Genomic DNA, 72,089 nt, shown 5'->3' with positions numbered 1-72,089 from the left:
CAATAGTATATGATATATTATTTTTTATTTGCTATTTTATCCCCACTAAAGTGGAGATACCATTTAACTTTAGAGGTTAACTTTACATATACAGCAATTCCAGAGCATCTCACTCAGCCCACTTCCCCCATTTTCACTTGTACAGGATTATTTTGGAGCCGCAGTCTCTACCTCAGACTGGAACTAAAGGGGGGGAAGTGAAACTCAATTTTACTTTCTATATTTGTCCTTTGCATGAACTATAGTTTAGTGCAGTATGAAGAAGAGCCAGTCATAATAAACAATTCAAAAATGAAAAGCATAACAAAGCTACAATAAAGCCTTCAACTATTAAATGGGGTTTTCTCTTATCTATAATTTTATCCATATTTTTTTTTTAATCCTGCAGATTGCAGATCATTGTTCAATCTGTTCCTATACATAAGACTTCTCTGTTTTTTTTCCTGTATTTTGGCAGTTTTTTTGTCATCAGCCCTTAGATTTTAGAAGTGGTAACACCACACTGTAGTTATCTCTCACACAGTAGCAGTATATCAGTGTGGCAATGATTGATTTTTTATAACACTAGCGTGTAGTCATGTACATCACAAAAAAAATTTGTTTCTTTTTCGATTTGTTAATCTACTTATTTTGTTTTGTTAAATTTGGTTGATTTGTTCAATTCATATTCGGAATTCGTTTTGTGTCTTTTCGACTTTTCTTCATTCTTCGTTTTTTTTTCAATTCGAAACGTTTGCAGTTAGGTTTGCAGTTGTGCCTTCCCCTTACATTTTTGGATGATGTATTGAACAGTGTTCTGTGAGATGTTCAAAGCTTGGGATTTTTTTTTTTATAACCTAACCCTGCTTTAAACTTCTCCACAACTTTATCCCTGACCTGTCTGGTGTGTTCCTTGGCCTTCATGATGCTGTTTGTTCACTAAGGTTCTCTAACACACCTCTGAGGGCTTCACAGAGCAGCTGTATTTATACTGAGATTAAATTACACACAGGTGGACCCTATTTACTAATTAGATGACTTCTGAAGGTATTTGGTTTCACTAGATTTTAGTTAGAGGTATCAGACTAAAGGGTGCTGAATACAAATGTACGTCACACTTCTCACATATTTATCTGTAAAGCATTTTATAAAACCATTTACAGACATCTCAAGTCTCCTGCATTTCTGCGGCGGCTCCCGCACACCCGCAAGCGCCTCCCGATATCCCGGGAATTATGTGGCGGGGAACAGCTGTGATCACCGATCTGCTTTGTATAGATTTTTAGCTGACAGTCGCTTCTCCTTCTCTCCCTCCCGTGGCTGTCATCTAAAAAGCTATACAGAGAGATTGGTGATCACAGCTGCCCCTCCTGCTGCACCGATCATCCCCAGCTTCTCCGTGTACTCCTCCCCCGTCCCCCTCCGTGTCCTTCTCCTCCGGCCCCACTTGTCCCCAGCAGCCAGCTTCCCTCCTCTCCTCCTCCTCTCCTCTCCTCTCCCGCCGGCTGTGGGGGGAACTAGTAATAGGACACAATGAGTGAGATCGCTCCTGTGTCCTGTGATTACTGAGCAGAGTAAACTGTGCTCAGTTTATGAATGGACAGAAGCCTCTGTCTCCTGTTCATTCATCTTTAGTGCTGAGAAAGGGACTGGGGAATGTGTCCTCAGTCCCTTTGTCTGTCTCAAAGGGGAGATGCCAGGTGTCTGTTTAGACCCCTGACATCTCACCAAAGCCCCCCAAAAAATATTAAAAAAAAATGTAAAAAAAAAAAAATTCTAAAAAATGAAGAAGTGTAAAAAAATTTTAAAAAACAACTACTGACACTACTCTCCCCTGCCCTACCAACACTGTCCACTGCCCCAACCCCCTCCCCCCAAAAAGCATTGTGAAAAAAAATTAAATTAAAAAAAAATTAAATTGTAAAAAAATCAATTATTAAAAATAAAAAAACTACTGACACCGTCTGCATTTTACAGAAAATTTCAGTGGCTGCAGATTGAAAAGTAAAGGTCATTGTTTATAACATTCAGTTACAAAATTACAATATGGCTTTTGTAGCAGTTGTATATTTTATATTTTTTTGTTTGCTATTTTTTTCCCACGCAAGTGCAGTTACCATTAAACAGAGGCGGCTCTCTAATTAGGCAAAGTAGGCGGTCGCCTAAGGCCTCGCCCCCCCAGGGGCCTCGCCACCGCCTATTTTGCCTAAAGAACTGCCTCTGGCTATCCTCATACTACATCAGTCCCAGGTACAGTCAGCGGAGCTTCGTGCCACCTCATTCAGAGTACAGTCAGTCCGCCTCCTCTCTGCTTTGTAACACCCCGTCCCACCAGGGCACTGCCCAGTCTCCACCCCTTTCAAGAAAACTCCCCTGGATCAGCAGGTCGTCCTTTTCATCAGAACACCAGCAGACACACACCCAGAGACCATCAACTGCCCCGCCCGCCAGCAAATCCTGTCCGTCCTGCCCACCAGCAAATCCTGTCCGTCCTTTCAGCCGATATCTTGTGCAAGGGCACAGCTAGCACCTCAGCACAGGATCGCGGAGTCCACCCTCCTTCCAGGGCGGGGCTTCCGTGGTGGAGGTGGAGCCAATTCCAGTACGCTGTAGCCTGTCTGTGTGCAGCCAACTGACTAAGCTGTGAGGGGACAGAGCCTTGCTATGTGTGAGGTACATGGGCTTGGGGGTGGGGGTGTACATGTGACGGGGGGGTACATGTGACTGGGGGGGTTGTACATGTGACTGGGGGGTTGTACAGGTGACTGGGGGGGTTGTACATGTGACTGGGGGGGTTGTACATGTGACTGGGGGGGTTGTACAGGTGACTGGGGGGTTGTACAGGTGACTGGGTGGGTTGTACATGTGACTGGGGGGGTTGTACATGTGACTGGGGGGGTTGTACAGGTGACTGGGGGGGTTGTACATGTGACTGGGGGGTTGTACATGTGACTCGGGGGGTTGTACATGTGACTGGGGGGGTTGTACATGTGACTGGGGGGGGTTGTGCAGGTGACTGGGGGGGGAGTTGTGCAGGTGACTGGGGGGGGAGTTGTGCAGGTGACTGGGGGGGAGTTGTGCAGGTGACTGGGGGGGGTTGTGCAGGTGACTGGGGGGTGGTTGTGCAGGTGACTGGGCGGGGGGTTGTGCAGGTGACTGGGGGGGGGGTTGTGCAGGTGACTGGGGGGGGTTGTGCAGGTGACTGGGAGGTGTGCAGGTGACTGGGGAGTTGAGAGCACTGACACCAGCGCACAGTACTAAGTATTAATTAAAATGAATTGCATATATTAAGAGCCCTGGTGTCAGTGTGCTCTATCTCAGCCCTGGTGTCAGTGTGCTCTATCTCAGCCCTGGTGTGATGGAGCACACTGACACCAGTGCTGAGATAGAGAGTACTGACACCAGTACTCTTAATATATGCAATTAATTTTTATTGCTTGAATTATTTTTTTTTCCAATTATAGACGTTAATGGGGCCTCAGGTCTAGGTTATGCCTAAGGCCTCACAAAGCCTAGAGCCGCCTCTGCCATTAAACTTTAGAGGTTCATTTTGCATATACAGCAATTCCAAAGTATCTCACTCAGCCCACCTCCACTATTTCCACTTGTACAGTATTATTTTGGAGCCGCAGTCTCTACCTCAGGCTGGAACTACGGGGGAAAGTGAAACTCCATTCTACTTCCTAGATTTGTCCTTTGCACTAACTGTAGGATTTAACAGCAATAGAGAGAAAAGAAGAGACGGTAATTCTCAGGGTTTACATACACTATAATAAAAATATTTTATAACCATGTAAAGCAGAATCTTATGGTCAAATATGTTTTTATCAAGAATAAGGGGCAAATTTCCATGCTTGGTGTAAAAATCAAAACTGTGAAAAAGATAGTCAATGTAAACGAATCAAAGTGTATCCAAATAAGGGCAGCTGCAATCACAAATATTGCACACAACAACAAATAAAAAAATATATACACAAATTGATGCGCTATCCCTACACACTAATCCAATATTTCACATTAAAGTGCAAAGAGTGCAATTCGAATGTGATTAGTAATCACAGTGTAAACCATAAACGTAAGGTGCAAAATAGAAATTAAATCAATATAATCAATACATATATAATACATATGCAATAGCCATAAACATAAAATGCAAATTTAATTAAATGTGATCAATACAATTATCAGGGTTAAAAAAATTTAAATGCCCCGCCCCTAAGTCCGCCCCTAAACACGCCCTTGTAAATTAACTCATGAAATTACACTATTAAATGTTTTATGCAGAATTAAGTTCCAAAAATAAACAACAACTTTAAAAATATTAACACAAAGCATATCAGTGCCCATCAGTGCAGCCTATTAGTGCCCATCAGTACAGTCCCATCAGTGCAGCTTATCAGTGCTGCCCCATCAGTGCAGCTTATCAGTTCTGCCTCATCAGTGGCCATCAATGCAGCATTTCAGTACCCTTCAGTTTAGCCTATCTGTGCCCATCAGTGCAGCCTTATTCATGCCCATCAGTGCAGCCTATCATTGCCCATCAGTGCAGCATAACATTGCCCATTAGTGCAGCGTGTCAGTGCAGCATATCATTGCTTATCAGTAGTGGCGTAGCGTGGGTTGTCAGCACCCGGGGCAAGGCAAGTAATTTGCGCCCCCCTCCCCCCAACCTGCGGACTTTTAGCTATCCCTGAGTCCCTTCAAATACAATAGTACTGACCTACCTGATTCCCAAACTGACCACTACACTGAGAATTACACTGTCCACTACACTACATTGTCCACTACACTGACCACTATACTATACTGACCACTATACTATACTGACCACTACACTATACTGTCCACTATATTACACTTACCACTACACTGACCACTACACTGACCACCATACTACACTGTCCACTATACTACACTACACTTGACCACCATACTACACTGACCACCATACTACACTGTCCACTATACTACATTATACTGACCACCATACTACACTGTCCACCATACTACACTGTCCACCATACTACACTGACCACCATACTAAACTGTCCACTATACTACACTATACTGACCACCATACTACACTGTCCACCATACTACACTGTCCACCATACTACACTATACTACACTGTCCGCTATACTACACTGTCCGCTATACTACACTGTCCGCTATACTACACTATACTGACCGCCATACTACACTGTCCACTACACTACACTGTCCACCATACTACACTGTCCACCATACTACACTGTCCACCATACTACACTGTCCGCTATACTACACTGTCCGCTATACTACACTGTCCGCTATACTACACTATACTGACCGCCATACTACACTGTCCGCTACACTACACTGTCCGCTACACTACACTGTCCGCTACACTACACTGTCCGCTACACTACACTGTCTGCTACACTACACTGTCTGCTACACTACACTGTCCGCTATACTACACTGTCCGCTATACTACACTACACTGACCACCATACTACACTGACCACCATACTACACTGACCACCATACTACACTGTCCACTATACTACACTATACTGACCACCATACTACACTGTCCACTATACTACACTATACTGACCGCCATACTACACTGCCCGCTATACTACACTGTCCGCTATACTACACTGTCCGCTATACTACACTACGCTGTCCGCCATACTACACTATACTGACCACCATACTACACTGACCACCATACTACACTGTCCACCATACTACACTATACTGACCACCATACTACACTGTCTACCATACTACACTGTCCACTATACTACACTATACTGACCGCCATATTACACTGTCCGCTATACTACACTGTCCGCTATACTACACTGTCCACTATACTACACTACACTGTCTGCCATACTACACTATACTGACCACCATACTACACTGTCCACCATACTACACAGTCCACTATACTACACTGTCCACTATACTACACTATACTGACCACCATACTACACTGTCCGCTATACTACACTGTCCGCTATACTACACTGTCCACTACACTACACTGTCCACCATACTACACTGTCCACCATACTACACTGTCCGCTATACTACACTGTCCGCTATACTACACTGTCCGCTATACTACACTATACTGACCGCCATACTACACTGTCCACTACACTACACTGTCCACCATACTACACTGTCCACCATACTACACTGTCCACCATACTACACTGTCCGCTATACTACACTGTCCGCTATACTACACTGTCCGCTATACTACACTATACTGACCGCCATACTACACTGTCCGCTACACTACACTGTCCGCTACACTACACTGTCCGCTACACTACACTGTCTGCTACACTACACTGTCTGCTACACTACACTGTCCGCTATACTACACTGTCCGCTATACTACACTACACTGACCACCATACTACACTGACCACCATACTACACTGACCACCATACTACACTGTCCACTATACTACACTATACTGACCACCATACTACACTGTCCACTATACTACACTATACTGACCGCCATACTACACTGCCCGCTATACTACACTGTCCGCTATACTACACTGTCCGCTATACTACACTACGCTGTCCGCCATACTACACTATACTGACCACCATACTACACGGACCACCATACCACACTGACCACCATACTACACTGTCCACCATACTACACTATACTGACCACCATACTACACTGTCTACCATACTACACTGTCCACTATACTACACTATACTGACCGCCATATTACACTGTCCGCTATACTACACTGTCCGCTATACTACACTGTCCACTATACTACACTACACTGTCTGCCATACTACACTATACTGACCACCATACTACACTGTCCACCATACTACACTGTCCACTATACTACACTGTCCACTATACTACACTATACTGACCACCATACTACACTGTCCGCTATACTACACTGTCCGCTATACTACATTGTCCGCTATACTACTCTATACTGACCGCCATACTACACTGTCCACTACACTACACTGTCCGCTATACTACACTGTCCGCTATACTACTCTATACTGACCGCCATACTACACTGTCCACTACACTACACTGTACGCTATACTACACTGTCCGCTATACTACACTGTCCGCTATACTACACTACACTGTCCACCATACTACACTACACTGACCGCTATACTACACTACACTGACCGCTATACTACACTGTCCGCTATACTACACTATACTGACCACCATACTACACTGTCCACTATACTACACTATACTGACCACCATACTACACTGTCCACCATACTACACTATACTGACCACCATACTACACTGTCCGCTATACTACACTGTCCGCTATACTACACTATACTGACCGCCATACTACACTGTCCACTACACTACACTGTCCGCTATACTACACTACACTGTCCACCATACTACACTACACTGACCACCATACTACACTGACCACCATACTACACTGTCCACCATACTACACTGTCCACCATACTACACTATACTGACCGCTACACTACACTGTCCGCTACACTATACTGACCACCATACTACACTGTCCGCTATACTACACTGTCCGCTATACTACACTATCCGCTATACTACACTACACTGTCCACCATACTACACTGACCACCATACTACACTGACCACCATACTACACTGACCACCATACTATACTGTCCACTACACTAACCACTACACTGACCACTATACTACACTACACTGACCACTACACTACACTGTCCACTATACTACACTGTCCACCATACTACACTGACCTCCATACTAAACTACACTATACTGACCACTATACTGTCCACTACACTGCCCCCCATAGTGACCACTACACTGACCTCCATACTATACTACACTACATTGTCCTGCCTAGATATGTTGCCTGCCACTAGATGCCATCGGGTGACCCAGCAGAGTCCGTCCTTACATCAGGTGCCCACAGCGGAGTCCCTCCTTACATGCAGCCTCTGTCCCCCCAAATGCAGCCTCTGTCCCCTTTAATGCAGCCTGCATCCCACCAAATGTAGCCTGCGTCCCACCAAATGCAACCTCTGTCCCACCAAATGCAGCCTCTGTCCCCCCTAATGCAGCATCTGTCCCCCCCAAATGCAGCCTCTGTCCCCCCAAATGCAGACTCTGTCCCCCCTAATGCAGCATCTGTCCCCCCTAATGCAGCATCTGTCCCCCCTAATGCAGCATCTGTCCCCCCTAGTGCAGCATCTTTCCCCCCAAATACAGATTCTGTCCCCCCTAATGCAGCATCTGTCCCCCAAATGCAGCATCTGTCCCCCCTAATGCAGCATCTGTCCCCCCTAACGCAGCATCTGTCCCCCCTAGTGCAGCATCTGTCCCCCCAAATGCAGACTCTGTCCCCCCAAATGCAGCATCTGCCCCCCCTAGTGCAGCATCTGTCCCACCAAATGCAGACTCTGTCCCCCCTAATGCAGCATCTGTCCCCCCTAATGCAGCATCTGTCCCCCCCAATGCAGCATCTGTCCCCCCCTAATGCAGCATCTGTCCCCCCTAGTGCAGCATCTGTCCCCCCTAGTGCAGCATCTGTCCCCCCAAATGCAGCCTGCCTGTGTCCCATTAAATGCAGCCTCTGTTACTTCAAACCCCTGTCCCGTTCTCTAAACAGCGGCACTTATCTTGCTGTTGTCCTCTCCTGCGGTGTTTCCTTCCACTGGCAGCGGTGATGGAGCAGCATACTTCCTGTTTCCTCTCTCAGGCACAATGGGAGAGAGAATCAGGAAGTGACAGCAAACTCAGATGTCAATCAAATCCGAAGCGCCGAGTAGCTTCTGCCCGGCGCTTGTAATATATATTACTATAGGCGCCGGGCGGAAGCTACTTGGCGCCTCAGAAAGCGCCGCAAGGCGGGCTAAGCGCCCGCAAATGAAACGCCATGTCTGCAATCTCGTGATTGCATAGACGTGACGCTTCCCGTAAGCGCTCTGTGTCCGGCGTTGCACTGTATCCGGAGTCCAAATGCACTTAAGGAACTTTTTTGGGATTTTTTTTTTAAAGGGCCAGTTTTTAAAAAAAAAAATTTCTTTTTTTTCTCTTTTTTTTTTTTTGTGGCTGCCTGGAGGGGGGGCGGTGCCCATGCGCCCCCTATGGACGGGCCGCCACTGTGCTAGAGGTGAGATTTTTGGTGAGTGCAGGCAAACTTAAGCAGGCCTAGCTGGAAGCTAGGCCTGTTTGTTTTGATCTGTGTGGGCTGGGAGTGGCTCAGAGTAGGCTGGTGACTCACAGACAGCATCACTTCACTGTCACCTTTAGAGGATTCTAGAAGAGAGGCGGGAAATAGAGGTGGAGCTGTTTGGGGTGTCCCAGAGAGCCCTGACCAATTCCAAAGTAGGATTGACAGGCCTCCTTGATATACCCAGGGTCAGCCTAGCTGGAGGGGGGGGGTTGACCCTGGGCCTGGGACTCAGGTGCAGGACAAATCCCTTCAAGAACGCATGAAGGATCTGAACAGGAGACACAGAAAGGAGTCAGCAGGAGCTAGTACTGCCGGGCAATTCTTCAGGAGGAAACCACCAATGTGTGCAGCCAGGAGGGCTGGTGAGTGATGTGCTATCGGGAGGACTGGAAAGGCATGCCAGAGAGGACTGGGAGGAAACAGTCAGAGCTGGGTGTGGAGCCAGTGAGGATTGCAATGTTACGGGCAGTGGAGTCGGGCAGCTGCAGCCAGGAGGGCTGGCAGGGCCTGAAGAGGGATTACTGGGAGCAGTAGTCCACCATAGGTCAGCTACCACATGAAGACTTCTTATTCATTTGCTGGAGGAGCGCAGGGAGTGAAGAGATGGACAGCTGCCACCAGAGTCTGTCAAATGTTGAAGATAAAGAAATCCTAAAAATGTTGGTCTCTGACGAACTGAGAACAGCCTGGAAGTGGATTCTGCTTTTGATGTGAAGAGGCAGTGAGTGCCAGAGGAAAAGACATTCATTAAGGAATAGAATAAAAGGACCACATCTTTCTTCATCATCATCATTTGTACATTTACGCCTAACTCTCAAATACTGGCTGTATGGAATATTGTTCACTAGAGATGTCAGAGAGAAGCCAGTAGTGTGCTTGAAGTATTTGTAGAGTGCTCCACATTTATCCACTGAAACAATCTATGTGCATCCACTCATGGGCTTGATCATTAATGAGGCGACCTGAAGAGTAACTAGCAAGCAAGCAAGCACGTTCGGTGCGCTCTGGAGTTACAGCTGTGCCTAGATTATATGTCTTTCCTGATCCTCTGTAGCGGGGGATCATGGCCATCTGGTAAGAAGTGATTCTTTCTATAGTGGTGGTGGATTGCACATATTTTTTGTCAATCAGCAGTTGAAGATTCATCTCATCTGTGGATGGACTTTACTCCTGACTTGTGCACGGGTGGATGTGACACTCTCCAGTCATTTATACACAGACTGTTTGGCTTATTTTGATATGGACTGATTTTTTACTTATAACTTGCATGGTTTACAAATTTTTCATATATGTTATTCACAAGGTTCATGATTTATTAATTATTCACATATATTTACTATCACATTGAATTGTGAATGGTTTGCACTAGGCATGTGCAATTTGTTTCGTTCCGAATTCTTTTTTTAACGAATTTTGACAAATTCGTTAATTCGGGAATATCCCAATTAACGAAAACCCATTTAACGAATTTTTTCCGAATATTCGTAAATTTGATAAAATTGGACATTCGTAAATTCGGGCATTCGTACATTCGCAATTTACATTCGTACATTCGTACATTCGAGCATTCGTACATTTGTAAATTAGTGCATTCGTACATTTGTAAATTCGAAAATTCGGAAATCTGAAATAATAGTTAACTAATAATAACTTAACTATTAGTAATTACTAGTAACTTTTATTTTATAGGTATTGTAATTTCCTTTTAAATTTGGCTGTTAGTGAACGTAACACATACAAATTTATCCGAAGTTATGAATGATCCGAAAAAATGGAATGGAACGTAATGAATTAATAATAATAAATAACAATAATAATAATAACAACGTTTTATTAATATTATTGATTATTAATTTGTTCCGTTCCATCTGTTTAGATGCAGCATTCATTTTGGATAATTCGTAACTTCGGTTAAATTTGTATTTGTTACGTTCACTGACAGTCAAGTTTGAAAGGAAATTACAATACCTATAATTTAATAGTTAGTTACTATTTCAGATTTTTGAATTCTCGGGTTTTTGGATTTTCAAACTTTGAATTTACAAATTTCCGAATTTTTCTAATTTACAAATGTACGATTTTACGAATGTACGAATTTACGAATGTACAAATGTAAAAATGTACGAATGTACGAATGAACGTATGTTCGAATTACGAATGTACGAATGAACGCATTTACGAATTTACGAATGAACGAATTTACGAATCGCGATCATAACGAATGACCCGAAAAACGAAAAAAATAATAAACGAATGAAACGAAAACGAAAAGAACGAATTTTTTTGGCTGTGCACATGTCTAGTTTGCACATTTTGTGTATTTCATTTATGGTTTATACCTGTTAATATTCACAGGTTTAGCGCGATTCTAATTTTTCTTTATATATTTTTCACTGTATTGGTGTTACACAGGAGAATTGCTGCTTCCATCACACAACAAATTCATCTCTCATAGGTGTCTTTTATATATCTTAGCGCAGTTTCTTTTTTTTTCTGTTAAATGTCTACAAGGTGATTGGGAAGTGAATGCCGGGCTGTACAGGGTGACAGGTGGGCCACAACTTTCAGCAGCCCCTACGAGGGTACCGCTACAAATATATTTAGGAAAGATATAAAACATATCTTACCTGCAGCTGTAATGCTCAATAATAGGAGAAAGGATACAACAAAGGATGGTATGAAAACCTTCATCTCTCTTCTTCAAAACTCCCGTGAGAAAAAAGAAAGCAACTAGAAAACTATCATAGAAGGAAACTGACTTGTGTGTTCGTGTTCAGCAGTAGACAGAGAATTCCTCTTCTGGTTATACTGTGGATGAAGATGCACAGTTTTGGAAGTGTACAGCTCTTGTGGTCAAACTGTGTCCAACCAATTAGCGTGTCTATTGTGGGTGTCTATTGCTATACACGTACATCAAGGTCACGTGAAAAACCCACAAGCTTGTAGCTCATGCTACACTGCAGTGGCAGGTACCCAGCAAACATTATTTTGCCCAGAAGAATACCATCATCTGCCATTTTTTTTTCCACTGAAGACCATCCCTGCCTTCCACCAGGGGAAAGCAATAAGGTAGTAGGAGTCCGAGGAGGAACACGAGGAGGAAGGTTGTGGTGCTGGCAGTGAGGAGGAGTGTTGAGGTTCTGGCAGTAGGGAGGAGGAATCGAGTACTGGCAGTGAGGAGGCTTGCTAAGGATGAGCAAACTGGGCAAACTTTCGTTAGGGAGGTTCGACAATCCCAGAGCGATGTCTATGAATCCCATGTCTAAAGTCCATTTTCAAGACTGAAAGGCAACCTATTGTCGAAAAAAGGGCATAGGGAGCTTGGCACTGCCATGAGAGTCATGGGTACAAACGCTAAAAATTGATTTAAAAAAAAAAGTTGTGCAGGGAAAGAACTTTTTTATTCAGTTTAACCACTTCAGCCCCGGAAGATTTGGCTGCTGAAGGACCGGGCCATTTTTTGTGATTCGGCACTGTGTCGCCTTAACTGACAATTGCGCGGCCGTGCGACGTTGCACCCAAACAAAATTGACGTCCTTTTTTTCCCACAAATAGAGCTTTCATCTCTGCGGTTTTTATTTTTTGCGCTATAAACAAAAAAAGAGTGTCGATTTTGAAAAAAACACAATATTTTGTACTTTTTGGTATAATAAATATCCCCATTTTTTTTTAACCACTTCCCGACCGGCGCACGCTGATGTATGTCGGCAGAATGGCACTGCTGGGCAAATGGGCGTACCTGTAAGTCCCATTTGAATTTCCGCTGTGCCATTGCGTGCGCACTCCGTTAGTCAGGTCGTGGGTCCTGCGGACTCGATCGCCATGGGGACACCCACGATCGCCTCACGGAGAGGACGAATGGGGAGATGCTGATGTAAACAAGCATCTCCCCATGCTGCCTAGTGACAGTGTCACTGATCTCTGCTCCCTGTCTTCGGGAGCAGAGATCAGTGACTGTCACAGCTAGCCCATCCCCCTACAGTTAGTAATCACTCCCTAGTACTGACTTAACCCCTCCCGCCCCCTAGTGGTTAACCCCTTCACTGCCAGTGTCATTTACACAGGAATCAGTGCATTTTTATAGCACTGATCGCTGTATAAATGACAATGGTCCCAAAAATGTGTCAAAATTGTCCGATGTGTCCGCCATAATGTCGCAGTCACAATAAAAATCGCTGATCGCTGCCATTACTAGTAAAAAAAAAATTATTGTAAAAATGCCATAAAACTATCCCCTATTTTGTAAACGCTATAACTTTTGCGCAAACCAATCAATAATCGCTTACTGTGATTTTTTTTACCAAAAATATGTATAAGAATACTTATCCGCCTAAACTGAGGAAAAAAAATGTTTTTTTAATAATTTTTTGGGGGTATTTATTATAGCAAAAAGTAAAAAATAATGCGTTTTTTTCAAAATTGTCGCTATTTTTTTGTTTATAGCGCAAAAAAGAAAAAACTTAGAGGTGATCAAATACTACCAAAAGAAAGCTTTATTTGTGGGAAAAAAAAGGACGTCAATTTTGTTTGGGAGCCACATCGCACGACCGCGCAATTGTCAGTTATAGCGATGCAGTGCCAAATCGCAAAAAGTGCTCTGGTCAGGAAGGGGGTAAATTCTTCCGGGACTGAAGCGGTTAAAAAAGTTTTTTCTCAGTTTAGGCCGATATGTATTCTTCTACATATTTTTGGTAAAAATAATCACAATAAGCATATATTGATTGGTTTGCGCAAAAGTTATAGCGTCTACAAAATATGTGACAGATTTAAAGCATTTTTATTATTATTATTTTTATTGGGACTGTGACATTATGGCGGACACATCGGACACTTTTGACACATTTTTGGGACCAGTGGCATTTATACAACGATCAGTGCTATAAAAATGCACTGATTACTGTAAAAATGTCACTGACAGGAAAGGGGTTAACACTAGGGGGCGATCAAGGGGTTAACTGTGTTCCCTCGTGTGTGATCTAACTGTGGGGGAGGGGAATGACCTAGAGGAAATGGCAGATCGTGGTTCCTAGCTATTAGGAACTCACGATCTGTCTCTCCTCACAGAACAGAACAGGGATGTGTGTGTGTGTGTGTTTACACACACACATCCCTGTTCTGCCTCTCGTGCCTGCCATCGCTCGTGGCCAGCGGTCATCGCGACCGTCGGCCACGAGCATCAGCACCCCCACAGTGCAGCGTGCCTGCTATCCCGCTTAAAGGAGCCGATGTATAGCTACGACTGCTCGCAGGTTCGTGCCGACCTCCCGCAGTATGACGGCGGCTGGTTGGCAAGCAGTTAAAATAGAATTAAAGGCAAAACTTTACTTTTGGATAGAGTAAAGGAGTGTTATAACCCCTGACAATTTTGTATTGCCGTCTGTGTCCCATTGGGGAGATTCACTCCCTGTCCTGTAGCCAAAACAGGAAGTGACAGGAAATTGTGTAAAGAGAAGGAATCCCTGATAGTCATCAGCGCTAGTGTCCCCATTGGGAGATTTCCCCTATATTTCTGTTATGGTGTCAACCTAAAATTTGGTATCTTCATCCACTTTCATTCTCGCTGATGGTGGTGGTCACCAGGACAAATAGAGAGGCTGAATCTCCCTAATGAGGACAGAGACAGCAATAAAATCCTGACAGCGCTCTAATCTCTCTCTCCACTCTATCCAAAGCTGAAAAAAAGTTTTGCCTTTAAAGTAGAAGTGACGTCATCGCAGCATGGCACGGAAGCCGTAAGGAAGATCGGGCAGTGCTGGGGGGCACCATTTGAGAGGTAATTCTGACATAATATACTAATATGGTGGGCATACTAGCACATTATGGCATAATGCACCTGGGGGCCCCTAAAAAGAAAATTATATTGCGGAGTTAACTATCGCTGTAATTATACTTTAACTAGTTCAGGACCAGCATGTGACATTGTGCCCAAATGAATTTTATTCAGTTTTATAAAGAAAAAAGACAAACATTGTGACCAGTGAAAAGGCCAGGGTGGTAAAGTGACCATGATGTATCAGTTCACTTTGGTGGAGAAAAATAAAGTTACCATCACACCTATAGGATCCCAGTGAAAATGATGGGTTTCATCTTGCTGATCGTTCACATGTACTGCTGAAGAAGATCTATTGAAATGCTTTGAGTGTATATGTGGATTGTTTTGGATCTTAACAAATATTTTAACCCTATATATTCCCTATTTTATTGTTTGATTTGTGTTCTGGCTTTTATTGGATGTTATAATAAAATATATGGTTTTTATACATACAGTGTGCTCCTTGTATCTATATGTTACTCTAAAAGTCCTTAGATTGTTTGTATATTCTAGACGTAAGGATGAGGACATATAGCACATGGTATATTGGATAATACATTTTCATTTACTTTTGCTCTCCTGTGACCCAAAATCAGCTAATAGATGGCTATTGCCCGCTATCAGCTGATGTCACAGAGCTGCTTTAGAATCTGAAAGTACCCTGACAATATTGTCAGGATCCACCCGAATGCCTGATTGGCAGATGGCCCAACCTCTAAGTGTCTATATACAGTACGTGATTCTGTACTTCCTCCTGCAGGGGACGCACATGCGCGCGCTGCTGGCGGACCACTTCTGCTGTTAATAATTCACAGCAGAAGCCGATCTGAGGGTGCCAGGCACTGGATGTCCTCTGGCACCCGCCGATCTTTGGTAATACACACAGAACTATGATCTGCCTATGTAAACAAGGCAGATCTCAGTTCTGACAGGGGGAAAGGAATAGATTTTGTGGGAGCAAAATCCATCTCTTCCCCTAGTAAAAGCACCTCATACAATACACAAAAACACTGGTTAGGCACACAGTTAACCCTTTTATCATCCTAGATGTTTAACCCCTTCCCAGCCAGTGTCATTAGTACAGTGACAATGCATATTTTTTGAACTGATCACTGTATTAGTGTCACTGGTTCCCACAAAGTGTCAACAGTCCCACTATAAGCCATTAAAAAAATTTTTAAAAATCCATAAATATGTCCTATAGTTTGTAGAAGCTATAACACTTGCGTAAACCGATCAATATACGATTGGGATTTTTTTTAACCAAAATCATGTAGCAGAATACACGTTGGCTTAAATTTATGAAGAAATTCGATTTTTTTTTTAGATTTTATTGGCTATGTTTTAGAGCAGAAAGTGAAAAAATATTGTTTTTGTTTTTCAAAAATGTTCTTTTTTTGTTTATAGCACAAAAAATAAAACACACAGTGGTGATCAAATACTACCTAAAGTAAGCTCTATTTGTGGGAAAAAATTACATAAATTGTATTTGTGTACAGAATTGCATGACCGCACGATTGCCAGTTAAAGTAACGCAGTGTCATATTGCAAAAAATGGCCATTGTCATGAGGGAGGGGGGTAAATCTTCCGGAGGTCAAGTGGTTATACAAACTTTATTTCACAAATTAATATTAATTTACAGGTTTCAGTTGCTGTGAAATGATATATGGTTCTTGTTTGTTGTCTATCAACAGTTCAGCAACCTCTTCTCCAGGAGAGTCGGTCCATGGTCAATCCGATGATGGATGTATATCTTCTGTTTAATGTGAAAAACAACCTGGGTTAGTACCTATTGTTTAGCAGTTAAAAGAAACTTCATAGAATAAACCAAAATATATTGCAGTCATGCATGAGCAACTCTTAAAAAAGCAAAAATGATATCTTCTTTTTAGTAATACCATGGGACGAGATTTTACACTAGTACAGTGATGGAGAACCTTGGCACCCCAGATGTTTTGGAACTACCTGTCCCATGATGCACAACTACACTGCAGAGTGCATGAGCATCATGGGAAAGGTAGTTCCAAAACATCTGGAGTGCCAAGATTCGCCATCACTGCACTAGCATGTGTAATGATGACTAGATATCTTCAGATTTGCTCTTCTGTCTGTCTGCTGGAACAGAAGCTGAGATTTGTTGTGCTGGGCTTCAATCTACCTGGTTTGCTCGGTGAATTTGTTAAAGGGTTGTCTGTAACCCCCCTCCCGCCTGGCCTACTTAATATGACGCCTGAGCGAAGCCCTGTTTTTCTGCACCTCATGTGCACTCCATGGGCCGGGCTCCGGTTGATCTGTCACCTGCTGTGTCCACAGGACACAGCAGATGACAGATCACTGTATTGGTCCACTGCTGGTACCATGTGATCGCTGTAGCCAATCACAGCAGATCACATGACAATTGTACACAATGAAAGGCTTTGATTCTTGCCTTTCATTGTGTACTATTATGATGAGCTCTGTGATTGGTCATGGTGATCACATGGAAAAAACAGGGCCAATCACAGCTCATCTGCATCATGTGATTAGCTCTGGCCAATCACAATAGTTAACACTGAATTAATAATTTTCCTTCAGGAAAAATGGTTGCTTATAACTCTATTAAGTACAGTTTTAATCACATCCCCAGAGTAGTATCACATCCCCAGAGTAGTACAGTGTTACTACTCTGGGGATGTGATTAAAACTGTACAAAAAGAAAAAGAATGTAATAAAGAAGAAAAAAAAATATATATTTTTTTTAATACTGTCACCAGTCAGTTTTCCTGATCACCACCACACCAGTTATATGATGATGCTGTCCTGAACTGGTGACAGTATGCAAGAATTTTTTTTAAATTTTTGAAAAAAAACATTATTTTTAATTTCTTCATTTTCCAAAAAATTGTGACAAAAAATGACAACTTCAAAAAGCTTGCCATGCCTCTTACTAAATAAATTGAACTGCCTACTTTCCAAAAAAGGGGTAATTTGTGTACTATCCTGGCATTTTTGGGCCTCAAGAAATGAGCTAGGCCATCAGTACATCAGGATTAATTGATTTCCAGATATACATACCATAGTTTGTGGATTCTATAACTTTCCTACAGACTAAAAAATATACACTGGGGGAGTGTGGCTTGCTACGGAGCCGGATGGCAGCTTGATCCATGAGCTCTCACTAACACAGGGATACAGCGGTACATAGCGACCCTCCGGGACACATTTACACCAGCCTTTCCAGGCAATCCAACCCCAGGACACCCTGTGACAATGACCAGAAAAAGGAAAGAACAGAGGAAGCTGCAGCGCTTGATGGACTTCTTCATACAGAAGCAGCATGGAGGTAGGCAAGATGGCGGCGGCCCAGCATCTACACCAACTGCCTGAGCTCAATCTAAAGCACACTCAGGGGCATCGACACAAAATAGTGGCTCCCCAGATACCTCTCAGTCCTACCTTCCCCAGCTAATGGCAGTCCGGCAAAAGCCAAATTCTGGCTGGATGGACTGGATGCAGTCCAGCACCTAGCCCTATCATGGACTCAGGGGATGACACTAGGGAGCTGCCTGATTCCATTGAATCCTTCCCTACCAAACACCAGCCTGTGATGGACACTGTTCTCAAAGACATTCTCCTCTCACTCAGAAGTTCTTTACAGGCACATATGATGAAATGCATGCACAAATTTAACATTGATCTCCAGGCTGTAGAATCTAGAGTGGAGCACATAGAACACAAAATGGGAGAATATGCAACCACCATCAATGATTTGGTGGATTACACGGAAGAGAGAGAGGGGGATACTGAGTGTATGAAGGCTAAATTAGCAGATATCGAGGACAGGTCCACAAGAAATAACATGAAAATAAGGGGGATCCCCGAATCTGTCCAGCAATCTGACCTCCGCTCCTTCGCGTCCTCACTATTTCAATCTCTCATACCTGACCTTACCGACATGGATGTCACCATAGACAGAATCCACCGTTTACCCAAACCTGCATACTTACCTAAACAAGTGCCCAGGGACGTAATACGCCGTCTCCACTTTCACCATGCTAAAGAGCAACTTTTGATGGTAATGTGCAAAAGGGATCAAATCCCTACGCAATACCAAAATTTGCAATTTTATGCCAACTTGTCCCAATACACATTGCAAAAGAGGAAAAATTTAAATACTATCACTAAGACACTCAGAAACCACAAAATTGTCTATAGATTATTTAGTTATCCCACTAAACTCACTATCGTGAAAGAGGGAAGCACACACATAGTGGAATCTCTGGAGAAGGGTCTCTCTCTACTGGAAAAATGGAAGATTCTCCCTGAACAAGCAGAGGATCGTACCTCAGCAAGACCTGCAAAGCAGGTGGATCCAGAATGGAAAAAAGTCACAAACAAAAATGCTAAATCGCATTCATAAACCTGGAGGGAACAAAATGTCTACCTTAATCCCTGGGAGGTTACCCAGGAGAGCCTACAGGCTCGAACTTACCCCTCACTCAAATTTGAGCAGCGCAGTGCTGCATATGGGTATTTTTCTTACCTAATACTGTTAAGTGGAAAACCCTTACCAATGCTGTTATTTCACCAGTTATATGGTTACTCTAACCCTTTATTTCTGTGTTTCTATGTTTTGTTTCTCCTTTTCCCCTCCACTATCACAGTCAACAACCACAGAAAGTCTGCAAAGCTAGACAAACTTCGTATAGCAGATCCCTCTGAAAGGATCTCCATCTGGCTGCACATACAATTCTGCAGGTCCCTGCAACTCTTCAAAGACAGTAATGCCGCGTACACACAGTCGGACTTTTCATCTACAAAAGTCCGATGGATGCCGGACCAAAGCCGGCGGACAATCCGATCGTGTGTGGGCTTCCCCAGACTTTCGACTGACTTTTCCAGCCACTAATCTGACGGACTTTACATTTGGAACATGCTTCAAATCTTTACGTCGTAACTCCGCCGGACCCAGAAATCCTGTATGCTAGTCTGACGGACAAAAACCCACGCTAGGGCAGCTATTGGCTACTGGCTATCAGCTTCCTTATTTTAGTCCGGTGTACGTCATCACGTACGAATCCGTCGGACTTTTGTGTGATCGTATGTAGGCAAGTCCATTCTTTAGAAAATCTGCCGCAAGTCCGCCGCAAGTCCGCCAAAAGTCCGTCGAAAGTCTGTCGGACGGGCTGTCGGACGGGCTGTCGGACTTTTGTAGCCGAAAAGTCCGACCGTGTGTACGCGGCATAAATACGCTATGAACTTTTATACTTTGCAAATTACATGTAACTTGCCTTCTCCACTTTGGCCACAAGAGGGACCCCACATCCTAAAAATGAAATTACTTCATGCACACAATACAAGCACAAGACTTCCTCCAATATGGGAATGACATTCCTCTCTATAAACTCTAAAGGCCTTAATCACCCAGTGAAAAAGAAGTCCCTGTGGAAGGAAGCACTCTCTCATAACAGCGATATCCTGTGTGCGCAGGAAACACATTTTTGCAGCCTTTCTCCACCCACCTGCTCTCTGATATAAGACAACAAATAAAAACATGTTTATTTTCCAAAGCATTCGGTATTTCTTCCTTTATTTAGCAAAAAAAAAAAAAAACCCAGTTGTGAATAAATACCACCGAAAGAAATCTCTATTTGTGTGAAAACAGTTATAAAAATGTCATATGGGTACAGTGTTGAATGGCCACCCAATTGCCTTTCAAAGTGCCCGATCGCTGAAAAATTGGCTTGTGCAGGAAGGGGGTGCAAGTGTCTGACATTGAAGTGATTAAACAAGTACCAATTTCAGTTACTGAATGCACAAAAAAAAAATTCCTTTGCATTCCCTGACTGAGCCAAATTCTCCTTCTCCACACACTTCCCCTCACACACATTGCAGCTCACAGTAGGGTGGGGGTGGGGGGGTCAGCAACAGAGACAGTTAGGGTCAATGCTAGGTGGCAAAAAGACCAGGGGCTTCAGCCCGAAGCCTGAGTCGGGCACCTTTGGGGTGTTACCTACCTTTTATTTATGTTACTTTTGTCTCTGGATTAAAAATATGTTTGCTGTCCCCGTTACTTCTTTAATAAAATAAGATTGAACTAAACTACTTGTGGATCATGCCAAGTCAGCAGGTGACCATACTGCCCAGACAGGCTGGACCTGTTTAGGTATATCAATCTATAAAGTGAGTGACATTTGGAGCAGAACAATCTTCATTGACCAGTATAATAATAACAGCTTAGAAAAAGGCAAATATTCTTAATAAAAAGAAAGAAAATATATTTATGTTGTACCACAGAAAAGTACAAGATTCAAAAAATAAATTTGCACAGAAAAATATATTTCTTTATCGTACATCACGGGACACAGAGCACCATAATACTGACTATGTGGGTTATACGCTTACCTTTAGGTGATTGGACACTGGCAACCAATAGTAAGACGGTTCCTCCCATATAACCCCTCCTATACCGGAAGTACCTCAGTTTTTTCACCAGTGTCTTGAAGGTGATGGTCATGGCTGTTGAAGCTCTTCAAATTCTTCAAAAAATGTCCCACTGAGGACGTTATAATTGGATCCATTCGGATGGCATAACATAGCTAAAGTGGATGGTACCCGAATCTCGGTTCAAGAACGAGGTGTTGCTTGTAATGTGTCCTATATAGGCGCTGGACCCTTGTTAAGTTGGTATTCCTGGTCAATCTTGCCCAAGGTAAACCAGAAAGGGTGCTTTACAGGTCCAGGGGTGTGGACCCCAAAGATATGGGGGACCCGGTCCCTTAGGGTCCTTAGAGGCGCTACCCGCCGTGATGGGGGAAGATTGGGCCTGGTAAAACAAGCCCTGCTGCTTGGGATGGTGAGTACTCCCTTTGGGATTTTTTTATATATATATTTCCCTTTGAAACTGCTGGTAAACCTTAAGCCTGTGTCTGGGATTACAGATGGCCCGGTATGGTGCGCATTTGAGACTGGCGTGCGCAAGTGTGCACATGCGCCGTGCGTGCCGTTGGCATGTGCGTGCGCCCCTGGTGTACGCACTGTCTGTGTGCGCGTGTGCCGCTGCTGTGCGCGTCGCAGATTCACCGCGTGCGTCAGGACGGCGCATGCGCCGTGCGGTGGGCATGCCGCTGAGCACGCTGATGCGCGCGCTTACTCTCAGGCTAAGGCTTTATAAGGATGGAGCTCCTGGCGTGCGCGTGGACAGCACAGAGCGATAGTGGGCACGTGAGTCTGGAGGTCTTGGACACAGTTGTGACAGGTTGAAGGCTGGTTGTAGTTTATGGGGAGTACTCCTTTTGTTCCTTGTGTGTAAGCAATGTCTTCCAGAAAACGAGGTATAGGGAACAAGGCAAGCACAGGATGTAAGAGTTCCTCCTTTAAAAACAGGAGACCAACCCCATTCTGATGCAGCCTCAGTTTCTCCCGAAAGACCTGCGGCATCTGGCCTGGTTGAGCCATTACATTTGTCAGGCATAGTGGCCACTACCAATATACCTGCCTCGGCTTATGTTACAAAGGGTGATTTGGCATCTGCCTTAGCCGGCCTTGAGGGCAAAATAGCTGGCATGATTGCCTCTGTAACACAGGGGTGGAGGAAGCGTAATAGATCTCCCTCCCCTGAGCCTGGGCCAAGTGGAGAGTCACTAGAGCACCAGGACTCTTATAGCCAGATGGGTCCAGGTGATCTGGAACCAGAGTGGGCGGAGGATTTGGAAGAGGTGGTCATAAAAGACCGGGAGGAAGGAGAGGCTGAAGAATCCTCGGCTGAGGACTCTGGCTCTGAAGAGCCAATTTCAGCCTCCCATTCCCAAAAGTTGTTTATCCAATCTCTAATTGAGATGGTACGAATTGGGTTTAAGTTACCCCCGGTTCAGGAGTCTGGACTCTCCTGTTCTACTTTGGGATCTTTGCGACCTCAGCAAATTTCCCAAGCGTTCCCTTTGCATCCGTTACTGGAGCAGGTGGTTTACGTGGACTGGGAGCACCCTGACAGGATATACTTACCTCCAAAAAGGTTTTCTGTCTTATATCCTATGGAGGAGAAGTTCAGGAAGAAATGGGGGACACCTTCGGTGGACGCTGCCATATCTTCAGTAAATAAAAGTTTAACCTGTCCAGTGGATAATGCCCAGGTATTTAAGGATCCAGCTGATAAAAAGCTAGAGTCCTTATTAAAAGCCTCCTTTTCGGTGGCTGGTGGAGCAGTTCAGCCAGCAGTTGCAGCTATTGGGATCCCTAAAGGATCGCTTTAAAAGGTTGGTAAAGAACCTACCTTGCCAGGAGGAATCTGCAGAGGAATTGTCGGAGATTCCTCATGCCTTATGTTTTGCAGTAGACGCATTGAAGGACTTAATCCAACAGATGTCTCGTTTTGCGTTACTGTCAATCCATATGCGCAGAGTCTTGTGGCTAAAGAACTGGTCTGCTGAGACGCCATGTAAAAGGCTACTCGCAGCTTTTCCATTCCATGGAGAGCGCTTGTTTGGTGAGGATCTGGATAAATATATCCAAAAGATCTCTGGAGGAGAGAGTGCCCTACTCCCTATTAAAAAGAAAGGGAAGCAACCCTTTTATAAAATTCACAATGCTCCAGGACCTAGTGCTTCTTCCCCTAAGCGGTATCGACCGCTTCAGCTGTCTGGGTTTAAAAGACCCCAGGGTCAGAAGAAACCCTGGACCCAAAAGACACCCAAGCCCCACTCCAAGTCTACCTTGTGAAGGGGCGCCCCCGCTCTCACGGGTAGGGGGCAGGCTTCAGCTGTTTGGGGATGCCCGGGAAGAACTAATTCAAGACAGATGGGTCATTTCCACTGTAAAATACGGGTACAGAATAGAGTTTTGGGAATTTCCCCCAATTCGGTTTCTGTACTCAAGGGTTCCGTCGGATCCAGAGAAAAGAAGATGCCTATTCCTAGCTTTACAGCATCTGCTGATGCAGGGGGTAATTGTAAAGGTTCCGCACAAGGAAAGGTTCAAAGGGTTTTACTCAAACCTATTCACCGTGCCGAAGCCAAATGGGGAAGTAAGGCCCACTTTGGACCTCAAGGCTCTCAACCTCTTGACGTCCGATCCTTCCGCATGGAGTCGGTTCGTTCAATAATAAAATCCCTGAGAAAGGGAGACTATTTAGCGTCCATAGATATCAAGGACGCGAACCTTCATGTGCCGATCTTCGGTCTACATCAAAGATTGCTACGCTTCGCTGTAGAGGGCAGTCATTTCCAATTCGTGGCACTACCATTCGGTCTGGCCACGGCCCCCAGGGTTTTCACAAAGATTCTGGCCACAGTGTTGGCTTCCCTAAGGTCTCAGAAGGTCTCCGTAGTAGGATATTTGGACGATCTCCTCCTAAGGGATTGTTCTTGTCCCATACTAGTTCAAAACGTGTCAAGAACAGTACGGGTTTTACAAGGCCTAGGTTGGATTCTAAATGTGGACAAGTCAGCTCTTTGTCCAACCCAAGCCTTGGTGTATCTGGGTCTGGTCTTGGACACCGCCCAAAAAGGGTGTTTCTGCCCCCCGTAAAGGTCGCCTCCATAGTGGAACTTGTCCAGAAGGTGAAAAGAGAACTAACACCTTCTATTCGGCTGTGCATGAGGTTACTGGGCAAGATGGTGTTGTCCTTCAACGCAGTGCCATATGCACAGTTCCACTCCAGAGTGTTCCAGAACAGTATTCTAAAGGCCTGGGACAAGTCGGCTCGAACCTATGATCAACCTATGGTCCTATCTCCACAGGTACTATGGAACCTCTCTTGGTGGTTAAGAACCAGCAATTTGAAAAGGGGGAAATCTTTTCCACCAGTAGCCTGGAAGGTTGTGACTACAGACGCCAGTCTTCTCGGCTGGGGAGCAGTCCTAGAGGAGGCGTCTGTTCAGGGAATATGGTCCCAGACAGAAAGGACCCTGCCCATCAATCTATTGGAGATTCGGGCAGCTCGTCTGGCTCTGCGATTCTGGACTTCCAGATTGTGGGGTCTTCCTGCCAGAGTCCAGTCCGACAACTCCACGGTAGTGGCATATATCAACCACGAGGGAGGTACCAGGAGTCGGGCAGCCCAAAGAGAGGTAACTCATTTATTGACTTGGGCAGAAAAACATGTGCCGTTTCTGTCAGCAGTGTTTATCCCGGGGGTGGACAATTGGCAGGTAGATTTCCTAAGTCGCCAGAAATTGTTGCCAGGGGAATGGTCCCTGCATCCCGAGATTTTTCTACATATCTGCTAATACTGGGGGACCCCAGATGTGGATCTGCTGGCATCCAGATTCAATGCCAAGCTGGACAGGTTTGTATCCAGGACCAAGGATCCCCTTGCTGTCGGGATAGACGCATCAGTAGTTCCTTGGGATCAGTATTCTCTGATATATGCCTTCGCTCCGATCCAAATCCTGCCGCACTTATTACGCAGAATACAGGAGGAGCAAAAACCAGTGATCCTAGTGGCCCCAGCGTGGCCCCAGAGATCCTGGTACTCAGAGATTGTGAAGTTGGCAGTAGTGGACCCATTGGTTCTTCCATGCCTTCCAGACCTGTTGTCTCAAGGACCCATATTCCATCCTTCTTTACGGTTGCTGAATTTTTTTTATTGAGACCAGACTATTGAAACACCGTGGTATTATGGGTTCAGTCTTGTCTACCTTGATAAACGCTAGAAAGTCAATTTGTAGAGCTACAGTATCTAATATAGAGTCTGGAAGTCGTACATTTCTTGGTGTGAGGAGAGGAAATGGAACCCTCGTAGGTATAGGGATATATATATATATATATATATATATATATATATATATATATATATATATATATATTGGAAGAGTTCTTGCCTTTCTTCAAGCAGGAGTAGACTTGCAGCTTGCTTTAGGGACAATTAAGGGACAGATTTCGGCCTTATCGTTTTTTTTTTCAAAAACCGATTGCATTCCATTCTTTGGTGCGAACCTTTGTCAAGGGAGTAACCACCTTTATGTCCCTGGGACCTAAATTTGGTACTGTCAGCCTTACAGAGTCAAACATTTGAACCTATTAGGTATATTCCTTTTGTCCTATTGACCAGAAAATTCGTTTTTTTGGTGGCTATAACATCGGCTAGAAGGGTGTCAGAATTGGCCGCCCTTTCTTGCAAAGAACCTTTTATGATTCTTCATCAGGACAGAGTGGTCATGCGCCCTCGTCCGGATTTTCTACCGAAGGTGGTTTCCAAATTTCATTTGAATCAGGATATCATTTTACCTTCCTTTTTTCCAAGCCCTAAGAATAGGGAGGAAAGGTCGCTTCACTCACTGGATGTGGTGAGGGCGATCAAAGTTTATTTGAAAATGTCAGCTCCCTTTCGGAAGACTGACTGTTTTTTTGTCTTGCCTGAGGGTCCTAAGAAGGGACAGCCGGCGACAAGTTCAACTATATCCAGGTGGATACGTCATACTATTATCCAGGCGTATGGTTTAAAGCGCAGAGTTCCACCTTGGGATTTAAAAGCACACTCCACGAGAGGGATTAGTGCATCATGGGCAGTACGCCAACAGGTGTCTATGGCTCAGGTTTGCAAAGCGGCCGCTTGGTCTTCAGTTCATCCGTTCACCAAGTTTTACCAGGTGGATGTGAGATTTCAAAAGGAGACGGTTTTTGGTCACAGCGTGTTGCAGGCAGCTTTATAGTCTCAGGCCCGTTGGGCTTAGGAATAATGTGTCCCCCCCTCAGGTGTATTGCTTTAGGACATCCCACATAGTCATTATTATGGTGCTCTGTGTCCCGTGATGTACGATAAAGAAAAATGGATTTTTAAAACAGCTTACCTGTAAAATCCTTTTCTTGGAGTACATCACGGGACACAGAGGTCCCTCCCCTCTTTCTGGGATCGTCATTGCTTGCTACAAAACTGAGGTACTTATGGTATAGGAGGGGTTATATGGGAAGAACCGTCTTACTATTGGTTGCCAGTGTCCAATCACCTAAAAGTAAGCGCATAACCCACATAGTCATTATTATGGTGCTCTGTGTCCCATGATGTACTCCAAGAAAAGGATTTTACAGGTAAGCTGTTTTAAAAATCAATTTTTTAACAAATGATAGTTTGAGTTGGGAATTAAGATTGAAAATGTTCTTGTGAAGTCTAAGCTTCTAGTATTTGTCTAGTAATGATTGTTGATTTCATATAATGTTTGGTGTAAGCTTGTACCACAATATACTGTATTTATATCTCTCTCGATGATGTCTTACCTGCGTTTTTTAGACAACTTCAAAAAGCATACCAGCCCGACCACACACACAATGACAGCAATTGTTATCCCTATGACCAGCATGATCGGAGTGTGATTTATCTCATCTGCGGAGGTAATGAAATTAGGTCAGTATTAAAATGTATTGTGCGGCTAAATAAGAAAAAACTGCTACAGCTAAATAGGAAACATTACATAAAGGCCACTTAAATTGGTACTTAAAGGAGAAGTATAGCCAAAGCTTGTTTAGCTGTACTTCTCCTGTTTGTTCTGCACTCCTGTGACCCCTTTTTAGCAGACAGCAGGCAGAAGCCCGCTGTCGGCTGACATCACAGGGCCGGTCCAGGCTGGGGCAAGATCATGACAATATGGTCAGGATCTGCCCACAACCCTGGACCAGCACCTGGCTGAGGCTGTCAGCAAGCCGCTGACAGCCTGAGCTGGCCGCTCCTGCCCCCTCCACAACCCAGCGCTCTAGTGAGGGGGGGGGGGGCAGAGAAGAAAGTGGGTGACTGACAGTCAACAGCTCTCTGGTCACAAAGCTGTGAAAACATTCAGCAGTTTTTGAGCACTCGGTTCTTAGTCTTAGAGCCGGGGGGGATGACAGATGCATCGGAGCGATGCTGCATCCACCTAGGTACAGTATCCCACAAAAGTGAGTACACCCCTTACATTTTTGTAAACGTTATTATATCTTTTCATGTGACAACACTGAAGAAATTATACTTTGCTACAATGTAAAGTAGTGAGTGTACAGCTTGTATAACATTGTAAATTTGCTGTCCCCTCAAAATAACTCAACACACAGTCTAAACCGCTGGCAACAAAACTGAGTACACCCCTAAATGAAAATGTCCAAATTGGGTTCAAAGTGTCAATATTTTGTGTGGCCACCATTATTCTCCAGCACTGCCTTAACCCTCTTGGGCATGGAGTTCATCAGAGCTTCACAGGTTGCCCCCAGAGTCCTCTTCCACTCCTCCATGACAACATCACCAAGCTGGGGAACGTTGGAGACCTTGCACTCCACCTTCCGTTTGAGGATGCCCCACATACTGTATGCTCAATAGGGTTTAGATCTGGAGACATGCTTGGCCAGTCCATCACCTCTGCTTCAGTATGTCACAGTACATGTTGGCATTCATGGTTCCCTCAATGAACTATAGCTCCCCAGTGCCGGCAGCACTCATGCAGCCCCAGACCATGACACTCCCACCACCATGCTTGACTGTAGTCAAGACACACTTGTCTTTGTACTCCTCACCTGGTTGCCGCCACACATGCTTGATACCATCTGAACCAAATACATTTACCTTGGGATCATCAGACCACAGGACATGGTTCCAGTAATCCATGTCCTTAGTCTGCTTGTCTTCAGCAAACTGCAGGCTTTCTTGTGCATCATCTTTAGAAGAGGCTTCCTTCTGGGACGACAGCCATGATGACCAATTTGATGCAGTGTGCCTCGTATAGTCTGAGCACTGACGGGCTGGCCTCCCACCCCTTCAACTTCTGCAGCAATTCTGGCAGCACTCATCTATTTCCCAAAGACAACCTCTGGATATGACACTGAGCACGTGCATTCAACTTCTTTGGTCGACCATGGCGAGGCCTGTTATGAGTGAAACCTGTCCTGTCAAACCGCTGTATGGTCTTGGACTCCCTGCTGCAGCTCAGTTTCAGGGTCTTGGCAATCTTGGCAATCAAGCTGTACACTCACTACTTTACATTAAAGCAAAGTGTCATTTCTTCAGTGTTGTCACATGAAAAGATATAATAAAATATTTACAAAAATGTGAGGGGTGTACTCACTATTGTGAGATACTGTAAGTATGATTCTTGAAAAAAAAAAAATCCTCAGTTTCCCTTTTAAGGTAAAATCAAAAAGTAACCAGCATTAATACTGTAACAGCAGTCTTTGTTTTTAGTCCATCCAAGACTACCCTCTCAAGACAATGTTAGTGCCTGGGTCTCCATTGCTCCTACATAGATAGAGGAGCAACGCCAAGACAGGAAGTGTGCTACAGGCCGAATCAACAGGTGAAAATAAATTAAAAAATTGAAATACAAAAAATAATGCCACCACAAAATATAAGGATTGGTAAGTTGCAATATATTCAATTTTTGTTTTTGGGTTTAGACACGCTTTAAGGCATGTTTGACCCTAATCACTAACGTCTCATATAAACTTTACCATGTTAATGGTTATTTTCAAAAATTGACTTCAATATCTTTAAATCTGTGGGTTTTTCTATAATACCTGGTGATCCTCCCATGAAGGTCAGTGTTCAGGCTCTTCCTAATAGAGGGTGACAATGCTCCTTATTAAATTTGAGGCTAGGCTTTGCATTAGTAGATATTGGCTTCCATTACAGGTGCATATCTAATTAGAACTGGACTTCAAATGTCTAATAAAACATATGCAGGCCATACATGGGTCGAATTCTGAACAAATTTTCTTTGGAAAATCAGAAATTTTGTGCGTTTTGTGATCTGATGGTGCCACCATTCATTTCGAAGTTCGACCAACCAAACCTTCAGTTTCACCTCAAGGTGCTACAGAATAGAATTTTTGTGTCCAGGAATCTTTTCTTTCCAGGTCACTGCTCATGTACATTTCTTTTTTGATTATATTTCTTGCACGATTTTTCCATCACTTATTAGAAATTTGTTTGTTTTTCAAAACATTTCTAACATGCCCAAACACTCAAATTCAATGGCTGCATGAAAATCTCCATTGCTGTGGTCCACTAATGGTGCGCAATTCGAACTAAAATTCTTAGTTACAATTTTAAAAAGAAAATTATTTTGGTATTGGACCCATGTATGGCCTGCTTTAAGCTCGGTTCACACTGCTGTGACGGCAAAGCCGGACGACTTTCCCTGCAACTTTGCCATGCGACTTCCTTTCTGACTTGATCCAGCTTGGATGCTATTTAAGAGCCTGTACAAGGACTGAAATTGCACCCAAGCCAGACCAAAGTAGTGCAGGAACCTTCTTTAAAGTCAAAGCGACTGGTGTAGTATCAGTTAAGATGGCTCTCATAGGCAAACATTGATCATGTTTGGATCATCACTGGTCATGCGACTTGGGGTCTCACAAGTCGGATCCCAATGTTGCAGCAATGTGAACCAAGCCTCAAGGGGGAAGATTTTCCTTTCAAGCCCCAAGATATATCGGTCTAGATAATGATTTCCTTTCATAAACAGACATTAGTGACTGAACAAATATACAGTATATGACCAAGAGACAGCAAGACTGTCCTCCTACATGCTGGGATGACCAAGGAGGCAATCAGTGTTGCAACAAAACAGTTTCTTGTCTTTGGCATCAATGAGCTAAGAGGAAAAATACAGAGGGAAATGTGTGGATGTTCAAAAACTGTATCCTCCTCCAGAACAGTCAAGACTTGCCCTGAAATACTGCACCATTTTTAGGCACCAGTGAGAATGGAACTTGCAGTCAGTTACAGCTCCTGGTCAATATAGCTACCTGCTCTCTGATCAGACCTGTGATCACAGAACCTGGCAAAGGGAAGTCTTCCAGAACCAACTTCCTTTGTGGCTCTCAGATCTCATGTGATTGAATGCCAAGAGCTGCAAAGGAAACAGACACTGGAAAATGTGAAAAGGTGTGCCACAGAAAGCCATGTCCTTTAGGAACACCTAACTCTTCAGCACACAGAAATCTGTTGTTGCCAAGGACCACTTAGTTGGACTGACCCCTCAGGCCAAAGGTTACCAGTCCTCCGCTGACCCCCATCCTATCTCCAGCAGAATATTATTTTCCTTTACTCTCCCTCTTTATTTAGCAGCGGGAGATGAAAGAAGCAAATGATTAACTATTTTTAATTTATGCTATGCTGCTTTCACAAATAAAAGAGTGAACACATTGCTAAAGTGCTACGTAAGCAAAAGGGCAGGTGCTCGACATGGGACCTGGAAACTAGAAGTGTCTACTACAGTGATTTCCAGCTTCTATGGGGATCCCATAAGTATGGCATATGCAAGCTGCACCAATGTAACTATGTAAAAATTGCGATATTAAAACATCTTCTTTACCACTGATTTTTTATCATTTATTTTCTTAGCATAACTTTACATTCCAGTACGTCAAGGATTACTCACCCAAATGTACTATTAGAGGTTCTTTCAAGCTGCTGTGTTCCACCTGGCAGTAGACACTTTGCTGCTCTATGGAATTTACAGTTGTTGACACTGTTTTCTGGTAAGTCCCATCTCCATTGGGTAGAGTAATGGTTGACAACACTTCTTCCATTTTATTTTCCTTCCACAAGCTTACATTAATTGGCTTTGGGTAAAAGCCAGTGACCATACAGAGGACCTCTGTGCCAAATGTATCAAGCTTCTTGGTTATGTAGACCTGTGGCTGGACTGACATATATGGAGAAAAGTCAATTAGAAAAAGGACAGCCATTTCCTTTCCATTATATTAAGCATTATATTAAGCAGGAAGCAAATGTAGAGCTGAGAAAACAGGGCACCTGGCAAAATGGTGGTGGGGTGCCGGATTACAGTACTGCCACTAACCACCAATGCAAGGGGAAAGGAGTTAATTAACAGTGCTATAGAAGATGGATGTGGGGGACGGTTTGAAGAGTGGGGGTTTATTGCATTGCCAATGACTAACATTAAAGTATGGTTTAAATAGCATTGTCACTAACCAACAATGTGGGAGTTATTATTGCAGTCACTAGAATCAATGCTGATTAGAGATGAGCCAAACACCAGAACATGCGAACAGGCAAAAAATTTGTTCGAACACGCGAACACCGTTAAAGTCTATGGGACACGAACATGAATAATCAAAAGTGCTAATTTTAAAGGCTTACATGCAAGTTATTGTCATAAAAAGTGTTTGGGGACCAAGGTCCTGCCCCAGGGGACATGGATCAATGCAAAAAAAAAGTTTTAAAAACGGCTGTTTTTTCGGGAGCAGTGATTTTAATAATGCTTAAAGTGAAACTATGAAAGTTTAATATTCCTTTAAATTTCATACCTGGGGGGTGTCTATAGTATGCCTGTAAAGGGGCGCATGTTTCCCGTGTTTAGAACAGTCTGACAGCAAAATGACATTTCAAAGGAAAAAAAGTCATTTAAAACTACTCGCGACTATTAATGAATTGCCGGTCCGACAATACACATAAAAGTTCATTAATAAAAACGGCATGGGAATTCCCCACAGGGGAACCCTTAACCAAAATTTTAAAAAAAAATGACGTGGGGGGTCCCCCTAAATTCCATACCAGGCCCTTCAGGGGAACCCGGCTAAAATAAAAAAAAAAATGGTGTGGGGTCCCCCTCAAAATCTATACCAGACCCTTCAGGTCTGGTATGGATTTTAACGGGAACCCCACGCCAAATTTTTTTTAAAAATTGGCGTGGGGTCCCCCCAAAAATCCATACCAGACTCTTATCCAAGCACGCAACCTGGCAGGCCGCAGGAGAAGAGGGGGGGGACGAGAGAGCGCCCCCCCCTCCTGAACCGTACCAGGCCTCCTCTTCTGGGGTCCCCTGCCGGCGCTCCTGGCCCCTCCTCTTCATCGGGTGCCCCCACAGAGAGCTGCGTTCCCTGGGGGCACCCTTGTGGGCACACTCACAAGTCCTGCTGCTGCATCCATTGACACGGACAGCGGGACTCGACCCCACCCCCGCCCCCAGCCACTGGATTTGTTTGACAGCAGTGGGTGCCAATAGCTCCTGCTGCTATCAATCTGTCCAATGAGATGAGAGCCAGTGGCTGGAGATGCTGGAATTGTGCATGGCGCTGGAAAGAATGGGCTCAGGCAAGGAAAAGGGGTGGTCTGGGGGGGCGCAACAGCAAAGAAGGTTTTTCACCTTAATGCATTTCCGACGTGCAAAATCCCTACGCATGCTCGGAAACAATTTAACGCATGCTCGGAAGCATTGAACTTCATTTTCTTGGCTCGTCGTAGTGTTGTAAGTCACCGCGTTCTTGACGTAATTTCAGCGAACTTTTGCATGACCGTGTGTATGCAAGGAAAACTTGAGCGGAACTCCCGTAGGAAAAGCCGTCATATCTTTTTCCGACGAGAAAAACAATCGTGTGTACGCGGTATAAGAGTACATTTGTCATGAGAGAAACACTACCATTTTAGGTCTTCTATTGAAAATGCTAGTTGTCTGGTTTTATTTCTTCTCAGCCACTAACTCAGATCAATTACTTGGCAGATTAAAGTCGTAATACCTTATCCATGCATTTGTTCTGGTTAGTGTTAAAGCCAAAGCATCAGCATGACAGTTGGGCAATTGGCAAGAGAAGCCAACAAAAGAAGTCTGCATATGTCCACCATGTCAGGTTTCCTTTCAAATTTATACACCGGTGACTTGGCACTGCTACTAGATGTGGAAAGGTTAGCTTCTCTGAAAAGTGATACTATGCCCAACAAACATGGAACCTCAATTCACCCTCTTGGAGCTGATGGTTAAAAGAGTACATGACATGGGGTCAGAAATGTGTGCCAAGTGCCCTCTTTTGAGATCTTTGTAGACTCAGCATTGGATAAGGGCAGAGGCGTAGCTTGAAGCTTGTGGGCCCTGATGCAAAAGTTGACGTGGGCCCTCCCCCACTACTTCCAACGTGCATTCAGATACATCCACCGCACGCCAAGATACTCAAAGTGGCTTAAAAGTTTTGAGTTCCTAGAGTTCCTCTTTACATCAGAGGACAGGGATTACGGCTGGAGAATCAGAGGACAGAGATTAACGCTGGAGAATCAGAGGACAGGGGCCCCTGGCAGGTCACTTGGCAGAGCTCCTTTCCTATCCCAGCACTGTATACAGCTCCCCCCACACTACACAGGGCTGAAATAACATTCCTTTACACACAGTCTGTCAGTCTTCACAGGGTGTATCTAGCTTTTATGTTTCCCTTCTGACTTGTGAAATTCTCTTGTCGGATCGGCAGTGTAGTTGCAGTAGGCAGATTCACCCTGTGCAGATCATGGCTAACTGGTTGTGTTGTAAAGTAATGTGATTTCAGCCCTGCGGGGGAGGAACAGTATAGAGTGCTGGAATGGATGGTAAAGAAGCTCAGCAGCCGGGCACAGCATGCAGGGTGGAGGGAGTGGCCAGGGGGCTTTGGGGGGGGCAACTTAGATCTGGGAGGGCAAAGCCATGTGACACAAAATCTGGAGCCTGCAGCCCTTCAGCCCCCCCCCCTCCGAGGAGGTGTTAAGGGATTTGTTTATTTGTTTTAGCAATTTCTGAAGGTTTCTCTGTCAGTGTTGGCAGACATCCCCGGGTGGGGAGGTACAGAGAATCCCAGCTGGTGACTAGGAGACACTGAGCAGTGTCATACCTCGCCAGTGACATCGGTCCCATCGTGGCTACAGGACGGCACTCTCCTCCTCTTGTCTTGCTGAGCTTGGTTACCATTTGATGTTGCCAGCACACAGCACAGACACTTCCCCATCCTGGGCTATTCTCACCTCGTGCTCCTCTCCATTCAGGAAATGGCTCACAGCTTCTCCCCAGCCAATGGGAACAGAAGGGTGTGGACTGTGGAAGGCAAAGTAGAAGCTCAGCACTGGAGCGTGGCTGTGGGGCCCTAGGGTAGATCAGAGCTGGATTTTGTGGAGGATATGATAATATGACAGGGAGGCTGCAGGGGCCCCCTGGAGCTAGGGGCGGGATTGCGATTGTGACCCCTGCAACCCCTTTTGCTACACCCATGGATAAGTGTTAAATATTTTTTGTAATTATTCACCAACAGATTCACCTTCTCTAGATGTCCTGGTGACCATTTTAACTGGAGCTAAAAGTGAAAAAAATCCAAAATTTTGATTTGTTTCCTTACTCCTGATACAGTACGGCAAGTAAACGTTGCCACTCTAATACAGGGGGTGTGTTACTAGCAATATCACCAGGTGAAAGTACAGAAAAAGAAACCTGACAATATATGATATTTTTTGTTTTTCAGTTAAGTATACGCTGTTAGTACTTACTCTTCCTTGAATATGCTTCCTTCCCCGCAGTTGAAAATGTAAGGGCCAGCCCGTAGCAATGGTGCGTCAGTAAGGTAATAGTGGTCAACCTTGTGACTTCATCATTCTGCATGATCCTCTGTACATCCTGAGAGTAAGGGGAATTGCCAGCGACCCACACTCCCTCTCCAGCATTTATGGACACCAGATCTTCTCCATCCAGAGCCACTTTGTAATTCAAATCTTTGAGGTCATCCATGGATGAGGAACATCCCACCCAGCACTGGAATAAGACCGCACCTGAGGTGGATTGATTCCCAGTTAAAATAAGTTGTAATATTTTCAGACTTTTGAATGTCACACATTGATGTAGCTATATGTGTTGAGGACAGGTTCATACCAAGATGTAGTTAAACTCTTTACCAAACCACTGAATATTTCTTTTTCATAAAATACAGTTTTCTCATTTTTTTTTTTCCTTCGTTAAGTCTCATTGTTGCCATTCTCCTCCAACCTATTTCATCCAGTTCCTATCTAATGCTCCATTAGCTACACATCATTGCTCTAGACCAGCTTCCTGATAGTGACAACAGTGGACCAGTGGATACACAATGTGTGTCTGCACAGCTGTCTGTAGTCTCCGCCAGGGGTGTGTGTAACAGGTTGACAACCTAGGAGAACAACCGGGAGACAGTTGTCATACTGTAACAGGAAGTGCATCAACAAGGACCTTTAAGACCAGATCACCAGGAATTATTTTAATGAAAGCTGCAGATTTAGAAACACTCAAAACAACTTTTTTTAAATTACATCAATATGTTAAATCTTATGGAATTTTATTGATTTGAGTTTAGATTTACCATAAAATATTTAAAGCGGTATAAAACTCAAAAACAAAACAATTACATTTTGCAGCTTACCGATCCCTAAATGCGGTGGCTGCATTTGTTTGTTTGTTTTTTTTGTTTTTTCTTCTTTATTCTCAAATGGTGATCCAGCATGTAACACACTTCCTGTCTAGGTTTCTCCATTCTAGATGGAAGAAAGAGGAATGGAGACACCATCTCTCATTCTGGGGGGAGGGTATTGTAAGGGACACACTAGTAGATTTTTTTATATGGACTTGATTAAACAAATTCAAGCCAACCTCCAGCTAACACTTTATAAGTAGTAACAGCAACATTTTTTTTTTCATTTTGAAACAAAGGTTTTACATTTACATGAAAAAAAAGTTGGCCCTGGTATGCACCCCATGTCAGTGTTTAACCACTTCAATACCAGGCACTTAGACACCTTCCCGCCCAGGCCAATTTTCAGCTTTCAGCGCTGTCGCAATTTGAATGACAATTGCGCGGTCATGCTACACTGTACCCAAACAATTTTTTTATCACTTTGTTCCCACAAATAGAGCTTTCTTTTGGTGGTATTTGATCACCTCTGCGATTTTTATTTTTTGCGCAACAAATAAAAAAAGACCGAAAATTTTGAAAAAAAACAAGTTTTTCTTTGTTTCTGTTAAACTTTTTGTAAATAAGTACGTTTTCTTCTTCAATGACGGGCACTGATATGGCTGCACTGACAGGCACTGATATGGCTGCACTGACAGGCACTGATATGGCGGCACTGATGGGCACCGATTAAGTGGCACCAATGAGGTGGCACTGATGAGGTGGCACTGACAGGCACTGATGATGGGCACTGATAGGCGGCACTGATGGGCACTGATAGGTGGCACTGATGGGCACTGATAGGTGGCACTGGTATGCGGCACTGATGGGCACTCATAGGTGGCACCGATGGGCACTCATAGGCGGCACTGATGGGCACTCATAGGTGGCATTGATGGGCACTCATAGTTGACATTGATGGCTACTTATGGGTGGCACTGATAGTTGGCACAAATGGGCATGGATGGGCACTGATAGGTGGGTACTGATGGGCATGGATGGGCACTGACAGGTGGCACCGATGGACACTGATGGGTGGCACTGATGACACTGGTTATTTGCAGTGATGCCCCTAAGGGTGGCATTGATGGGCATCACTGCAACATAATGGTGCCAATCAGTGCCCATTTGTGGGCACTGATTGGCACAGATTGGGCTTACTGGGCACATGTGGATGGCCATGGGGTACATACATGGCCATCCACATGTTGCCCCTTCCCTGGTGGTCCTAGTGGCGATCCCTGGTTTTCCAGTGTGGTGATCTGAGGGGGGGCTGCGCTGATAAACAATCAGCGCAGACCCCCCCTGCCAGGAGAGCCACCGATCGGCTCTCCTCTACTCACGTCTGTCAGACGCGAGTGAGGAAGAGCCGATCAACGGCTCTTCTTATTGACAGCGTGATCAGCCGTGATTGGACACGGCTGATCACGTGGTAAAGAGCCTCCGCCGGAGACGCGCGCCCCCGCAGACGTGCGGCATGTTATCCTGCTGGATTTCATATGACGCCGAGTCAGGATAGCAGAACCACTTCCCGGACGTCAATCTGCCATAGGGCGGGCGGAAAGTGGTTAATGGTTTGTATGTACCCCCTAACTGCTGCTTTTGCTGGATAGCTTGGTCTGTTAAAGAAGTTGAAAAATAACAGACTTAGATTACCAGATGAAAATAAAGGGAAAAAAAGCCTAAAAAAGGAAAACAAATGCAGCCACCACATCTAACAATTGGTAAGCTGCAAAAAAATATTTTTTTTTATGTGAAGGTTTAATACTAATTTAAGGGAGTGAATATTGGTTTTGTTGCCATAATAGAAAATGAAAATGCATACAACTAGAAAAAAACAAAATATTCCATATAAATAATATGTAGTCTTCTTTCAAGTCAGCAGATAGAAATGTATGCTTTCTTTGTGTCTTCCTGCTTCTCATCTAGCTCTAGGCTCATATGTACATGCTGTACATTCTGTTCTTATCTGTTGGAAAATCCTTTTGTTTATAGTTCTCAATAGCTCAATCTGAAATGTACAGTACACACACAAATGAATGAGCCGGAAAAAACAATTTTTTCCGTATCTGGGGTTTTGGTGAGCGCCATCTAGCCTGAAAGGAGGTTGCTGCTGCAAAACTATAATAGCTTCCCTTTAAATGGACCCTCCACTCTTCAACTTTATAATAAAAGTCAAGATGGGAGGACTGGGGGGGTACAAGGAGGCATTGCCCAACCCCCAGGTGCATTTTATAGCTACCTGCTTCCTGCCCAGAACTGCATCTCTACAATCTGAAAAAAAGTCCTCCAACTTCAACTTCCTTTGAGGCTGTAAAATGTAATGTGGTCAAATGTTGAGCACTGCAAAGTAAATTAAAGCTAAAAGACATGTCCTTCACGAACTCTCGTCTTTTACTGTGGTCACCAATTAATGCAGCAATGTGGCACACTTTGCATGGTACTCCTTTCTTTAGCCCACAGATATTCTTCCCTATCATTTGGTTGTGATTAGCTTTGCAGGTCAAAGGTTCCCAGTCCTCTTCAGAAGTGAGACCAATGTCATTCGAAACCATCAGTAAAATCCCAATGTACTGAGTCATGGGCATTTAAATAGGCACTGTCAACTGCCTATTCAGTGAATAGCGATACAGTGGGAAGAAGGTTTACCTTCCAACATGACAATGACCCAAAGCACACAGAAAAAAATTACCACACAGTGGAGAAAAAGGTAAACGTCCTTGCATGGCCTAGTCAGAGCCCAGACTTAAACCCCATTGAAAATCTGTGGAATGACTTGAAGACTGCAGTCCACAAGCGGTCACCATCAAATTTAACTGAACTTGAGCAGTTCTGCAAAGAAGATTGGGCAAATATTGCAAAGCCTTGATGTGCAAAGTTAGTAGAGACATATCTCAACAGACTAAAGGCTATAATTAAACAAAAGATGGTTCAACAAAATGCTGACACAAGGGGCTGCTCCTTTTTCCAACTCAGTGATTCTGTTTTTGAATTTTAGAATTTTCTGGCATGTTGGTGTTATAGCTTTCACTTGGATATTATAAAACAAAAACTGTGTCTGTCTTCATCTCAGGCTGCAAAGCAACAAAATGTGATTATTTTAAAGGGGGTGATTCTTTTCCATACCCACTGTACCTCCCCCGCTTCAGAAAGGTATAGTTGTCTCTCCAGCACTTCCTTGCTGGGTAAGATCTATTATCGGTGCCTATCTGGATGAATGAGGTCTTTGCACCCCCAGAGGATAGTGTTCAGACCTGATGATTGTCTGTTTAGGCTAGAGAACTGTCAAGCTGGCAATGGCTCTGATTGAATATGAAGTGGGGTGGGGGGAGTCCTAATTATTAGGAGGTACTGTCTCTTTGCCCAGAAGCTCCTCATATTTTCTGTTGAATGCCTAAATATAATTATTACAATCTATTTCTATTACAATATGCTATATTACCTTTAATCCCACATTTCTCAATTATGTTTCTTGCATGGTTTTGGAAATTCATTACGTAACGTTGTAACAACATATTGCATAACTTCCAGTCTATATCAGTCAGGCTCTTCTTTAACCAGCTTTGCTTGAATTCAATCAACCTTGAATCATTGTAGGCTGCCAGCACCTCAATGTCTTCCACCTCCAGGGAGCCCAAGAAGGTCATTACTCGATCACTTGAGAAATAATAATGCTGTGCAGCTGTTATCATGATAGAGCCTGGGGAAAGAAAATTAAGTTATGTCTGAGTACAGTATGTCTCCCACACATATGACTGATGAATTAATCAAATTCAATCCCTGCCACTGTACTGCCAAATAACAACGTGGATTTAAATTGGTCACAGCAAACCTTTATTTAACAACCATTAACAGTTCAATAAATACCAATAAACAGGTAACATGTACCATCATATATAGATAGGCAAATGTTTCCAGGATAGATTCATTGGGTGTCCACTAACAAATGTCCTAACCAAGCACCATCCATGTCCCCAGCTGCACCCCAATTCCTCAAGGACTGTTCTGAATTGAGTATATAAACTGTCCGCCCCAATGGACCCTGCTAGAACCAACAGCAACCCCAAAAGGGAAGCATAACACCACCAGATGAGCCCCTAGTTTGTGACAGTTTCGAAGACCCCAAAAGAACCCTAACAAATAAAAGCCCTTAAAGACCCCTTAAGCTGACATGACAAAAACAACAGCTACATCACAATCTGCTGATTATCCAATGAGGGTGGGTGGGCAGTACAACTTCTCTTTGCAGCTATTCTTTCCAGAATGACCTCCCAGTACAACCAGTGTCCCAACTTCTGAGTCTTTGATATTTAAAAGCCCCAGGATGCTAATGTGGAAATTTTCCAGACCAAATCTGAAATAATTGCATTGCAGATGAGTTTAACAAGGTTTAGAGTGTTATTGTCCTCTTCAACTGTGCCCACAATGTTTTCAGCTAAAAGGGAAATAGGAAATTTAGGGAAAGGCAAAGCACTGAAAGTAAGCACTTGACTGTTGTATAACAGATGTGATTCTCCCAATTACCTGAAAACCCCAACCTCTTAAACTTAATCTAAACAATTGAGACCAGACCGAGATTGGGTATAAAAGACCGTAGCAGCCTACTTTATTAACAAATATATATCTCTTAAAATGAAACATAAAACATAACCATAAACATCTGTTATTCAACTCCTCCTCTAACTAGCGTTGGTCTCTGCAGGAAATTCGTAATCATCAGTAAAATAACAATATTGCACTGCGGCCCTTCTCTTATTGTAATAATAGGCCTCAAGCTGACAAGCTGGCTCAGAGACAACCACTGACCGCAGTGCCCCGATTAACACTTCCCATCTAACCTCCATTAGCCGGAAACCACCATCAGGACCCATAGCAACGATAGTTCCCGAAATTCTCCTTGTGCCATATCTTTCTTCCCCTGCAAAGACCAAAACGCCCGCCACTGCCATGACATCCACTTCACGAACCTGTCAGGAAAAGAAAAGAAAAAACAACCACCTACCCAGTTCAACTTCAACAATTAGGGAGGGTGGGCGGGAACTTTCCCCCACGCTGTGATGACTCATCATGGGCGGGGACTTTATTTAACTCCTCTATGTCCCCTCCCACTCGGCACCCAAACTACCACCCATTCCTCTATTTCCATCCCCTGTTAACCCTGTCATGTCAGCCCTACGCCTATGCATTTTATTTTTTGCTCCAGGCTTTTCTTGACTGTTGCATAACAGATGTGATTCTCCCAATTACCTGAAAACCCCAATCTCTTAAACTTAATCTAAACAATTGAGACCAGACCGAGATTGGGTATAAAAGGCCGTAGCAGCCTATTTTATTAACAAATATATATCTCTTAAAATGAAACATAAAACATAACCAAAAACATCTGTTATTCAACTCCTCTAACTAGCGTTGGAAATTCGTAATCATCAGTAAAATAACAATATTGCACTGCGGCCCTTCTCTTAATGTAATAATAGGCCTCAAGCCGACAAGCTGGCTCAGAGACAACCACTGACCGTAGTGCCCCCATTAACACTTCCCGTCTAACCTCCGTTAGCCGGAAACCACCATCAGGACCTATAGCAACGATAGTTCCCGAAATTCTCCTTGTGCCATATCTTCCTTCCCTGCAAAGACCAAAATGCCCGCCACAGCACCCAAGGGTAACAACCTTACCCTTGGGTGCACCTCCACACCCGAAGAGCTCTCTGGATACCGTCCTGTAAGCCCAATGCCCACAGATCAATACCCACATCATTTAGATGAACACCATCTCTCCTCAGGTACCTCCAAGTTTCCAACTCTAACTCCAAATGAATAATAGCCAACCCCCCATGCGTCACCATGAACTTACTCACTTCCTGGTTAATTTTTCTCCGTGCCCTATTGACACCCTCCACCGACCTGGCCATCCTCCATGATGTTCGAGCCACCATGTCTGACCAAACGATGACCATTTTTGGAAAATCCTGCATCAACCGCCAAACATCAAATTTGATTGATATCCCGCGAGACATCTACCATAGATCTCACCCCCAAATCATTGCCCCCCAAGTGAAAAACTAAGAAGTCAGGTGCCCTGTCCCTCTGTGCGTATCGGTGCACCTCAGAAACCAATCTACCCTACAGCATGCCCGGGAAACCCAAACCACCGAATGCAGGCCTCCGGCATAGTAAAAACCAACTGCCTACCTTCATATCTGACATCTCCCCTACTGGCCCCCCCAGCACACAAAGGAATGGCCCATTATCCAGACCAGACCTGCCGCCGAACCTGTAATTAGAAGATAACAAAAACAATACCATGACCACTAATATTCTGTAACCTACCCTCCAACTGAAAATTCCTTCCCAGCGAACAATTCACAGTCCCACCACAAGATGAGGCTTAACATATAACTGGAACCTCCACGATTCCCACCGCCCAATGCGTTTTACTGCCTCTGCATCCATCCCATTTGTAGCCGCTTCTGTCGCAGCCCCTATCCGAAAGGAATGAGACAAAAATTCCTTCTCATCCAAACCCAAGGCCCTTAAACATTTTCTAAATACGGCCACAAATTGATAACGCGATAAAGGGGACCCATCCAAATGCACCAAAAAGGCCCCCCCCCCGGGGCGGGTACCCATAAATCCCTTAACTGCTTCCACCGGGCACAATGTCGAACCCGGCACTGGAAAAACATGCACCAACCTCCCTTTTCCCATTTGATCCGTCTTTGACCTACGGAAAAATAACAACAAACCTTCTTTTTCACATTGCACCTCTTGAATCCCAATCCCTCCGTGCACTTTCTTGGACGGATTAACCAACTCCCCGATACGGAATGCCCCAAAAAAAAACAGCAAAAAGCCGCCGTAAACATGGTACACTCGTATTCCGAGGAATACACCCCCCCAACTGTGCTACAATACCCTTCAAAATCTCAATCGGTCTCCTGGCATCCGTACGAACCACCGATCGCCGATAACCTTTCAGCGCCTGCCTCACCCAAAAATCCTTTGTAAAGTCAGGGTGACCTTGTAATTTGAACAAAAACGCTAAACCCGCTAAATTTTTATGCAATACTGATGCAGACACTCCCTCCTCCATCATTCTTGCAATATAATACAACACCAGGAGCCCCACCGAACCATCAACCGACTCTTCACCCACCTCTTGCACAAACGCCAGCCACTCACGCCATACTTTCGAGTACGCAGACCATGTCGCCTCACTTACCGACTTCCTGATCCATCCGGCGATGAGGCCAATGCTATCCCCCAAAATCATTCGGGACAAGGCACCCCTTGCTGCTCCGCCTCCGGCGCCAACTCGCGGAACCTGTCCAACTGGAAGCGAGACAGCGCATCAGCTATAACATTTTCTACACCCGGGAGGTGTACTGCATGAAGCAATGCATCTAAGCATTCAGTTGCAAACATATCAAAACTAAGTGTTGTAGCAACCTAACCACTGACGGAGACGATGCCGTAATCCTGTTGATCACTTGCACCACACCCAAGTTGTCCCCATGAAACCGCACCTTCCGATCCCTAAACGCCGCACCCCACAATTCCACCGCTAGCACCACCGGAAACAGTTCCAACAGCACTAGGTTCTTTGTAAAGTCTGCTTCAATCCAGGCCTGCGGCCACGGACCCGCACTCCACTGCCCCTGGAAGAACACCCCGTAACCTGTGGAACCGGCCGCATCAGTAAACCGTTCGAGGTCAAAATTGCTAACCGGTTCTGACATCCATAGCGCCTGTCCGTTAAAAGACTCCAAGAAGGTATGCCATACCTTCAAGTCATCCCTGTGCTCTTTTCCCAGTCTTACATAGCGTCTTGGGGACTGAATTCCAGCCGTACTTGCCGCAAGCCTGCGGCAAAAAACCTTTCCCATTGGCAGAATGCGGCATGCAAAATTCAACTTACCCAATAGCGATTGCAGCCCTCAAAGCTGAACTTTGCGCAACCCAATCATACTTGTGATTTCCTTCTTTAAATCCGCTAACTTATCCTCTGGTAACCTGCATTCCATTGCCACCGAATCTAAGACAATGCCCAGAAAAATGATGACCGTGCTAGGTCCCTCAGTCTTCTCAGGCGCCAATGTGCTCCAATTTCGCCAGGAGCACTGCGCAGATTCTGGAATCAGCTGAACCTATGCAAAGGAAATCATCCAAATAATGAATGATCGAATTCATGCCTGACACATCCCGTACTACCCATTCAACAAAAGAGCTGAATTGTTCAAACAATGCGCACGATATGGAGCAACCCATCGGCAAGCATTGGTCAACATAAAATTGGTCATTCCAATGGCATCCCAGCAACCAGAAACTATCCGGGTGAACCGGAAGAAGCCTAAAAGCAGACTCCACATCTGCCTTGGCCATCAACGCTCCCTTGCCGTAACGTCGCACCCACCCCACCGCAGGTGTAAGACACCGAGCAAGCCATCTGATCAATCGCATCATTCACCGATCCTCCCTTCGGAAAAGACAGGTGATGAATGAGCCTGAACTTGTTGCGTTCCTTCTTTGGTACCACCCTCAATGGGGATACTACCAAATCGGCAAAAGGAGGTGATGGGAACGGACCCCCCATTCTCCCCAAAGCAACCTCCTTGTTTAGTTTCTCAGAAATGTCCTCGGGATCAACCGGTGCCTCCTTTTCTCCTGATCCTCCTTCTTTGAATCATCTGGTTTTACCCTGTCCAAGTTTAATTTTTCTAAAGGCAGCAGGGAAAATATCTCAACATACTCACCCTTTCACAGCTTTTCCTGCACCTCTTGTTTCAGATGAGCTCCCAGCGGTCCTTCATAGCAGACATATACCTCGCATTTTGCTGCATCGCCCAACCTGACAATGTCCTGCCTCCCCTCTGCCCCCTTTGACATCCCCTGCGGGGAACTACTTACCGCTGACTCCACAGCGGGCGCGGGGACTGCAGGCACAGCTGCCTGCACCACTGAGCTCCCTCCAGCTGCACTGGCCTCCACGGCCCCCAAACTGGTGGGACCCATGCTGACGCTGGCCCCGCGGTGACTCTTTCTGCATTTTCCAATTTCTTTATACCCGCCAAAAAACCCAATAACCCGGCAGACCCCCTGGATGGTCCCACAACCCCCCGCACCCAGGTCGGTCCCACCTAGGCTACCACCAACCCCTACAGTACCAGGCAATCCCACAATAGGTATAGATGAAGGTAACTTACCGGGCTGCACAGGTGTGGACCCATTAGGCGACCGTCCATTTTCCTCAGACCGCACACTCCCGGTAAGTGGACCCGCCTCTTCTTCCGACCCGGACTGTTCTCCCGGGGACCGGAGCTCCGATCCAACCTCCTCTTTAGATGACAGCCCACCAGGCGAGACAGACCTGGTTGCCGCTGGAGCTGCCGACATCCGACCCTGCCTCCGTGCAGCATAGCCCTTTGAAGATTTCTGGACAGCCTTGCCAGGACCAGTGCATTGTCCCTCAGTCCCGCCAGCCTCCGCTCTCCCGGGTGCCAATCCTGACCGCCTCCCTCGATCGCTCCTACTCCGGTCCCCTGCTGCAGTATTGGAAAGCCCAGGGACCGCCGCCATTGCCCTCTGCATTGTATGTCCTGTATCATGTGATTGCCTCCTGGGGGTGGGGGCGGGGCCCGTGCTCACGCTTTCCCTGCGTCTTGTAGGCCGCGCATTCGCCAATGGGCCCTGTTGCTGAGAATTCACCGATCCCCCTGCTGTCCTGGAATGATCGACGAGCTCCCCCTGGCCCCAACCGCCGCACGCTTCACCGCCGGACCCGACAGGGTCCCAGCATCACTACCGCCCGCCCTCCGCTGCGATCCCGCATGGCGATCCGGGGAGAACCGCGGTCTGGACCTCCGTCCCCGCGTACCTGACAAAGGCTCAGAGCCTTGTGAGACAGTCCCCAGTGTGTCCTGTAGCCAAGACACCCCCCGCACCGCCACCTCTTCCCGCAGCTGGGCCAAGATCCTCTCCACATCAGCCATGCTGAGCTGTTCTCTCAACTTTCCCCCACGCTGTGATGACTCATCATGGGTGGGGACCTTATTTAACTCCTCTATGTCCCCTCCCACTCGGCACCCAAACTACCACCCATTCCTCTATTTCCATCCCCTCTTAACGCTGTCATGTCAGCCCTACGCCTATGCATTTTATTTTTTGCTTCGGACTTTTCTTTAAATACTAGATGTTTCTGAATTTTCACCTGCAATCTTTGTTGGTCGACAGGGTTTCTGTAAGCTAATAAATACATTTTCCTTAAACCCTTTTACCACAGGGCAATTATTAAAAAAAAAATAGGGCATCTGCATAGGAGGTGTTTATATGCTTACCTTCAATAAGATGCAAGATGTATACAACAGTATACATCTTGCGTAGGGCAACCTACATATTGGAGAAAATGCTTCTGCTCCGATCTCCACCTGCTGCAAGTATTCTAAGTAGAATACTTGTTCCTCCTCCGGCTGCTGTGGTTCCTTCCATTGGCTCATATGTCACTACAAGATGTATAAGCTGGTGGGAGAAACCACAGCAGCTGGTGGGGGAGCAAGTATTCAACTCATATGAGGGTTGAATACAGGGCTGGTGCAAGGATTGACACCCCAGGCGAAAACCTCATTTTGCCGCCCCCCCATTGATTGACTCCACCCCTTTTTCCCTGCCCATGTAAACCCCACCTTTTTAATGAAGCGCCCATCAAATGCAGCCCACCACCACCCATCAAATGCTGCCTCACCAGTACCCATCAATGCAGCCTCACCAGCGCCCATCAATGCAGCCTACCAGCTCCCATTAATGCAGCCTACCAGCTCCCATTAATGCAGCCTACCAGCACCCATCAAATGCAGCCTCACCAGTGCTCATCAATGCAGCCTCACCAGCGCACATAAATGCAGCCACACCAGGGCCCATCAAATGCAGCCTCACCAGTTGCCATCAATGCAGCCTACCAGCACCCATAAATGCATCCACACCAGCGCCCATCAAATACAGCCTCTCCAGCACCCATCAAATGCAGCCTCATCAGGGGTCATCAAATGCAGCCTCACCAGCGCCCATCAAATGTAGCCTCACCAGCGCCCATCAAATGTAGCCTCACCAGCGCCCATCAAATGTAGCCTCACCAGCGCCCATCAAATGTAGCCTCACCAGCGTCCATCAAATGCAGCCTCACCAGCCCCCTTCAATGCAACCTACCAGTGCTCATCAATGAATGTTTGGCTGCTTCCTTTCATTTGGGAGTCAGGACACAGACACAGTCCCCTGCCGCTGCTGCGCCTCTGACCATGTGCGAATGGAGCGGTGACTGCCTGCTGATGCTGAGACTTAGTCGCTTACTGCAGAGAGAAGAGAGTAGGAACACCAGTGGCTGGGCGCCCTAGGCGGCTGCCTAGTTTGCCTAGTGGTAGCACCGGCCCTGGTTGAATACTTGCAGTGGCTGGGAAGAGGAGAAGTGGAGGCTTTTCAATACATAGGCCACGGGAAAGGTACGTACATGAACACTTTTTTTTTTTTTTTTTTGTACAGATATCCTATTTTGTCAAAATGACCCTGTGGGCTGAGTTACTAAAACTGGAGAGTGCAAAATCTGGTGCAGCTGTGCATGGTAGCCAATCAGCTTCTAACTTCAGTTTGTTCAATTAGGCTTTGACAAAAAAAACTGGATTGGTTTCTATGCAGAGCTGCACCAGATTTTGCACTCTCCAGATTTTGTTTTAGTTAATTAACCCCTGAGTGTCACATAAGTAAAAGAAAACCAGTGCAGGTGTATGAACGTATGCATAACTCTGCCCATACCTCTGTGTATAGGGAAAATGCTAGATGTGCAATAATGAGTAGGTGCAAAAATAACATGCATTGCTTTTGGCTATAAACGGAAGAACTGCAGAAGGAAGTTGTTAATTTGTCTTCAGCTTGCTCCAGCTTACTTTAAACTTGATCTGCTGATTTTGTCTTACCATCTATAACCCAGCTTGCCTCCAGACCTGCCTCTGGACTGTTGCCTCTTTTTTGTGACCATGGCCTATTGTGAACAGCTGTTTCTGACTTTGGCTTGTTTCTACGTCCTTGCCTCCTGATCTGGTACTATGCTGCTTGGCTGTTCCTGACCTCAGTTTGTGCTTTTGTCTTCTGATCCGATCCTCCACTGCCTGACCTTGGCTAGGGCCTCAACCTAGTACCTGTAACCTATTTCGGTACCAAGGTGTTCCTTTGCTTGGTTTCTGTTCTGTGATCCTCAGTTCTCTGCTCTACGCATCTGACAGCGACACAGATCTGGTACAGCCTGCAACTCCGACAATCTGAGCCCTCTTCCTCTCTGACACCACCTTCAGTAGTGATGGGCAGGTAAATGATACTGTACACTTTAAATTGTAAACTCCACTTTTGTTGAGAAAAAAAATAATCCCCTCTGAGTGATCAATGTACATTTCAAGGACTTTGATAAACTTTGTTTATTGAAATCTTAAGAAAATGCTGTATGTTGTGTGCAGAGTAACCTGAATGGTTAATAATCAGCTGATGCACTTGCATGGTTCTAATGAGGAAAGTTAGATTGACCCTTTGGGATTATCCAACCAAAAATAAATTTTTTGTTGCAGAGGATGCCTAAAATTTGACGTGTATCACACAAACAGAAAATTACATTTTTATGGTCGTTCTGTACACCAATGGTTACAGAATGCCTCCAGGTTCCCATATTGCATTGAATTTTACGGAAAATTAGTGCTGCAGATTGAAAAGGAAAGGGAATTTTTAACCACTTCAGCCCCGAAAGGATTTACCACCTTCCTGACTAGAGCATTTTTTGTGATTCGGCACTGCGTCGCTTTAGCTGACAATTGCGCGGTCGTACGACGCTGTACCCAAACAAAATTGACAGCCTTTTCTTCCTACAAATAGAGCTTTCTTTTGGTGGTATTTGATCATCTCTGCGGTTTTTATTTTTTGCGCTATAAACAAAAAAAGAGCGACAATTTTGAAAAAAAAGCAGTATTTTTAACTTTTTGCTATAATAAATATCCTCAAAAAATATATAAAGTTTATGCCGATATTCTTCTACATATTTTTGGTAAAAAAAAAAAAAAAAAAAATAAAAATCACAATAAGTGTATATTGATTGGTTTGCGCATTAAGTTATAGCGTCTACAAAATAGGGGATAGATTTATGGCATTTTAATTTTTTTTTTTTTACTAGTAATGGCGGTGATCTGCGATTTTTATCGGGACTGAGACATTGTGGCAGACACATTGGATGCTTTTGACACTATTTTGGGACCATTGTCATTTATAGAGAGCTACAAATAACCCCTGATTACTGTATAAATGACACTGGCAGGGAAGGGGTTAAACACTAGGGGGCGATCAAGAGGTTAAGTGTGTCCTAGGGAGTTATTCTAACTGTGGGGGGAGGGGCTTCCAATCACATGACAGCGATCACTGCTCCTGATGACAGGTAGCAGTAGATCCCTGTCATGTTGCTAGGCAGAACAGGGAAATGCCTTGTTTACATAGGCATCTCCCTGCTCTGCCTCTCCTCGCCGCAATCGCGGGCCGCCGGCAAACATTGAGTTTGCGGGACCCCCGGGCACGCTCTCGCAGCGCGCGGCAGGCGCGCGCGATAGGCAGCAAATTTAAAAGGACGTACAGGTATGCCCATTTGCCTGCCTCTGCCATTCTGCCGACATTTATGTGTGTGTGGCAGTCGGCAAGTGGTTAATAACATTAATTTACAATGTGGCTTGTGTAGCAATTGTATGTGTTATATTATTATTATTTATTGCTATTTTTTTCCCATAAAAGTGGAGTTACTCTTTAACTTCGGAGGTTAATTTTGCATATACAGTATTTCTAAAGCATCTCACTTGGCACACTTCCACTTGTACAGTATTATTTTGGAGCTGCAATCTCTAGCTCACATTAGAACTAAGGGGGAACTGAAACTCCATCTTACTTCCTATATTTGTCTTGTATGTCAACCTACTGTATAGGATTTCATAGAGCAAACAGAAGCAAGTAACAGATTTAATAGTTAGGGTTTACATACACTGTAATAAAAATAAAGCAAAATCTAGGATTAACTGCTTCCGGACCACCCCACGCATATATACTGCGGCAGGGCAGCCCTTCAGTGCAAAATCACGTACCTGTACATGGTTTCTTTCTTGGGGTCGGGGGCGCGCATGCAATGTCCACCAGGACCCACTGATCATTTCCGAGGCTGACAGAATGCTGTTCTGTCAGAGGGGAAGATGGAGATCTTGTGTTTCTGGAGATCTAATGATTCCCCACTGATCCGCAGAAGCATCACCTGAGATCGGCAGGTGAAAGTCCCAGCTGTCCTTGCAATCTTTGCTCTATTTCCTGTGCTGTGCTGTGCGATACCTACTCTGGTAGTTCACAGTGTTCACACTGTTCATCTGTGGCTGTCTGCACATGATCATACCCTGTGGTAACCCACTGCAAAACCAGCGCTATTACCAGTGATCTATTGGCAACCTACGGCTTTTCTCTCTCCCCCCATGGGGTTCCATGGGACGGAGGAGAAGGCGAAGTGTATCCAACTTATCGAGCCATCCGCCTACAGCTACCACGGTATCTACAGTATCTATGGTATCTACCAGCCAGCAAGGCATCCTAGAGTTCTTCCCTGTTGGTGGGCGGACTCGTTCCCGCACATCAAAGCTAGAGTTGGGAGGCTGCAGAGAAGCCGCTTGTGTCCCAGCTTGTGTCCCAGCTTGTGTCCCCGCTTGTGTTCCCGCTTGTGTTCCCCTGCAATCACCGGCTTCAACTCCGTTTCTACCAGCTCCGTTTCCAACAGCTGCTATAAGTGCCATGAGAGCGCAGCCTTCATCTATGGCTCCACCTGAACCCCTGAACCCCGCTGGGTTAGGTGCGGTAAGTGGAACAAGTGCATCAGCATCAGTTATATTAAACACAGCAAGCGCAGCAAATATAAATGTGATTGATCCTATAGAGTCTCCCTCACCTCTTTCCTCCCCTATCTCCACTACCCTTTCTTCAGCTGGGGTTAAATATGATATAAAAGCAGCTGGAGGTTTAGAGGGAGGTTTAGAGGGAGAGGTAGAGAAAAGATCTGCTCTGAGTTTAGAGGAGGGAGATCTAAGGGAATATCTTTGCGCACCAATTACTCGCAATGACATGGAGGCTTTTGTGCAACGTTTGGAACAGGGTTATCACAAAGGGCTTCAATCTGTTAAAATGGAGCTGCGGGCAACAGGGGTAAAGACTGTAGAGTTGGAGCAGTCCTTAGATGTCTTGACGGGCTCACTACAATCACAAGAACAACGTTTAGATACACAAGAGGCACACATCCATACATTGTTCCAATTATTGGAGGACCAGGAAAATCGTAATAAGAGGAACAATATCCGTATTAGGGGGGTACCAGAGATACCAGGTACCGAGGACCTTATGTTAACAGTCAAAAAAATATTCAACTTTTTGCTGGAAAAACCTGAGACATCAAATATAGAACTTGATAGAGTTCATCGGGCTTTAGGACCTAGAAATATAGATTCAATCAAACCAAGAGATATTATTTGTTGTGTACATTTCTATAGAGAGAAGGAGGAGATTATGAGGAAGGCTAGAGAAAAAGGTCAAGTTAACCTAAATAGGACATCTGTCTATTTATTACATGATTTGTAATAAAATCAAGAAAGATGGCAGGTGGTTTAATATACGTGATCCATCCGATATCCCCGCTATACAAAAAATCTTTGGTTTGCCAGACCTTCCAACAATAACATGGCCACAGACTTATACACCATTTAAGAGAGCTGAACGTTTGGGAGTTGATGAAAGGACTGAAGCAATGGCCTTATCAAGTGCTGAGACTAGCCTGCCAGCTGTAATAGCTGCAACAAGGACTATTAACCGGGGGGGGGGGGAGTGAAGAGTTCCATAAGCAACAATAAATAACAAATCAACTGTAAATTCCCTTTCTCTTGCCCCCCCCCCTCTTTTTTTTGTTTTTGTTTTTCTAATACCCCCTGTAGTATGCCATGGGTATGACCATCAATGAAATTTCAAAGAACTTATGAATTTTTTTTAGTTGAGTTATGCAGTAGTATTTTATAGCTTCCCTGCAGCTTCCCTTCTACCTCTTTCCTGCTACTTCCCTTGTTCGTTTATTAAAGCTTTGGAAAAAATACTCAAGTGTTTGGTGCTTATATCGTTCGGAGGTAAACTCAACGGAACCCTAGACCCGGTGCCAGTGAAACAGGTGTCGAGAGTGAAGGTAACAAGCCCGCTTAAACCAGCAGCTCCACCAAATGTTATTGCTACATATAACATTGACAATTAATTTAGTCAGGATGGGATCAAACCCAGATTATCAACTATTAGGCCTGATGCACACGGGATGATAAAATAGCGTTATGAAAATGCCAGTATCTTTGGAGATATTTTCTTAAAACTTTTTTTAGTTTTTTTCAACATTTTTGCAATAGCGTTTTTTTGGCGTTTATTAGCGTTTGTATAGCATTTTTCCGCGTTAGCGTTTTTTTATCAATGGATCAAAAACGCTGAAAGACGTTGGTGAGCGACGTTTTTGAGTGTTTTTGAGCGTTTGTCAGCGTTAGAGTGTTTTTGCAGCTGAAAAACGTCTCTCAGAACCCATTGGTCCTGGAGTTTTTTTTCAGCTTAGAAATGCCTATGCCATTTGCAGCTCTGGGATGCCTAGGTGGGCATGAAGCCATAGACTAACGTGGATGGGCGTTTTTGGGCTGCAAAAAACGTTCAGAAAGGCAGCTGCAAGAACGTCCGTTTGCATGAGGCCTTAAGCCACTCAAAAAGAAATGAGAATTTTTTTTTTTTTTTTTGCTTTTGTTTTTGTTTTTTGTTGTTCTAATTACAAAGGAAACAACTAAAAAAAACAGTATCTATTAACCAGTTGCCGACCGCCGCACGACTATATACGTCGACAGAGCGGCACGGGCAGGCAAAAGGACGTATATGTACGTCCTTGCCTGCCCGCGGGTGGGGGGTCCGATCGGACCCCCCCCCGGTGCCTGCGGCGGTCGGCAAATCTCCCCCGGCGATCGGAGGTGAGGGGGAGGCCATCCATTCGTGGCCCCCCCCTCGCGATCGCTCTCAGCCAATGGGATCATTTCCCTGCCTCTGTATTGTACACAGAGGCAGAGGAAATGATGTCATCTCTCCTCGGCTCGGTATTTTCCGTTCCGGGCCGAGGAGAGAAGACTGCAATGTAAGTGCACCAACACTACACACAGTAGAACATGCCAGGCACACTAAACACCCCGATTCCCCCCCCCGATCGCCCCCCGATCCCCCCCCAATCACCCCCCCCCCGTCACAAACTGACACCAAGCAGGTTTTTTTTTTTTTTTTTTTCTGATTACTGTATTGGTGTCAGTTTGTGACAGTTACAGTGTCAGGGCAGTGAGTGTTAGGCCCCCTGTAGGTCTAGGGTACCCCCCTAACCCCCCCTAATAAAGTTTTAACCCCTTGATCACCCCCTGTCACCAGTGTCGCTAAGCGATCATTTTTCTGATCGCTGTATTAGTGTCGCTGGTGACGCTAGTTAGGGACATAAATATTTAGGTTCGCCGTCAGCGTTTTATAGCGACAGGGACCCCCATATACTACCAAATAAATGTTTTAACCCCTTGATTGCCCCCTAGTTAACCCTTTCACCACTGATCACCGTATAACTGTTACGGGTGACGCTGGTTAGTTTGTTTATTTTTTATAGTGTCAGGGCACCCGCCGTTTATTACCGAATAAAGATTTAGCCCCCTGATCACCCGACGGTGATATGCGTCGCCCCAGGCAGCGTCAGATAAGCGCCAGTACCGCTAACACCCACGCACGCAGCATACGCCTCCCTTAGTGGTATAGTATCTGTACAGATCAATATCTGATCCGATCAGATCTATACTAGCGTCCCCAGCAGTTTAGGGTTCCCAAAAACACAGTGTTAGCGGGATCAGCCCAGATACCTGCTAGCACCTGCATTTTGCCCCTCCGCCCAGCTCGGCCCAGCCCACCCAAGTGCAGTATCGATCGATCACTGTCACTTACAAAACACTAAACGCATAACTGCAGCGTTCGCAGAGTCAGGCCTGATCCCTGCGATCGCTAACATTTTTATTTGTAGCGTTTTGGTGAACTGGCAAGCACCAGCCCCAGGCAGCGTCAGGTTAGCACCAGTAGCGCTAACACCCACGCACGCACCGTACACCTCCCTTAGTGGTATAGTATCTGAACTGATCAATATCTGATCCGATCAGATCTATACTGGCGTCCCCAGCAGTTTAGGGTTCCCAAAAACGCAGTGTTAACGGGATCAGCCCAGATACCTGCTAGCACCTGCGTTTTGCCCCTCCGCCCGGCCCAGCCCAGCCCACCCAAGTGCAGTATCGATCGATCACTGTCACTTACAAAACACTAAATGCATAACTGCAGCGTTCGCAGAGTCAGGCCTGATCCCTGCGATCGTTAACAGTTTTTTTGGTAGCGTTTTGGTGAACTGGCAAGCGCCAGCGGCCTAGTACACCCCGGTCGTAGTCAAACCAGCACTGCAGTAACACTTGGTGACGTGGCGAGTCCCATAAGTGCAGTTCAAGCTGGTGAGGTGGCAAGCACAAATAGTGTCCCGCTGCCACCAAGAAGACAAACACAGGCCCGTCGTGCCCATAGTGCCCTTCCTGCTGCATTCGCCAATCCTAATTGGGAACCCACCACTTCTGCAGCGCCCGTACTTCCCCCATTCACATCCCCAACCAAATGCAGTCGGCTGCATGAGAGGCATTTTTATGTCCTCCCGAGTACCCCTACCCAACGAACCCCCCCCAAAAAAGATGTTGTGTCTGCAGCAAGCGCGAATATAGGCGTGACACCCGCTATTATTGTCCCTCCTGTCCTGACAATCCTGGTCTTTGCATTGGTGAATGTTTTGAACGCTACCATTCACTAGTTGAGTATTAGCGTAGGGTACAGCATTGCACAGACTAGGCACACTTTCACAGGGTCTCCCAAGATGCCATCGCATTTTGAGAGACCCGAACCTGGAACCGGTTACAGTTATAAAAGTTACAGTTACAAAAAAAGTGTAAAAAAAAAAAAAAAACACAAACAAAAATATAAAATAAAAAATAATAGTTGTCGTTTTATTGTTCTCTCTCTATTCTCTCTCTCTCTATTCTCTCTATTGTTCTGCTCTTTTTTACTGTATTCTATTCTGCAATGTTTTATTGTTATTATGTTTTATCATGTTTGCTTTTCAGGTCTGCAATTTTTTATACTTTACCGTTTACTGTGCTTTATTGTTAACCATATTTTTGTCTTCAGGTACAGCATTCACGACTTTGAGTGGTTATACCAGAATGATGCTTGCAGGTTTAGGTATCATCTTGGTATCATTCTTTTCAGCCAGCGGTCGGCTTTCATGTAAAAGCAATCCTAGCGGCTAATTAGCCTCTAGACTGCTTTTACAAGCAGTGGGAGAGAATGCCCCCCCCCCACCGTCTTCCGTGTTTTTCTCTGGCTCTCCTGTCTCAACAGGGAACCTGAGAATGCAGCCGGTGATTCAGCCAGCTGACCATAGAGCTGATCAGAGACCAGAGTGGCTCCAAACATCTCTATGGCCTAAGAAACCGGAAGCTACGAGCATTTTATGACTTAGATTTCGCCGGATGTAAATAGCGCCATTGGGAAATTGGGAAAGCATTTTATCATACCGATCTTGGTGTGGTCAGATGCTTTGAGGGCAGAGGAGAAATCTAGGGTCTAATAGACCCCAATTTTTTCAAAAAAGAGTACCTGTCACTACCTATTGCTATCATAGGGGATATTTACATTCCCTGAGATAACAATAAAAATGATTAAAAAAAAAAAAAATGAAAGGAACAGTTTTAAAATAAGATAAAAAAGCAAAAAAATAATAAAGAAAAAAAAAAAAAAAAAAAAAAAGCACCCCTGTCCCCCCTGCTCTCGCGCTAAGGTGAACGCAAGCGTCGGTCTGGCGTCAAATGTAAACAGCAATTGCACCATGCATGTGAGGCATCACCGCGACGGTCAGATCGAGGGCAGTAATTTTAGCAGTAGACCTCCTCTGTAAATCTAAAGTGGTAACCTGTAAAGGCTTTTAAAGGCTTTTAAAAATGTATTTATTTTGTTGTCACTGCACATTTGTGCGCAATTGTAAAGCATGTCATGTTTGGTATCCATGTACTCGGCCTAAGATCATCTTTTTTATTTAATCAAACATTTGGGCAATATAGTGTGTTTTAGTGCATTAAAATGTAAAAAAGTGTGTTTTTTCCCCAAAAAATGCGTTTGAAAAATCGCTGCGCAAATACTGTGTGAAAAAAAAAAATTAAACACCCACCATTTTAATCTGTAGGGCATTTGCTTTAAAAAAATATATAATGTGTGGGGGTTCAAAGTAATTTTCTTGCAAAAAAAAATAATTTTTTCATGTAATCAAAAAGTGTCAGAAAGGGCTTTGTCTTCAAGTGGTTAGAAGAGTGGGTGATGTGTGACATAAGCTTCTAAATGTTGTGCATAAAATGCCAGGACAGTTCAAACCCCTCCAAATGACCCCATTTTGGAAAGTAGACACCCCAAGCTATTTGCTGAGAGGCATGTCGAGTCCATGGAATATTTTATATTGTGACACAAGTTGCGAGAAAGAGACAAATTATTATTATTTTTTTTTTTTTTTGCACAAAGTTGTCACTAAATGATATATTGCTCAAACATGCCATGGGAATATGTGAAATTACACCCCAAAATACATTCTGTTGCTTCTCCTGAGTATGGGGATACCACATGTGTGAGACTTTTTGGGAGCCTAGCCACGTATGGGACCCCGAAAACCAAGCACCGCCTTCAGGCTTTCTAAGGGCGTAAATTTTTGATTTCACTCTTCACTGCCTATCACAGTCTCGGAGGCCATGGAATGCCCAGGTGGCACAACCCCCCCCCAAATGACCCCATTTTGGAAAGTAGACACCCCAAGCTATTTGCTGAGAGGTATAGTGAGTATTTTGCAGACCTCACTTTTTGTCACAAAGTTTTGAAAATTAAAAAAAGAAAAAAAAAATTTTTTTTTTTGTCTTTCTTCATTTTCAAAAACAAATGAGAGCTGCAAAATACTCACCATGCCTCTCAGCAAATAGCTTGGGGTGTCTACTTTCCAAAATGGGGTCATTTGGGGGGGTTTGTGCCACCTGGGCATTCCATGGCCTCCGAAACTGTGATAGGCAGTGAAGAGTGAAATCAAAAATGTACACCCTTAGAAATCCTGAAGGCGGTGATTGGTTTTCGGGGTCCCGTACGCGGCTAGGCTCCTAAAAAGTCCCACACATGTGGTATCCCCGTACTCAAGAGAAGCAGCAGAATGTATTTTGGGGTGCAATTCCACATATGCCCATGACCCGTGTGAGCAATATATCATTTAGTGACAACTTTGTGCAAAAAAAAAATAAATAAATAAATAAATTGTCACTTTCCCGCAACTTGTGTCAAAATATAAAATATTCCATGGACTCAACATGCCTCTCAGCAAATAGCTTGGGGTGTCTACTTTCCAAAATGGGGTCATTTGGGGGGGGGGTTGTGCCATCTGGGCATTTTATGGCCTTCAAAACTGTGATAGGTAGTGAGGAGTAAAATCAAAAATGTACGCCCTTAGAAATCCTGAAGGCAGTGATTGGTTTTCGGGGCCCCGTATGCGGCTAGGCTCCCAAAAAGTCCCACACATGTGGTATCCCCATACTCAGGAGAAGCAGCTAAATGTATTTTGGGGTGCAATTCCACATATGCCCATGGCCTGTGTGAGCAATATATCATTTAGTGACAACTTTTTGTAATTTTTTTTTTTTTTTTTTCATTATTCAATCACTTGGGACAAAAAAAATGAATATTCAATGGGCTCAACATGCCTCTTAGCAATTTCCTTGGGGTGTCTACTTTCCAAAATGGGGTCATTTGTGGGGGTTTTGTACTGCCCTGTCATTTTAGCACCTCAAGAAATGACATAGGCAGTCATAAATTAAAGACTGTGTAAATTCCAGAAAATGTACCCTAGTTTGTAGGCGCTATAACTTTTGCGCAAACCAATAAATATACACTTATTGACATTTTTTTTACCAAAGACATGTGGCCAAATACATTTTGGCCTAAATGTATGACTAAAATTGAGTTTATTGGATTTTTTTTAGAACAAAAAGTAGAAAATATCATTTTTTTTCAAAATTTTCGGTCTTTTTCCGTGTATAGCGCAAAAAATAAAAACGGCAGAGGTGATCAAATACCATCAAAAGAAAGCTCTATTTGTGGGAAGAATAGGACGCAAATTTCGTTTGGTTACAGCATTGCATGACCGCGCAATTAGCAGTTAAAGCGACGCAGTGCCAAATTGTAAAAAGTGCTCTGGTCAGGAAGGGGGTAAATCCTTCCGGGGCTGAAGTGGTTAAAGTGTATGTGATACATGGTGGCACATTGGGGCTATGTATGAAGAGCATTGTTGTGCAATCTGATTAACTTGTTCTATAGTCTTACTAGGGGGTTATGTTACCATTAGGCCTACCACCATGTGCTATGAATGGGGGAGTGGGAGAGAGAGGGAAGGAGGGGGGAAAATAGATGTAGTCTATGATTTTTTTTCTGTTTTTTTTTTAAACTGCAGAACGGTTCATAGCGTCGCAGGGTTGGACACTGTATGATGCTGTATGTGGTGGGCAAAGGCTACACCAGTCCTATATGTCTGAATCATGTTGTAGTACAAAACATTTGCGACTACTACGCAACATGATATACGCTATAACGACTGTGAGTTTTGGTTTAGACCAAACTTGGACTAAGGCTATGGAAATCTTTTTAGAGCCCCATAGGAACCGGTTATATGGGTGTTTAAACCTATGTTATCCGATTCACTATTGAAATCAAGGTCTGCTCTGCGACATGCGAACCGTTCAGTCAGGGTGTCATTTACCTGATTGGTTCCCCCAGCGGTTGAGGTGACTAGAGGGGGGTGTGGACGAGCTATGTTGGGGATACCTATGTGGTTGCCAAAGGTTACGTAACATAATAATGAGATTAGGGCCCCCTTAATGAGAGACACGTGATAGATGAACGAATGTGCTGGTATCTACATGCTCTTGTTAAATACATATATATATGTGTGTGGCAGCAAATATATCTGGGTAAGCGTACGCACAACCACTGGGCAATGTATGTATGTGTGGGTATGCATATATGTATATGATAGATTTGGGGAGAGAGGGAGGGAAAGGGAAGAAAAGGGGGAGATTATATAGACATAATACTATACTCTTGGAAGAGAAATAGAGGGAAAAGAGAAGGGAAAGGGAAAAGATTTTGTTTTTCTTTTTTTTTTTTCTTTCTCTCTTGCATCCCTCCCCTCCCTCCAGATGGACTGCTCACACGGCCCATGCTGCTCAGACCACCCCTTCTTTCCCCCCCTTACATATTATAATTTGTGGGGTTTTTTAGTTTTTTTGTTTTTTTTTCCTCTCCTGACTCTAATGTATATAATGGGGAGGGGGAGGAGAAAAAGAAAAGGAATAATAAACTATGCAGAGGATAAGATATATATATTTTGTTTGTTCCGGGTCTCTGCTGTGAGACAACCTCTGGGTCTACCTACTTAACCCCCTTGTAGGTACACCAGCTCTCTGGTAGGGCTTGGTGATTTTTCTTTTTTTTGGACATTGTCCATATCCTTTTGTTTTTTTCGAGTGTTTTGTCCTATTTGTGGACCTTGAGTAGCTCAGGGCCCCTAGAGAGGGAACCTCTCTTTTTATAAGTTTCCCCCCCCTTTTTTTAAATTTTTTTTTTAAGATGGCTAGGGGGTCTTCCTCGGCATCTCTACAGAAACTCTGTACCTTTAATGTCAAGGGTTTAAACAACGAGTCAAAAAGAGGACAGATCTTATACAGTTTGCATAAAAGCTAAGGCAGATATAATACTCCTCTAGGAGACCCACTTCCACACCGAAGGCATCCCTGCATGCTCAGTTAAACATTACTCTCAATGGTTTCATAGCACTATGTCTGGTTTGAAGGCCAGGGGGGTCTCCATCGCCTTTCATAAAAATTTACCGGCTCAATATTTGGAACATATAGCTGATACCAATGGTAGATACCTTTTACTTAAATTCCGGATATGGGATAAACTCTTCACAATTGCCAATTTTTACATTCCGAATTATGACCAAACCACGACCATTTCTCGTTATCTTCATCTTTTAGCGGATTTCGCCGAAGGCGTTATTCTTGTAGGAGGAGATCTCAATTTAGCCTTGGAGCCTCAGTTAGACACCTCTGCCCAACGTTCCAATATCTCTTATTCCCAGCTGAGGGCCCTGAAGAAACAATTGTTTGACCATAGACTTCTTGATTTGTGGCGGATTCTATATCCCACAGATCGTAATTATTCATATTTCTCATCAGCACATAAATCTTACAGTAGGCTAGACTATTTCTTATCAGGTCCAAAGGTTTTGGAGTGGAACCCCTCAATGGAAATAGGGTCATTTATTTGGTCTGACCATTCACCTGTATTTCTATCAATATATCTCCCCCAGACTCGAGGCACAAGCTGGTCTTGGCGTTTAAACGATAAACTTATGTCTGACCCAATCTGTCATAAAGCAATTATAGAAGCAATTGGTAATTTTGTTTCAGATCATGAACAGGATGAGACTGCACTACCATTAAAATGGGAAGCTCTTAAAGTGGTCCTACGAGGGTTATTCATCCAACATGGCTCTCGTCTTAAAAAAGAAAGATTAAAGCTTAAAGCTTCATACACTAGAAACATTACATAAAGCCTCACAGTCTCCAGAAGTATTAGCCAACATAATGTCTACAAGGGCATCCTTATTGCAGCATATGGCAGAATTGCATAGTTCATACCAACAGAAATGTGCCTTAAATAATTATAGATATGGAAACAAATGTGGGAGACATTTAGCACGAATATTACATCCTCGTCCTCCTCAGACCTTTATAGCTAGCATAAGGAAGTCATCGGGGGAAATTACTTAAGACCCGCAAAGTCTCCATCAAACATTTAGAGAATATTTTTCAGCTCTTTACAACTTGGGCCAACCATCCTTTGTAGAGAACAAGGGATCAAAAACTTGTAGCATTGAAGACTATGTACAAGAAACCTCTTTTCCAACATTAGAAGATGACCATAGGGAATTATTGGACAACCCTTTCTCAATGGAAGAGCTACTTGGAGTAATTACAGACATTCCATCAGGGAAGAGTCCTGGCCCAGATGGATTCACTCCAAAATTTTATAAAACATATAAAGAATATTTGTCTCCATTTATGCTACAGGTGTTTAATTCCATCTCTTCTACAAACACATTCCCGACCCAAACATTGGAAGCCCATATCACTTTGATTCCCAAACCAGATAAAGACTTAACATTAAGTTCTAGTTATCGTCCAATATCTTTAATTGGAGTAGACATTAAATTTTACGCCAAATTGATTGCGTCACGTCTCCAATCCTTCATACCTAGCTTGATACATAATGACCAGACTGGATTTGTGCTAGGAAGGGAAACACGTGCCAATACAATAAAAACTTTCTTACTAATGGGCCATGCCCAAATGGCTAAAATACCAGCATGCCTCCTCTCGGTCGATGCAGAGAAGGCTTTCGATCGGGTTGGGTGGCCTTTTCTCGAGCATTCACTAAAGCAAATAGGGATGGGTCCAAATTTACTTAATAAGATTTTGGCATTATACACTAAACCAGACGCTAGAATTAGGATCAATGGCTCACTGACCACAAGTTTCCCTATAAAAAATGGCACCCGTCAGGGATGCCCCCTATCTCCTTTGCTTTATGTTCTAGTAATGGAATACTTAGCAATAGCAATCAGACAGAACCCCTCAATTACAGGTATAAAGCTAGACCAACAGGAAATAAAACTTGCTTTGTTTGCCGACGACCTGCTACTTTATATTACCAATCCACATATTTCTATGCCCTCTATTCTATCTGAATTCCAGTGCTTTGGAGCTCTGAGTAATTTTAAGGTAAATGTTTCGAAATCTGAAATTCTCAATGTGTCACTTTTACCACAACAAGTGACGATGTTGAAAAATAACTTTTCATTCAGATTTTGCTCTTCTGCATTAAGGTACTTAGGAATTAATATTCCATCAGATCTGACCCAGCTATATTTGACAAATTATATTCCCTTAATGCGATGTACTCTACAAGATCTAAAAAAATATGATTCAAAACAATACTCGTGATTTGGGAGGATCAATATATTGAAAATGGACATAATACTGTGATTTTTTTAACTCTTTCACAATATTCCTGTTACTATTCCTAGAACATTTTTTTCTACTCTACAATCCGCTTTCGTTAAGTTTATTTGGGGTAATAAGAGATCCAGATTAAATTGAAAAACACTAACATTACCTAAAACGAAAGGAGGAGCGGGTGCACGGAATCTCTATTTTTACTATGTGGCGGCAGTCCTGACCAGATTAGTAAGCTGGTTTCATCATGCGGATACCAAACAATGGGTATCAATAGAACAGGGGCTGAATCAGTTTGACCTTCAGGCTCCTCCTTGGTTAGATTTACCCTTTCAGGGTAACCACTGAGATACGACCCTTTCTCCACCCTCTCTTTCATCTCACCTATTGAGCCTGTGGTCCAAAATGATCTTGCGGTTAGGGCTTTCTTCACAGATAGGACCAATGACACCTTTATTTGGCAATCCAAAATTCCCACCTGCAGTAGACTGGAATTATTTTCTCATATGGAATAAGGAACTCACCGAAGAGTGAGACAGATTCTTTGCCAGGGTAAATTACCACCCATATTGAACCTAATATCAACACATCAGCCTTCATTTATGCAATGGATGGAATATCAACAATTATTGTCATTCCTATCTTCTATTTCTCCAAACCAATCCCTCAATAGAGACCTAAATATGTTTGTGTCCATCCTATTGCAAAGTAACAGACCAAAACATGTTTTATCAGCAATATATAAGATTCTTATCCTAAAAAACCACCCTGAGACCCCAGAATTCACAAATAAATGGGCATGTGAACTTAATACTCAAATTGGAACAGAAGAGTGGGAGAAATCATTTACTTACACACATTGTCTGTCATCGACAATTAAAGCCCAAGAGACAAGCTATAAGCTTGTCTCCCGCTGGTATCGATGTCCAACAACCATTCAACTAATATATCTAGACACATCAGATAAATATTGGAGATATCATGCTGCCAAGGGATCGCTGCTACACATATGGTGGGAATGTCCCCAAATTCGCCAATTCTGGGATATGATCATGCAGCTGTATACTACAGTTACAGGGGAGTTAATCCCCAACACACTTCAAATTACTCTGCTATCCATTTTACCAGGTCCATATAAAAACATCAAACAAGGTTTGCTAAGACATTGGTTAATAGCAGCCAGACTGGTTATTCCGCGATATTGGCGATATTGGCAAACTACACAAGCCCCTTCAGTTAACGAATGGATAGCAGAAATGGACCTAATTGGGAAGATGGAGACCCTCCTGTCACATGAATTGGACACATATGAAAAATGTTGTCAGATATGGGCCCCCTGGAGAACATTTAGGGAATCGCCTGAAAATTAGGGGGCAAATGAAACCTTAATCTAAAAAAAATTGGGGTATGCGTAGGAGATGTCTTCATGTTGTACCCTCTGGCCATCCTTTTGTTTGTTTGATGCTATAGTTATGAGTTATTATAAGATGTTGTTTTGTTTTTTTTGTTTTTTTTTTGGTGTGGATATTCCACCAATGTATGTTTGTATTGCCTATTTGTAAAAACTTAATAAAAAGATTGAAGACTAGAAATTAGATTTTTAAAAAAATTTTATTGGCTATGTTTTATAGCAGAAAGTAAAAAATATTGTTTTTCCTTTAAAATTGCGGGTCTTTTTTGTTGATAACACAAAAAGTAAAAACCACAGAGGTGATCAAATACCACCAAAAGAAAGCTCTACTTGTGGGGAAAAAAAAGAAATTCATGTTCTAGATCAGTGGTCTCCAAACTGCAGCCTTTTGCTTGTTTTTATCCGGCCCTTGGGGCACTGCTTCATCCACTGATATCAACAATGAGGCATAATTCCCCCCACTGACACCAATAAAAGGACACAATTCCTCCCAATGACACCAATGATGGGGCACTAGTCCTCCCAATGACAACAACGATGGGGCTTAATGCTCCCCGCTGACACCAATAAAGGGACACAATTCCTCCCAGTGACACCATGGGGCACTAATCCTCCCAAAAATAACAACGATGGGACATAATTCCCCCCCACTGACACCAATGAAGGGACACAGTTCTTTCCAATGACACCAACGATGGGGGAACTAGTCCTCCCAATGACACCAAAAATGGGGTACAGTTCCTCCCAGTGACACCAACAATGGGGCACAATTCCTCCCAGTGACACCAACAATGGGGCACAATTCCTCCCATGACACCCATGATGGTTTATTGAAATAATCATGCAAACATGAATCATAGCCAAGCCACTGAAATGATACATACAGTAGAAAATGTCATTACACGTATCATGGTATAAAATGTAAATTGCAGAGTACACAGGCATAAAAAGTATCCCAACACATTTTGCAAGACCATGCTCGCTTCATCAGGGGTAGATGCATGTGTAATACACCAAAGGCTGGATCAGACTACCAATTGCTTGATACCCAGAGGCGGCAGTAATGAGCGTCCGGTTCGGGAGCTGAGGAGGCAGAGGAAAAACCAACCCAACAGAGCACAAACGGGGGCAGACATGGCCGGGGTGGGGGAATGTGTCACCCAATTTCCCCTCAATATCCATTAATAATGTCAACTTGAATGAAGTAAACTGCTGCATGTGAGTGAAACAGGAAACAGGGTTGGTTTTTCCTCTGCCTCCTCAGCTCCCGAGCCGGACGCTAATTACTGCTGCCTCTGGGTATCAAGCAATTGGTAGTCTGATCCAGCCTTTGATGTATTACACACGCATCTACCCCTGATGAAGCGAGCGTGGTCTTGCGAAATGCGTTAGGATACTTTTCATGCCTGTGTACTCTGCAATTTACATTTTATACCATGATACGTGCAATGACATTTTCTATTGTATGTATCATTTCAGTGGCTTGACTAAGAATTATGTTTGTTTGCATGACTATTTCAATAAATTTTTAGACTGCATTTACTCTGCCAAATGTTGGCTAACCGCATTCACCTTATTTAAAGTCCCGGGGCGTTTTCCTGTTTTTTGTTGCATATATTGGGATGGAGGTGGTTTGCGAGTGACACCAGGCCTTTTCCCTTTTTTTATCTTTTCTACTCCCAAAGGCCAGAGTCCGGCCCCCCTAAAGTCTGAAGGACAGTAAACTGGACCTTTGTTTAGAAAGTTTGGAGACCCCTGCTCTAAAATCTTGCAGTCTCACATTAATTGCGGAGTGGTACCTCTGACATGTTGATGTATTTGAGGATAAAAGTTGCAAAGCATCATAAATATATTTTGCATTAATATAGAACAGATCTATGGTATTTTCTTACCTGCAGCTGTAATGCTCAGTAGTAAGAGAAGGGAGAACATAAAGGATGGGATAAGAACCTTCATCTCTCTTCTTCAAAATGCCTTTGAGAAATAAAGAAATCTTTTAAAATGTTATAGTAGCAGGAAATGGGCTTCAACGTATTCATGCAGAAAACAGAAATCTTGTTCTGATTGTACTGTGGAGAAGGAGGAAGTACCAATTTAGAAGTGCTCAGATCTTGTGATTTAACTGTAAACACCTGGCTACTCGGTAGGTGTCTATTGCTATACACATACATGAGGGTCAGGTGAAAGACTTCTCATGCTCTAGAGCAGGGGTAGGCAACCTTTGAGAGATGGGAATCTACCTGAACAACATAAAGAGAGAAAAAGATAACTAGCAAGGCCTAACTAAATAGCATGAAAACTATAACTATAAAATATATAATAAAACAAATGTCACAGAAAAAATGTAAACTTAGCCTACCTTAAAAGTGGACGGTGTCAGTAGGGCAGTTGACAGTGGCAGTAGGACAGTAGATGGTGTCAGCAGAGTGATTGACAGTGTCGGTAGGGCAGTGGCTGGTGTCAGTAGGCCAGTTGACGGTGTCAGTAGGGCAGTGGGTGGTGTCAATAGGGCAGTGGCTGGTGTCAGTAGAGCAGGTGACAATGGCAGTAGGATAGTGGCTGGTGTCAGTAGGGCAGTGGCTAGTGTTAGTAAGGCAGGTGTCAGTAGGGCAGTGGCTGGTGTCAGTAAGGCAGTGGATGGTGTCAGTAAGGCAGTGGATGGTGTCAGTAGGGCAGTGGATGGTGTCAGTGGGGCAGTGGATGGGTCAGTAGGGCAGTAGATGGTGTCAGCAGGGCAGTGGATGGTGTCAGTGGGGCAGTGGATGGTGTCAGTGGGGCAGTGGATGGTGTCAGTGGGGCAGTGGATGGTGTCAGTAGGGCAGTGGATGGTGTCAGTAGGGCAGTAGATGGTGTCAGTAGAGGAGTGGATGGTGTCAGTGGGGCAGTGGATGGTGTCAGTAGGGCAGTGGATGGTGTCAGTGGGGCAGTGGATGGTGTTAGTGGGGCAGTGGATGGTGTCAGTAGGGCAGTGGATGGTGTCAGTAAGGCAGTGGATGGTGTCAGTAGGACAGTGGCTGGTGTCAGAACAGAAGCGGGACACATCACAGCTCTGGACAGAAGCTGGTGATTGTTTGCTAGGACCGCGTAACAACCAATCACCTACTGTTACCTGGAAAAGTTAACTTGGCCCGCTCCTGCCCACCGTTCTGAGCTGTGCTGCCTCCCAATTTCTGCTGTACTCCCTGTGAGGAAAGATAACTGCAGTGGATGAGGCTGAAGGAACAACTAGCGCTAAGTTGCGGGGGTCAGCACAGCAGAGTTGTGTTGACGATCTACCCGACATCCACGTGCGGTCAATGGGTGAGTCGATCACTATTGATGGGTTGCAGACCCTGCTCTAGAGTTTATCTAAACCTGAGAACAAAAACGATATATATGACAGTTTACAGGTTTTGTGAAGGCTGCATTCGTTTTCCATTTTTAAACCTAGGAACATGTTCAGAAAGCACAGAAAATACTTGTTGTTCTTATCATAAATGCCATGTGCTTCTCACTTTCTATGAGCTTAAAGTGGATGTAAACCCGAAATTTTTTTTTTTTTTTTTATATCATACTGTAGAGTAGGGCTGAAACAACTAATCAATTAATCGACAACCAATCGATTATGAAATTAATCGATTACTATTTTCATAATCGATTAATCGGCCAGCCGATTAGTTGGCCTGCATACAGAATGCATTATTTGTTTGCATATCAGGAAATACAGTGCAGCACACATACAGCTCAGTAAACCGTCCATACATGTCAGTAAGTGCCTGAGAACTTGTGAATGTGTGAGGAGCAATGCCCCATGGGACATGTAGTCCTGGGCAGGAAGTGAGTGGTTTTAAAGGCAGAAGTTTTCTGTACCTTGCTATTGGGGCGCTCTATACTGTACTTAACACACAGCAAAAGGCAGTGTAGAAACAGATCAAAAGCAAACTGCATAGGCATGTACTGAGCCTTATGCTGGCCACACGGATCAATTTTCAGACGAGAATATTCATATGAAAAATCTTTGTACATTCGCTGAATGAAAGAATGTTGTTTGAAATTTTCACTTGCTTTTAACATTCTGTTTTAAAATGAATGTAATTTCTGAACGAAAACCACATACACTGTCTGAAAAATTCCTTTGACCAAGCAGTTTTCTATTATTTCTAAATTTTCCTGTCACTGTGGTTGAAAACGAATGTCGATTTGACCCCACTAACGATGAAAAAATCGAATGAACGTTCTTAAAATGTAATTTTTTTTGAAGGAAGACATTGTTTTTGTATGGCCAGCATATAATATTTTACAGTTCTGTTTGAAAATCTGCAAAACCGTTTTTAACTTTTTTTTATCTTTAAAAAAAGATCTGAGTCTGATGATATTTACCAGATTCAACCTCTAATAGTATATACAGTATATATCTCTTCTAATAGTATATACAGTATATCTCTTCTGTCTGTTAATCTCAGAGTGGATTTGAGATTTTGCTCTTTAACCATATAGCTGGTCATTTATATTTACCATTGCATATAGATATTTAAGAATAAATTTCCTTTTTTAAACTTTACATATTAACTAAATTATACACCACACTTTTTTTAAGGTTATTAATCGATTAATTGAAACAATAATCGGCCAACTAATCGATTATGAAAATAATCGTTGGTTGCAGCCCTACTGTAGAGTATAAGATTTCCTATCATTTGAGCTCAGTCTTGCCACAAAGAGTTAATCCATCTCAGAGCAATCCTCTTTTATTGTTCAGTGAGAAAAATCTTGACAAACAGAGAAAAACTTTGTCAAATCCTCCCCCTTGCTGTGAGTGACAGGTGATTTACATATCTCGTGCATTAGCCTAAGAGACATGCATTATTTTTTAATTCCCACCCCCACTCCTTTCTTCAGCAGCTCTGCAAGGATTGGCTGTTCCACACCTCAGCATGATTTGGCATGCTGAAGTCATGTGGTTACTTTCCTGTCTTTTCACTGGATGTTAGAGATCATAGCAGAAGTTCAGTGTTAGAAATAAACAGGAGAAAATGCATATTGACAAGGGGAGTGTAGAGGTGGGCGGGGAGTCTACTGACATCACGACTCCACCCACCGAGCTCCAGACAACAGACCCACCCACAGAATATGCAGTTTTTCGGGTCTAATAACAGACAGAGGGGAGACATTTGACAGGTAAAGATACATGCAGGAGGCATGTATATCCTTATAGATAACCCCTATGGCAGTAGTTTAGAAAGGATGACATTGGGTTTACATCCACTTTAACAGAAAGCATAAAATAATGTTATCTGCCTTCCTAAAACACTAAAGCTGGCCAAACATACCATTTTCTTGTTCAATTTCCTTTGAATTTACCATTAACTATGTAGTGTAATGCCGCGTACACACGGTCGGACTTTTCGTCTACAAAAGTCCAACGGACGCTGACGGACTAAAGCTGGCTGGTAATCCGATCGTGTGTGGGCTTCTCCGGACTTTCAACGGACTTTTTAGCCTCAAATCCGACGGACTTTAGATTTGAAACATGCTTCAAATCTTTACGTCGTAACTACGACGGACCCCGAAATCCGCTCGTCTGTGTGCTAGTCCGACGGACAAAAACCCACGCTAGGGCAGCTATTGGCTACTGGCTATGAACTTCCTTATTTTAGTCCGTTGTACGTCATCACGTACGAATCCGTCGGACTTTTGTGTGGTCGTGTGTAGGCAAGTCCGTTCGTTAGAAAGTCTGCCGCAAGTCCGCCGAAAGTCCGCCGGAAGTCTGTCTGATTTTTTGTAGCTGAAAAATCCGACCGTGTGTACGTGGCATAAGGGTCTGCCTGATTGCATACAAATTGAAAGTGTTTAGGTTTGACCTCATATTATATGATTCTAGTAAATCTAAGGCCGGCCATTACAGTGTGGATTTCTTTCCTGGAAAGAAATTTGCATGATTCCCCCATCAACACAGACAGTGCTGACAGGGGAATCAGGAATTGTCTCCTCCTGGCGGGGGGAAGCCGCCCTCGCCGGGAGAGGACAGTGATTATCGTTAGCGGTTATAGCAACTGCTTGCGATAATTGAAAGTGTATCCAGCAGGCTGGTTGTACCAAAGTTGAACGATCAACTTGGTACATTCAGCCTGCCCATTAACGGTTCAAATCTTGGCTGGTTCCTGCTGAACCGGCCAGTGTATGGCCGACCCTAAGGAAAATTGGACAAGAAAAATGTATAATGCGTGGCCAGCTCAAATTCTCTCAACTCCAATGTAACAGAGATGAAGAGGGAATTACATGTTTGAAGCCCAGGTTGGGTGACAACCATGGTTACCCTCTATATATGCAATACAGTGAGTGAGCATAGGTGCCTCAAGGACATGAACTGTGCTATTTGTTTTTGGGTGTAGATATAATTTAATGCTAATCATTTTGTTTGTTATATCAAAACCATGAAATTAAAGAGACCCCCATTTTCACTGCAGAGTTTTTTAAAGCAATATTAAACCCTTGTTTTTTCTATTTATAGCAGCAGATGTGTAGACTCATCTATTTTGCATATTCTTTTTCCTAAAAATGCTAACCTCTTGTGTCACTGGATCCTATGGCTGCTGTCCCCTCCTCCCTGCTTGTGGTTGTTTCCTTTTGCTGCTTGGGTGCTAAGGTGACACCTGTGTGTGCACGCTCCCATCAGGTTCCTTAACTGAGCTGAGCGTATCCATAGACAAGCCACGCCCTGCTCCCCCCCCTCCCAACAGTTTGACTGATGGTAGCAGGAGTCTATTGTTCTGTTGCCCCAGTGTCTACACAAGAACAAGGAAGTAGGAATGAAGCTGATCGTTCCCTAAGGTGGCAATGAGGACAAGGGCATCAGATCACGGGACAACAATCTAAGTGTAGGCAGGTGCAGTCCATTTTCTCCAGTGCAGGTGGCACTGTCTGCAGCGGCAACACAGATGGGGGAGGAAGTCGACAGGAACCTGGTTCCTCTATGGTTTCCTTGGTCACAGGGATGCAGCTATCCATTTCGATGCTAGCACCCCTGGTGACTTTGGTGGCCATCTTGGGTTAGGCAGAGTTTGTTTATAACCCTGGCACCCAGGTTTCGCACGCATTTTGTGAGCGGCTAGAGTAGGGACAGGTCACCTATCTGTCAGAGACAGTGCTTAGTGCCAAGGAAAGTTGGAACGGTGCGGGGACATGCCATCCTTTCTGGAAGCCTCCCCATTTGGGCATCGATTGGCCAGGCCACATTTCGCTCCTTGAGACAGATGCTGTCGGCACAAATCCACTGCCTCATTGCTGTTACAACTTGTGAGTGCTCCCGGTTCTGTTGGTTTCCTACCGGGTTTGTTGTGTATTGCTGGACTTCTATCACAATATGTTCTTGTTACTGCACTTGGACTTTGTGTGTTTTCAGCCCACGGCATCACATTGCACCTACCCACAGAAGCACCAGCAGACTGAGAGCTAGAGCTAGTTATGTGGGCAGGCTTATTGAACAGGCCAGCTCAGTAACCATTAAACCCAGTGCAACTTCAGAGGCTGTAAGTTTATGGACATGGCAGTGACAAAAAAAATGTACTGCCATGTGGTGCCCAACACTGCTTGCAATTAGAAATGGATGTGATCAGCGATTAAGAAGCAGAACATTCAGGAGCATACCTACAAGGGTCGCAAAAGATTGTCAGTTCTTGAAATACTTGAAATACCGTTCTGGCACCAACAACCATGCCACGAACAAAGTCACTTACATCCCCTTTCTTCCCCATTCTGATGCTTGGTTTGAACTTCAGCAAGTTGTCTTCACCACGTCTAGATGCCTAATAAAGTGGGCGATGAGTGTATATACCAGTGGCGGCCTGTCCATTAGGGGTGCACAGGTGCCGCCCCCCCCCCCCCCAGCCATGCCCTGTTCTACATGCAGGGGTGCCAGACAATGGGTTTCAATTGGGGGGGGGGTTTGAAGCACGTGATTAGAGCCAGAGGCTCGAATAGGCTTCAAAAAGGGTGGTCTCGCTATTGTCATGTAACTGGGTGGGATCGGGGAGCAGTGCTCTGCACCCCGATCCCGCCCAGTTATGTGACAATAGCGAATGAATATTCGCTATTTTCACACTAAATCTCCTCCCTGCCAATCAGGAAGCAAGTTGTGAGACCTGTTTCTCGACTGGCCAACATGTCAGATGATCCTATTGGATCCTAGGAGGAGGAGAGGGGAGTTGCATGGTGAAAGTCGCGGTGCTCGAAATGAGGATACCGGAGCCCCTGCCC

The 72,089-nt window shown here is 44.2% G+C and overlaps 1 protein-coding gene across 1 annotated transcript; it reads right to left on the bottom strand.

Annotated features, from left to right (window-relative positions):
* Positions 1-16,623: 16,623 nt before the first annotated feature.
* On the bottom strand, positions 16,624-65,889 carry LOC141107549 (antigen-presenting glycoprotein CD1d-like). The gene is made up of 6 exons (XM_073598364.1): positions 65,747-65,889; positions 39,577-39,834; positions 35,209-35,487; positions 31,349-31,615; positions 27,222-27,327; positions 16,624-16,785 (listed from the first exon to the last, which is right to left on the bottom strand). Exons 1-6 carry the CDS (start codon positions 65,808-65,810, stop codon positions 16,725-16,727), a joined length of 1,035 nt encoding a protein of 344 aa, XP_073454465.1. The 5' UTR covers positions 65,811-65,889; the 3' UTR covers positions 16,624-16,724.
* Between the last annotated feature and the right edge of the window lie 6,200 nt (positions 65,890-72,089).

The sequence above is a fragment of the Aquarana catesbeiana genome, linkage group LG09 (assembly GCF_042186555.1).
Source record: "Aquarana catesbeiana isolate 2022-GZ linkage group LG09, ASM4218655v1, whole genome shotgun sequence".
In the NCBI taxonomy this organism is placed as follows: domain Eukaryota; kingdom Metazoa; phylum Chordata; class Amphibia; order Anura; family Ranidae; genus Aquarana; species Aquarana catesbeiana.
Note: the sequence above shows the minus strand (reverse complement) of the source record. Positions and strands in the feature narration are given on the sequence as shown.

Coding starts and splice junctions, on each gene's coding strand:
- LOC141107549 (XM_073598364.1), bottom strand. CDS start 65,810: ATGAAGGTTCTTATCCCATCCTTTATGTTCTCCCTTCTCTTACTACTG. Junction 39,835..65,746: donor ACTGAGCATTACAGCTGCAG/GTAAGAAAATAC, acceptor TTCTTTCCCCAG/GCTCTATCATGATAACAGCT. Junction 35,488..39,576: donor TGAGAAATGTGGGATTAAAG/GTAATATAGCAT, acceptor AATCCACCTCAG/GTGCGGTCTTATTCCAGTGC.